General features: G+C 37.0%; 2 pseudogenes; both read left to right on the top strand.

Moving 5' to 3' along the window:
- Positions 1-23,086: 23,086 nt before the first annotated feature.
- LOC103006024 (putative selection and upkeep of intraepithelial T-cells protein 1 homolog) lies at positions 23,087-66,294 on the top strand (annotated as a pseudogene).
- Positions 66,295-70,286: 3,992 nt separating this feature from the next.
- Positions 70,287-71,675, top strand: LOC103006304 (cullin-4B-like; annotated as a pseudogene).
- The last annotated feature ends 414 nt before the right edge of the window (positions 71,676-72,089 follow it).

Raw genomic sequence — 72,089 nt, 5'->3', positions numbered from 1 at the left:
AGAAACACATAAAGCTCAATAACTAAAAAGAAAGGAAAAAGGAGAAGCCTGGTTAAAAAATTGGGCAAAGGACCTGAATAGACATTTTTTAAAAAAAGACCTTAAGTTGGCCAACATGTATATGAAAAGGTGTTCAGCATCAGTAATCACCAAGGAAATGCAAATCAAAACCACAGTGAGATATCACTTCAAACCTATTAGTATGACCACTATATAAAACAAAAACCGAAAGCAAACAAGTGTTAGCTAGAATGTGGAGAAATTGGAACCCTTATGCACTGTTAGAATGTAAAATGGTGCAGCCACTGTGGAAACAGTATCAAGTTCCAAAGAATTGAAATCAGTATCTCAAAGAGATATTTGCACACCCTTATTCATTGCAGCATTAGTCACAACAGCCAAGAGGTGGAAGCAACCTAAATGTCTATTGGTGGATGAATGAATAATGAAAGTATGGTATATACATACAATGGAATATTATTCAGGCTTAAAAAATGAAATCCTGTCTTATTTGACGATATGGATAAATCTTGAGGATATTATGCTAAGTGAAGTAAGCCAGTCACAGAACGACAAATAGTGCATGATTCCACTTATGTAAGACTTATCTAAGTAGTACTCATGTGAAGTATTCAAACTCACAGAAGCAGAAAGTGGAATGCTGGTTGCTAGGAGCCAGGAGAAGGTAGATGGGAAGTTACTGTTCAATGGGTATGAAGTTTCAGTTGTACAAGATGGAAAAGTTCTAGAGATCTGCTCTACATCATTGTGCTTATTATTAACAATACTGTACCAGACACGTAAAAATTTAAGATGGTAGAATTCATGGGTTTTGGGGATATTTTTACCACAATTATAAGTAAAGATAAGGAAAGCAACACATGAGAGACCCCATACAAGAAGTGCCAGCTGAGTCCAGCCAACACACCGAATCATGAAAAACAATAATAAATTATTCTTTTAAGTCACTAAGTTTTGGGGAAGTTTGTTAATGTATCAATGGAAAACTGAAACTACAAATAGTGAGAGAGACATGTGAGACACACTCAAAAGGCGTAACATTGATGTAATTGAAATCCCACTAGGAGAAGAGAAATATAATGAGGAATAAGGAATATACATAAAGCTAATGATCTATAATTTTCCAAAATTACTGGGAGATATAAACTAATAATTTTTCAGAATCCGTTAATCTCAAGCAAACAGTGCTTATTTCAAAGCAATAATGTTTTATTATTAAGAGAAAACAGCATTTAGACAAATGGCAGTCAAGCTTCCCAAAAACAATGATAAAAGGAAAATCTTAAAATTATCCAAATTAAAAGATGCACTACTTTTAAAGGAGCACTAAAAAGAATAAAAGCTAAATTTTTACATAAAGGGAGTTAGCTGGCAGTGGAATGATATATTTATGGTATTGAAAAGAAAACTGCCAAACTTCTATTCTAAACCTATTCTAATCCAGCAAAATATATTTCAATAATGAATATTAAATAATAATGTTTTATACAAAACAGAGAGGAGCCTCTGTCAATAGCAGGAATGTGTTGAAAATCTACATAAAGGACATTCTCCAACTAGAACAAAAAGTATCCCACATGGAGACATGAATGTGTAGGAAGGAATAAAGACCACCAGAAAAGACAAATAGATGAGCAAATATATATTAATATTGAATCAAAAGATGAAAATGTAATGATTTTGAATTTAAAATTATATGTGGAATTAAAATTCTTGTCAACAATGATACAAAAAGCAGTAGGGCTAAGATAATTGAAAGGCAAACCATAAAACTGAGAGAAAATCTTTGCAAAACACAAATCTGTTAAAGGACTGGTATCCAAAATATAGAAAGAACTCTTTTTTATTACTCTTTTTAAAAAAATTGAAGTATAGTTGATTTACAATATATGTTAATTTCCACTGTACAGCAAAATGATTCAGCTATACAATATATATATTCTTTTTTAAAATATTCTTTTCCACTATGGTTTATCATAAGATATTAAGTATAGTTCTCTGTGCTACACAGTAGGACCTTGTTGTTTATCCATTCTATATATAATAGCTTATATCTGCTAACCCCAACCTCCCCCTCCATCCCTCCCCTAAAAAATATACAAAGAACTCTTAAAGTTCAACAATAAGAAAACAAACAACACAACTTTAATATTAGGCAAAAGACATGAACAGACACCTCTCCAAAAAAAGCTATACAGATGACAAATAAGCATATGAAAAGATACTGAGCATCATAAATTATGAGGGAATTGTAAATTAAAACGACAACAAGGTAACACTATACACTATTAAGAGGTTCTAATATCCAAAACACTAACAACACCAATTGTGCTGAGCATGGGGAACAAAAGGAATTCTCATGTACTGCCGGTGGAATTGCAAAAAGGTACAGCCACTTTGGACAGTTTGGTGGTTTCTTACAAAAATAAACATACTCTTACCATATGATACAGCAGTCACACTCCTTGGCATTTGCCCAAATGAGCTGAAAACCTATGTCCACACAAAAACCTGACATGAATTTTTATAGAAGCTTCATTCAAAATTGCTAAAACTTGAAAGCAACTAAGACGTCCTTCAGTAGGTAAATGGATAGGGACTTCCCTGTGGTTAAAATGTCACACTTCCAATGCAGGGGGCACGGGTTCGAACCCTGGTTGGGGGACTAAGATCCCACATGCCGCGTGGTGCAGCCAAAAAAAAATAGGTGAATGGATAAACAAACTGTGGACGTCCATACAATGGAATAGTACTCAGTGATAAAAAGGAATGAGCTACCAAGTCACTAAAAGACATGGAGGAATATTAAATGCATATTGCTAAGTGAAAGAAGCCAAACAAAAAGACTATATACTCCATGTTTCCAACTATATGATATTCTGGAAACAGCACATCTATGGAGACAGTAGGAATATCGGTTGCTGTGAGGGGATCAGGGGGAGAGGATGAAGGATAAATGGACGGAGGAAAGGGAATTTTTAGTGCAGTAAAACTATCCTGTATGATATTGTAATGTAGGATACATGTCATTGCACATTTGTCAGGAATGTGTAACACAAAGAGGGAACTCTAATGTAAACTATGGGTTTTAGTTAATAATAAAATATCAATTTTAGTTTATCAATTGTAATAAATGTACCACACTAATGCAAGATATTAATAATTGGGGAAATTAGGGTAGTGATTAAGGTGACATATGGTTATCTGCACTTTCCTAAGTAGGTTTCTATTTAACGGTGAGATAAAGGTAAGAGAAGAAAGCATCAGTGAAATTAAAGATAGATAAACAGAAACTATCCAATCAGAAAAACACAGAGAAAAATGATTGAATAAAAATGAACACAGTATCAGGAATCTGTATGACAATATGGTCTAACAGGCATGCAATTGGAATACTAGAAGTAGAAGAGAGAAAATAGGGCAGATTTTTTAAAATTCTAAAATAAACTAAAAGTAAGAGAAATATTTACATTTACAGGTTTCAGAATCTCATAAAGCCCAAGCAGTATAAATTTGAAGGACTGTGTCTTTATTCCCGTCTTGCCCCTACGTTCTTCATGACCTTTTTTTTTTCTTAGATTCCATATATATGTGTTAGCATACGGTATTGGTTTTTCTCTTTCTGACTTACTTCACTCTGTATGACAGACTCTAGGTCCATCCACCTCACTACAAATAACTCAATTTCATTTCTTTTTATGGCTGAGTAATATTCCATTGTATATATGTGCCACATCTTCTTTATCCATTCATCTGTTGATGGACACTTAGGTTGTTTCCATGTCCTGGCTATTGTAAATAGAGTACATTCCTTTTTAATGCTGAGTAGTATTGCATTGTATGGATGTACCACAATTTATCCATTCTCCCATTGAAGGCCATTTAGATTGAAAGGATATTCCATTTCCATAATCTCGATTGATTGAGTCCAGCTTTACTGAAGTATACTTAACAAGTTGTGTATATTTAATGTGTACAACATGATGTTTTGATATATGTCTACTTGAGAAATGATTACCACAATTAAGCTAATTAACATATCCATTACCTCATATAGTTACAATTGTGTGTGTGTGCGTGTGTGTGTGTGTGTGTGTGTGTGTTGAGAGCACTTAAGATCAACTCTCTTAGCAAAGGTCAAATGTACAATACAGTATCATTAACTATACTCAGCATGCTGTACATTAGAGTTCCAGAACTAATTTATCCTGCATTTCTGAACCTTTGTACCCTTTAACCAACATGGCTCCACTTCTCCCACACTGGTGGCCCCTGGCAATGACCATTCTACCCTCTACTTTTATGAGTTTGATTTTTTTAGTTTCCACATAGAAGTGAGATAATACTGTTTTTGTCTTTCTGTATCTGATTTATTTCACTTAGTATAGTGCCCTCAGGTTCATCCATGTTGTTGTAAATTATAGGATTTTGCTAGTAGGATTGTTTGTGTAAATTGCTACAATTTGAAAAAACTATTTGGTAATATCTATTCAAAGTGAACATATGTATACCATATGAGTCAGTAATCCATTTCTAGGTATCTGAGAGATATTAGTGATCTCGTCCTCCAAAAGGCATGTACAAGAATATATATATATATATATATATATATCAGATACATATATATTGTAGATGATATATGATGATGTGCACATATATCTATATATGTATGTTATATGTGATATATACATATGTATATAGATGTTTATATATATGTATATATATATTAGATTATATCATCTTAGCTTTTCTTTGTCATTCTTGATCTTCATGTATTTGTGTTTGGGAGTGGGGAACTGGTTTGTTAGAGGCTTTTTCTCAATGTTCTTGTCCTACCCCAAGCTGTAGTCTTTGTGAGTCTGTGTATCAGAGAAGGTCTGTGCTCCGATCTCTCCCTTAGTAGGAATCTACTAATACTTCTCACTCAGTACTTGCTACCCTTGTGTAGGGCATTGGGAGTGTGTTCTCTGTTATCCTAGTTTAGCTCAAACTTAGGCAGGTCCCGTGTGCCTGGGTCTCAGGTGAGGGGCTTTCTCAGTCATCCTGGTTTCCTCCATTGGGAGCTATCTCCACAGTCTAATAACAGTAAAGTTTCTTGCTCCTCCTTCAGGGGCAGAGAAACTTTTATGTTCCCTTTTGATCTAACAACAGGTCTGCACCTGTGCCCTGAGGATGATAGAGTTTGCTGCCCTTCTGCCAGCATCTTAACACTATTGTTCCATATGGAAGGAGGATCTGGGTGTAGCCTCTGCCTTTCCCACAGAGTAGGCGGCTGCCCTCTCCCAGCTTGTATCACACACAGGAAGGCTTTCTCTAGTCTCTTGACCTGCCCCCAGTCGTTCTCATGAATACACACTGGGGTCCACAGTGAAGATCCTGCAGGTGGGTGCAAACTCCTTTTGCGTCTGCATCTCCTAGAGATCTGTACTCTCATGAAAGCCCTCACTTGGCCTTTATCTATTCATTACCATTGTAGTCAAGTTTTCACACCAGTTTCTACTGTGGTTCCTCTTTTTTCTGTGCTCTGCCTCAGGTGAGTCACTGCTTGTGTCTCTTCCATTCATGGAAATTTCAGGTTCATTCCGAATTTCATTGCGTTTTTCTCTGCAAACTCAGCAGGGATCAAGAAAATTTTATGATTCTGTTGAGTTTCAGATTTTCCTTGTTGTTGGGATTCCAACTTTATGAATCCCAAGTAGAAGCCAGAAATCCTCCACATTGTATTTGGATGTGAGAAAATTTTAAATTTTGATGAGGTTTTATTCCTCATTTTTTTCTTTTATGGTGATTACCTATGTGACCAATCAAAGAAAATGTTTAAGATCATATAAACCATCCTCCTTTGTTACAGCAGAATTAGTTTTCCCATCAACCACATTGAAACTCTGACTCTATAAACAGAGTCAAAACAAGTGGTCTCATTATGTTATACAGTAGATGGAGATAACATATGAAATTACTTCTCAGTTACAAGATGAAGCTTGTTTTTCCCTAACACAGTAGTCCCACACTCAGTACTAGAGAATAAAAATTGTCACTGAACATCAGAGCTAATAGAATTTGGAATTCATTTCTAATACCTCCAACTGAGAAAACTCCATTACCCTGCCTCTCAGAATTCTTTTTGTCACAGCCTCGAAAAATTTTAAGGGCAAGTCAAAAATCTCCATTAGCTCTAGAGGCATAGTTTTCAACCTGGATTGCATAATGCAATCCTCTGGGGGAACTTTAAAAACACCAGTGACATCTAAAAAGCCAAACCTGTAGAAACGGAGAGTAGAATGGTGGTTACTAGGGTCTGGGTGTTGGGGGAACTGGGGCGATGTTGTTTAAGGGTACAAACTTGCAACAAGTAGATAAGTAAGTTCTGAAGATCAAATGCGCTGCATAGTGATTATGGTCAACAATACTGTGTTATAAACTTCAAAGTTTCTAAGAGAATATCAGAATTGTTCTCACCACAAAAAAAGAAATGATAATTATTTGACATGTTAAAGGTATTAGCTAATGCTCTGGTGGTAATCATATTGCAATAAGTATCAAATCAATACAGCGTATACCTTAAACTTATATAATATTAAATGTCAATTATATCTCAGTTTTTAGAAAAGTAGTTTACTATAATGAGGGATGCAGAGTTAAAGAAAATGAAAAAATGATGAAAACTGAATAAAGTCTATAAATTGGTGTTTTTTGGTTAAGAAAAAAGTGGTATATCCATAAATAAAATACTATTCACCCATAAAAAGGAATACCTGCTACAACATGGATGAACCTTGAAAGTGTTTTGCTGAGTGAAAGAAGCCAGTCACAAAAGGCCCCATATCATATGATTCCATTCATAGGAACTGCCCAGAATAGGAAAATACACAGAGACAGAGAGTAGATCAGTGATTGCCAAGGGATTGAGGGAGGAGACAATTGTGAGGCATGGGGTTTCTTTTTGTTGTGATGAAAATATTCTGGAATTAGACAGTGATGATGGTTATACAATACAACATTGTGAATATACTGAAAACCATTGGATTGCATACTTTTACATAGTAAATTTTATGTTATATGAATTTATTCTCAACTACAAATAAAGAAAATCGTAATTAATTAATAAAACCAATGGCGTTCCCCACTCCGAAGTACTTCTAAAATACTCCCCAGATGACTCAAATGTGTAGGCAGGGTGGATGGGTGGAACCTGATATAGAGGCCTATTGAAAGTGTGGGGTTGATATTTTGGTGAGGCAGGGAAAGAGTTACAGGGCAGAAGCATTTCAGAACAAAAATAATCCTATTAATGCTAAAAAATGTTTTAATCAAGGTTAATTTCACTCCAGGAATTACGTCACCTGAACAACAGAGAAACTTTTGGGTTCTGCCTCCAGATTTTTTTCTGCATATGTGTTTTAATCACAGAAAATGGGGCCTTGGCGTAGTTTATGCTTCATGATTTCTCTCCAGATTCTCTGCATGTGTCTTGACACCCATTCTGCTTGGCTCTGTGTGGTAAGCTAGCTCAGATATACTCCCAGGTCCTGGGCCCAATCAGGGCTTCACCAGAAGGACCAGGAGAAGAGAAGGACACCAGATTCGGGCACAGGATTGAGTGGTCAGATTTAAGGGTTGGAGCCCCAGGAGTTGGAGTCACCAGGAGAGTAGCGCTGAGCAGGTGGTCCTGGAGGAGTGGGTGTGGCTCTCCTTGGGGCTTTTCTCAGGCCTCTCTTTCGTATGCAAGTATCTAGTTCTATGAGGCTCTCAGACTGATTTCTGAGAGGTCCCAACATGGGTTCTAATCACCCAGGTAGACATTTCTGCTTTGCATATAGAGGAAGGAACTAGGAAAAGGAAGTATAATGATCTTCTGCCCAGTCCATGAGCAATAGATGAAATGGCAGAGTTCCACCATGGACCCCAGAGCCTCTTCTAGGAGTGCATTGGGCTATAAAGGCCAGGGATCTGTTCTCTAAGCATCTATTAATATTGTAGAATTATTTGTATCGCCACCTAAGTTACTTCATTAACCTTCTTGTTTCTCTAAAAGAAAGGACAGCAAAATGCTTAAAAGAAAGAGGTCAGTTGTCTTGTTTGGAGTGTGTTGAAGAGGAAGGGAGCTGAGTGTTGTGACGGCAATGCAGAATGTGGATGGGGGCAACTGCAGGGCAGGGGGGACAACCTTAGACCTGGGGGCCTGCAGAAGAGGAAGAAGGCCCTGAGAAGCCTTCCTGGGGGAGGTCACAATGAAAAGACCAGTAACTCCCTTTACTGAAGCTCTCAAAGAGGAGAACAAACACAAACCATGAGCTCTAGAGCCAAACAACCAAGTGCTTCTTGAACATAACCTTAGGATTCCAAAAGTACGCTAAAATCCAGCTGTTCCAAACCAAACTCATTCATCCCAACCACCACATTTTGCCCTTATGTGTTAAAATTGTTCTTCTTCCCCTCATCCATACCTCAAATAATATTCTCTCCATTCATCTGGTCAGTGGAATGTTGAAATCTGGGAGACATCCTGAAAGTCTTCAATTTCCTGAATTTCTTTATTCTATCAATTCTATTGAATACATGCTAAATAGATCTCAAATCTTTCCAATTATGCATCATCTGCTCTGCTACTGCTTTAGTTTAAATTCTCATTCCACTCTTCCATGATGATATGTATGTATCATTTACGTTTTTATGTTAACATATATCCATATAGTCTATGTATTTGTGCATATATAGACATAGTCTATAGATATAATCATATATGCATATATCATCACTTACACGTATACATGTATTGTACAGATATACATCATTAGGATATGTATGCATGTGTATATTAATACATATGCATATGTACCTATATTTATATGTATATAAGCATATACACCCAAATATGTAATAATTTATAAATATATCCATATATTTGTACATACATATATATATTTATATATGTAGGTATATATCATACTTATGTATGTGTTCCTATATTATATGACATTTAAGTATATATATGTGTGTATATATATATACACATTTAAGTATATATTATAGATATTCCTTAAAATTACAAACTTCATAATTTTACCTTTGTTTCTCTCTACAGTTCATTTTCTATCATTTTCACATCATGTCTCCTGTTACAGCCACAGTAAACTACTTCAGCTTTTCTGAATTTACCATCTTCTCTCATATGTCTTTCCAGCTATTGCTCCCTCAGCCTGGAAAACTTACTCTGCTCCTTTTATTCATAGGGCTAACTGTTCTTTTTGTTTCAAGAACCTTCTCAGAACCATTATCATCTTGCTGAAGCTTCCTCGAATGCCTAATCTGAATTTAGTGCCGCTTATTTGTGCTTCCACAGCTCCCTTCCTTTCCTCTCTGGGTGAAGGTACAGCATTCAGAATATATGTCTTTATCATGGCCATTTTATTCAGCACGAATTACAGGGAATGTATAAATCAGATCATGTGTTGCCTCCTTTCCGAGTGAGGCAAGTCATGTTAGTACTTGCGATGATAACACAGTGATGCCAGATACAATCACTGAAGGTGAACAAAGACTCCTACCCACAGAGTGAAAGAGCCAGGCTCCTTGGAATTTCCCTTGGAAAGGAACATAAGGATCAGGCTGGCAGAATCAGGTGTCTGGAGTGGAATGGCCACAGTGAGAAGGGACTTCGGTAGGTAGTTTGCCTGGTCCCCATCAGACTCCACACTGGGGGAACTCCAGGTGACCAAGGCTGGAGCTCGTTCTCTAAGGGCTGACTTGGGATCACCAGGCTCAAGTAAGTGGAAGATTCAGGGACATGGTCCTCTCTCCACAGATGGTCATCACTTCTTCTATCCCTTCCTCTTCCTTGTGCCTTCTGGGACATCTCCTGTCCCTGCATTTCTAGAGTCTTGACTGACATATATTTGAAGACTATGAGATTTGGGGGTTCCAAAGGATGGTGTCTCAGTCACCTCTAGGGAAGATCTTTTCTCAGTTTTTCATGGTGGGTCATTTGCAATTCACTCTGTAGTACGTTTCACAGCAAATCTGGGCTCAGTTTCTAGAGTCTGGTCTGATCCGCAGCAAAGAAAATATTCCTATGCATGTTATTCCTCAGTCACATAGTAACAATGTGACCAGTCCCCATCACATTGTATTCATTGCAACCAGATTCCTCTTCTCTAATGTTGCTAGCTGAGATGAACGAAAATAGAGATACATAAAAATACCTCACTGTGGGATATTTAGGGTGAATTTTTAAAAATCATATCTTCAAAATTATTGACCTTCAAAATGTAATATGAATGACCTTCATAAAAATATTTTAACTCAGTCACACTCAACAGGCAAGGAGCATATATCAGAAACACTTGATTTAGCTTAAAATAAAAGCATAAATAACAGGAGTGGATTAGACACTACTCTTTCTATAATACAGAAAAATTGCTGTGATCACACTGGATTAAAGACATGCATCTCTTCTTTTGTGATCTGATTCACTTTCCTGGCAGATTGAGTGTGATTTGTGTTAAATTTCATAGTCCCTTGTTTGCATATTTGCTTTTTGTTTGAACATTTAAAAGTGTTTTTATATCAGTAAACGATACATAACATAAAATTTACCATTTTAACCATTTTTAAGTGTACATTCAGTGGCATTAGGTACATTCACAATGTGCAACCATCACCACCATCCACCTCCAGAACTTTTTCATTTTCCAAACTCTGTACCCATGAAACATAAGACTGCATTGTTCAAACTTGTTTTAAAACTCATGCAGTGTGAAATGTGTACCTGATCAGGGTTTTCATTTGAGTGAGATTAAAATTTGTTTGTTCCCTACACCAATGTTTCAAAGGACATTTCCTATAACAAAGTCACACTTGTTATCCCCTATATCAAATATTCATACTGGCTTTTATTCCAATTTTGTTACAAATTCACTTTGCAGACATGTGGAGGTCCAGCTCGAGGTCAATCAACTGTCATGTCCTCTTAATGACCTCCTCCAACTCTTCTCCCCTTGTGACCTGCTCTTACAATCTAAAATGCCCCCCTCTTCTGGAATGGACCCTGAGTGGCCAGCAAGAGGTGTCACTAACATAGGGTGGCTCATTTTTGTCAGCTATGTGGGTGCCTTTGAGGCAGATACCACAGCAACAGTATAGGCACATGCAAGAGAAAACACAGATTAAAATAATAATTCCCCAAACAATTTTCTCCACCAAGAGCCCCATGATCCAAACCATTGACTTACTAAGTCCCCTAGGCTAGAGGTCGGATCACTCAGGGTGTTCATTTGTGTTTTATGTGATTTAACAAAGATGATGCATTAGCAGAGTCATCAGGTATGAACACACAATACCTGTTTAGATAATGGCACAGGTACCTCCTTACAAGGCAGTAATAGTGTCCACGGCCATCCTATTTTGGAGGACAGCTTTTAGAGAGCTTTTTGTGTAGTTTAGAGACATTTCTGTGGGTGATAAAGACAGGTTTTGCTGCCTATCATTTAAAGCTTGTTGGGTGAATTTAGCAAGGGCTTCTATGTGTGCTACAACATCCTCCAGGCTAGTGGAGGGGACAAATGGTGGCCACATGATTGTACCAGTGGAAAACAGAGTGTGCCTCCTAGCCTTGAGGAGCGGGGGATTGGCAGCCTTAGGAAATTAACCCGGTTGTGTATACCATCCATGCTGGCCAGGGGAGGCAGCACTGTCAGGTGTGAGAAGATGGACTGGGGGCCAGACCAGCACCCCCACCTTCTTCCCTCTCAGTGGTGCGTGTTCCAGTCTAGGTAGAGTATGTTTCAACAGGTCTAGCTTGCAGCAGGACAACAGGATCCCAGTGGAGATGGAGTAGTTTCACCTCACCCAGGGGTGCAAAGTAACTTTCCCATCCCAGTGGGACATCTCTGCAAATTCCAGTAGACAATGTTTCTCAGGGGCGTGATGGAGCTTGGTGTTCTCAGTAGCATAACATATTGATCCATGGTGAGAGTCAGGACAATGACCATTTCCTGCGACTTCCCTAAGTTTACAGCACTGAGTGTCTTGGCAGGCATCCCCAGTCTGGCAACAGGTCCTCCTGGTTGACCATTCAAATGTATTAAAGCCTGAGGCAGTACTTTAGTGCACCTGGCTGAGGTGGTTTTACCTGTCAGTAATTTAATCTGCTGCTTTAATATTCCATTTTTTCCTTTCCACTAACCCTACTGTTTGTAGATTTTAGGGGAGGTGGAACCTACATTCAATGTCATGTACTTTTGCCTCGTCTTGTATAACATGACCTTTGAAATGTGACCCCTGATCACTGTCTATTCAATGAGAGTATCTGTACATGGTACTCAGCTTTTCTAATCCCCTAACTGTGGCAACCTAGCTTGCAGGGGGACAGAGAAAAGCTTGGGTTAGGCCAGATGCAGAGTCCACACAAACCAGGGCATATTTAGAACCCTCATTTGGAGGGCAGGGGCCAATATAATCAATTTGCCAATCCCTCACCAGCTGGGAACTCTGGTGGAAGACCCCAGACTCCTTTGGCAGTTGCCTTGGGTATTATCTAAAACATACAGGATGTAAAATTACTACATTAACCAAGTCACTGTATGTCAAGGGCAATCCAGCATCCTTGGCAATATGCCATCCCACCTGGGCACTGTGGTGGCTGGTCTTTCTCTGCACACAATCTGCTGTACCTACTGGAAGGTCAGTTGCTAGGTCATGTACCCAAGCTAGGGCATCAGCTTCCTGACTGCCAAGGGGAGTCAGCACATTCTAAGTCAGAATATAGAAGACAGTGAGGACTGCCTCAGGCTCTTAAAGGTAAATCCAAATAAATTTCTACCTATCCTGACTCCACGAGGGCTTATCCATGATCATCCACCCCTTGGCTTCCCATTGTCCAAGCCAAAGGGTTAATCCCTTCAGAACAGCCCTACTGTCAGTGCAAAGGGTGAACAGCTGGGGTCATCATGAGTGATCACCAGCCAAACTGCTCTGAATTCAGCCCCCTAGCTGTTGTGGTTCATTCCTGTTTCCAGGCATCTGTATACCAGGCGCACAGCATGGCATTTTCACATTATTATCACCATTCACCTGGCTGTTCACTTCACCATAACCCTAGCACCTAGCAAACCTTTTTTTTTTTTTTTTTGAGGGAGAAAATGGTGACTATCATATTTGTGTACTGAGTCAAAAGTCAAGCCATTTATAGACCTGACAAAAATCTTTCATGATTGGCTGAGAAAGACCATTTCATTCTTCCCTTGCTTTTACTGGCCATATGGGTCTACAAATCTGTCTCTAATTGTGAGTTCTCCAGGAGCAGAAAATTCAGAGGGATTGCGCCAGCTAAGGGGAAGAAAGTCAGATTTCCTTCTAAAATGGCCACTTGGTTCATCTCTCCAGAAAAAAAAAAAGCTACATCTCTGTCTTTAAACTTTTGTTTGTAGCTAAATTTAACTAACTGTGGCATATGCTTAGACTACTGGGACCTTGGAGATTAGGACCTGTTCCCAAAACCTGCAGCCACTTTCCCTGGGGAAGCAGCTCACCTGATGGAATTTACAAACCAGAAGACAAATGACATCTAGCCTGAGAAAAAGCAATCCTTTAATGGAGAAGAAGCCAGTGGCTGGACTTGGTGATTATAACGGCCATTCTTAAGAGTAGGGTTGCCAGATTTAGTAAATAAAAATTACAGGATGCCAAATGTTGCATGGAAAATATGTATACTAAAAAACTATCACTGTTTATTTGATATTAAAATGTAACTGGGAGTCTTACATTTTATCTGGCAACACTATTTGACAATTCATTGCTGCAGAAAAAAGATGTGGAGATAGACGATTTCTGCAACATCTTGCTCCTGTTATCACTGTTTCTAAACCAGCCTCATTTCTTTTTTTTTCCCACATCTTTATTGGAGTATAAATGCTTTACAATGTTGTGTTAGTTTCTGCTGTACAACAAAGTGAATCAGCTATATGTATACATATATCCCCATATCCCCTCCCTCTTGAGCCTCCCTCCCACCCTCCCTATCCCATCCCTCTGGGTCGTCACAAAGCAGCGAGCTGATCTCCCTGTGCTATGCAGCAGCTTCCCACTAGCCATCCATTTTATATTTGGTAGTGTATGTATGTCAGTGCTACTCTCTCACTCCATCCCAGCTTCCCCTTCCTCCCCATGCCCTTAAGTCCGTTCTCTACGTCTGCGTCTTTATTCCTGCCCTGCCACTAGGTTCATCAGTACCGCTTTTTAAAATTCCATATATATGCATTAACATACGGTATTTGTTTTTCTCTTTCTGACTTACTTCACTCTGTATGAGAGACTCTAGGTCCATCCACCTCACTACAAAAAACTCAATTTCGTTTCTTTTTATGGCTGAGTAATATTCCATTGTATATATGTGCCACATCTTCTTTATCCATTCATCTGTCGATGGACATTTAGGTTGCTTCCATGTCCTGACTATTGTAAATAGAGCTGCAATGAACATTGTGGTACATGACTCTTCTTGAATTATGGTTTTCTCAGGGTATATGCCCAGTAGTGGGGTTGTTGGGTTATATGGTAGTTCTATTTTTAGTTTTTTAAGGAACCTCCATACTGTTCTCCATTGTGGCTGTATCAATTTACATTCCCACCAACAGTGCAAGAGAGTTCCCTTTTCTCCACACCCTCTCCAGCATTTATTGTTTGTAGATTTTTTTATGATGGTCATTCTGACCAGTGTGAGGTTATACCTCATTGTGGTATCAGATCCAGTTAATGGTTAGGAAAAATTAATTATCTCTAATCAGCAAGTCTTCTTTATCATGTACTCAGATTTGTGTTAGGTTCCAGGGAGATGAAACAAATAAAGAAGACCTAATACTTGCCCTTGAGAACCAATATTCATATTTAGGAGACATGATTTACATACCACTTATACTGTGAGGAAGTGGTGTAAGCTGCAGATCCATACTGGAATCCATGTGAGTTATCAGTAAAGTCAGGTGTCAGATGAGGAAGGATGGGATGGGCTAGTGGAAGCTTGACAGGTGATGAAAATTCGCATTTGTAAAGGGACTATGCAGAGCAGAAATAAAGATAACGTATTTAGAGATAGGTAAAAGAAAGCCTGAGACAACAAATGGAATATAAGATTTTAATGTTTCTAACAAAAGCTGCTTATTAAATGACAGAAATCTTAGTGATGCACATTTAGGTGGTATCCAGTCTTTGGCTAATAAAATAATGCTGCCACCAATCCTTGCACACATGTTTTGAGCATGCCTGTGAGTACATAGGTAAGAAATATTCCAGTGAGTAGAACTGCTGCTCAAAGATTATGTACCATTTTATTATATATTGAAAATATCATTCTGAAATAGTTACTAATCTACATTTCCACCAACAGGTGGTATCACTATCTCAGATATTACAGGTATCAGAGTTTTTTATCTTTTCCAAACTTACAGATGAAAAATAAATTCTCATAATGATTGTATTTTACTCTTTTTATTAACGAGACTGAGTATCTTTCAGAGGAATTTTGTATTTCTTTTCTCTGAACTGCCTGTGTAGGTCTTTACTCCATGTCTCCTTTGCACTGTTGGTTTTTCCCTCATTGCTTTTTTTTTTTTTTAATTATGAAAGAATCACCTTTTACTTTTTAATTTTTTTGGCCACGCCATGCGGCATGTTTTATCTTAGTTCCCTGACCAGAGATTGAACCCACGGCTCCTGCATTTGAAGTGCAGAGTCTTAACCACTGGACTGCCAGACAAGTCCCTCCCTCATTGCTTTTTAAGAACTCTTAAATTTTTAGGAATTTTGATCTCTTATACCTATTCCACATGTTTCTGACCAGTTTATAATTCAGTCTATTGATGTATTAATTCTATTTTGAACATCCAGAGGGGTTTTTTTGACTTTTTATTTTATTTTGTAAATTATGAAATTTCCCAAGTCCCCCTTTATTTTGTCCTCCTTTTTATCCTCATTGACTTTTTAAATTTTACTACTTTATTTTCTAAAGCAGTTTTAGATTTACAGAAAAAATGTGCAGAAAGTACATAGAGTTTCCATATAACCAACCCCATTCTCCCTTCCTCACCCAGCCCCTCCAAAGTTTCCCCTACTACTAACATCTTCCATAGTGTGGTATATTTATTACAACTGATGAACCAATATTGATAGATTATTATTAAATAAAGTTTACATTAGGGTTCACGCTTTGTGCTGTAAAGTTCTCTGGGTTTTAACAAATTGTTATATAAATGAGCACAAGTAGCCTCTGTATATTGGCCCTGTGTTACTTACTTCTTTAAAGCAGGCTGAGACCCATTAGCTCAAAAGCCTGCCAGTGCCAAACTCAAATTTTTACGCATCCAATTGTTTTCAATATACCCCTGATAAGCATCTTTTAGCTATGTAATGCCTGTCTGCTTTGTGTGTCCTGTGAAACTGCACCCAACATCTGCTAGCCATAGGTAAGATAAACTCTGTAGCTACAGAGACCCCAAGCCACTGCTGCCCTGCAGAGCCCTCAACTCTTCACTGCTCTGTGAAGTGACATTACTAGACACATAAGCCCTCTCTCCAACCCATCTCTCCCTAGGGAGTTCCCTTGCCCTCCTCCCCTTCTGCATGGTGTTCCCTGTGCCTCCAAATGGTCTCATAGTGTGGGGACTGCCACCTGCGAAACCCTGTCAAAGTGCTGCTCAAATAGAGGCTTCTTGTGTGCTACCACCACCTCGTGGTCATATCTTTTTCCTGGATCAGCCCTGAAATCCTCAAATTTACTACATTAATACATGCATAATGCCATGTTTCTACCATTTCTGAATCATACAGAACCACTTTACCACTTTAAAAATACCCTATGCTCCACGTATTCATCCCTCCCTCTTCCTAAACCCCTAGCAACCACTGCTCTTTTCACTGCTTCCATAATTTTGCCTTTTCCAGAATGTCATATAATTGGGATCATATAGTACATAACCTCTTCAGACTGGCCTCTTTACTTAGCAATATGCATTTGACGTTCCTGCATGTCTCTTCGTGGCTTGATGGCTCATTTCTTTTTATCACTGAATAATATTCTATTGTCTAAATGTACCACAGGACATATTGGTTGCTTCCAATTTGGGGGCAATTATGAATACAGATGCTGGGAACATTTATGTTCAGGTTTTCGTGTGGATGTAGTTTTCAACTCATTTGTGTTATACTTAGAAGCATGATTGCTAGAACATATAGTAAACACATATTTAGCTTTGTAAGAAACTGTCAAACTGTTTTCCTATGTGGCTGTATCATTTCGCATTCTCACCAGCAATGAATGAGAGTTTCTTTTGCTCCACATCTTTGTCAGCATTTGATGTTGTCAGTGTCTTGAATTTCAGCCATTCTAATAGGTTTTTGGTAATATCTCATTGCTTTAATTTGCAATTCCTAATGACACATGATGTTGAGCTCCTTTTCCTGTGTTTGTTTGCCATCCATATATCTTCTGTGGTGAAGTGTCTGTTCAGATGTTCTATCCATTTTTATATTGGGGTTTTTTTTTATTGTTAAGTTCTGAGAGACTTTGTATTTAGTAGTCCCCACCCCCATCCGTGGTTTTGCTTTCTGCAGTGTCAGTTACCCAAGATCAACCATTGTCTGAAAAAATTAAATGGAAAATTCCAGAAATAATTCATAAGTTTTAAATTGGGAGCCATTCTGAGTAGGTTGATGAACTCTCATGCTGTCCTGCTCTGTCCCGCCCAGGATGTGAATCATTCCTTCATCCAGGGTATCCCACTCCTTAGTTACTTAGTAGACATCTTGGTTATCAGAATGACTGTCACAGTATCTCAGTGCTTGTGTTCAAGTAACCCTTATTTTACTTAATAATGACCCCAAAGCACAAAAGTAGAAATGTTGGCAATTTGGACGTTCCCTTACTGTGGCTAATTTATAAATTAAATTCTATCATAGGTATGTATGTATAGGAGAAAACATAGTCTATACAGGGTTCAGTACTATCTGTGGATTCAGGAATCCACTGGGTTCCTGGAATGTATCCCTTGCAGATAAGGGGGGACTACTGTATTTTGGATACAAATCCTTTATCTGATATATCCTTGGCAAATATTTTTTCTCAGCCTGTAACTTATCTTTCCTTTCTCATAACAAAAGCTTTTGCAGATTAAAAAAAAAAAAAAAGCTTTTCCAGAGCAGACTTTTTTATTTTAATGAATTAAAGTTTTAATTTAATGAATTAATGCTTGATCTGTTATACCTTTTATTGACCTTTATAATTCAATTTATTTACTTATTTTTCTGTTGCATAATTCAATATTTCTTCTATTCATGGTTTCCAGCTGGTGTGTTTGCTTAGAAAGAGTTTTCTAGGCCATGTTCCAAGTTATACAGCCACTTTTTCTATTTATTTTATATTTGCAAATTAATCTATGCAAAATGATTTCTATTATAAGGATTTAGACAGAAATCTAACTTTTTTTTTCCAAAAAATACCCAGTTGTCCTTCCATTTATTAAATAATCTATCTTTCTGTACTGATACCAAATTTCATCTTTGTCATAAACTAAATTCCTCTATGTATTTGAAATTATAAACTGTTTCATTGAGCTCTCTTCTCATGAGCCAAACTCAGATTTTTCAAAAATGATAATATTTATACATTTTTCTATCTCATAGAACTATTCCATGCTCAGTACCTTTTTTAAAAAAAATATTTTTTCTATAAAAGTCTATAGAAAACAAAACAAACAAAACATGTTTTGTTTTATGAAATAGTTCAAAGATATTTTTATTTGATGACCTCAAATTTCCACACTGAGTTACCCTTGCTTTACAGTTGTCCTTAATAGAAAATGCTCTAATATTTTCCATTATATCTTTGAGAATAATTTTTCACTTTTTTCTTTGTTTCCTGTAAGATTGATATAAACCTGAAAATTTATGAAAATATGTATTATGTAACCTTAAAATGTATCAAATTATATATCCAGCTAGATATAAAAATGAGTAGAAAATAATGATGAAATTATCGTTATTATTTTATAATAGATATAAAGGTAACTGTGGTAATTAGCTTGTAATCACTCTATTTTATTTGTTACATAAGGCACTTAAAACACATTCAAAATAATCAGTGTTTTGGATCCATAATTAAAGTTTAATTGTTTAAGGGAATAAAATTAACTTCATTGGCAGTGTTCAAATAGCTCAAATTATTTTCAAATATTATTATACAAACATATCATAAAATGAGGATTAAACAGTTTACACCTAAAATAGTATTCCTTTCCACATACAAAATAATTTTTAATATTTTATATGTTAATTGATTAATCAATCAATTAATTAGTTGACACATTGGTACTGAGACTCTTCTGGCCTCAAGGATGAGCAAACCTAAATTTATTTGGTGGTCTTTTTCAAGTGGTGATATAACAGGAGGGATTGGGAGAGATAAGAGGGCCTTAATGTGGGGGAAACAGAGAGTCCTAGAGTTTCAACTATGTCTGCATCCTCCCCTCAATGTGGGGCGGGGACAAAAATGTGAGGGTCTGACATGTGTCCTATTCCCACACCTTATTCTAGTCAGGAACTAAATGTCAACTTTGAGAATTTCTGACTCTCTAAACTGAAAGAACATCTGTGGTAGCCCAGTTGTATCAGAAAGGCAAAACAAAAAATGAAATATTTTAACATGGGGATACCCATAGGAGCAGGCGGTGGTGGTTTAAGACATCTGCAGGTAATACCCAAGAGAGTTGAGAGGTTTTGTGTGGAACATAAAACTTTTATAAGAGCATATAATGAATAAGAGAAGTGATAAAATTAAACATGTATTTGGTTAGAAATTTCTATACTTGAAGAAAGTTGAGTATTATCCAATTCAAAAAGCACTATCAAGCTTAAGCTAGAAAAAGAAACATAAATTCATGCATAGATTCATTACAACTAAAGTGCAATAAACCTTAAAAGCTGTCTGAGAGAAAGAATGTTTATCAATGAAGGAACAGCTATCAGAGTAGTAGCAGTTTTCTTAACAGCAGCAATGGAAACCGTATATCATATTTCTTAAGGGAAACAGTCTGATGAACTACAATTCTAGTAAAGTACAAAATTAAGTCGTCTTCAGGAAAAATAAGAGAATTCACCCTCAACAAAGGAAGCTTAAAATTGATATATTCTGAAAAAATTAATCATGACTGATCAGTAAAAAAGTGTTTTATTAAATGAGGTAATGTTAGTAAATTGGACAGTTTTATATAAAAACAAAAAAGAATATTTACCAAATTTTGTTCAATAAAATATAGAAAACCATTTAATGTCAATGTCCATTTGAATTTGTAAAAGGGAAAAATACTTGTTGAATAACTATCCCAGAACAACTCAGAACCTAGATTTATTGTTGAACTTTTCAAAATTTTACAGTTCTCATGCTTTATGAGGAACTCAAGAATATAAATAAAAGTAGGAAGGATTTTAGATGATATCACATTGACTATATAATTCTGATATCACAATGTGACAAATGATTTATTTAAAAAAGATAAATTTCACTATGGGTGTAAAATTAAAGCTATTAAATAAAATATTATTAAACCAAATTCAAAAACTTGTTTAAAGTAATATTTAACAATTACTACATTACACTAATCTTCAAATTGCTAAACTTCACTGCTAAAAAAAATGTGATTTAATACCTTAATTAACAATCCTAATTAGAAAAAAAGGTTCAATTTATATTAAAGATTTTTTATATATTCAGCCTCCATTATATTTTCTCTTCTTCTTCCCCTTGTTCATTCTGCTTCTATATTTCTTATTCTTATGCATCCTCCTTCTCTCCCTCTCCCTCAGTTGTGTCTTGGCAATTCTTCAGCCTTTGCACATTGACATTGATTTGTGTCCATTTGTCAATTTATGGAAAAAAAAACTATTGGGATATTAGAACTATCCTGAAATTATAATTTATCGGGGGAGAAAGATTTGAAACTTTTAAAGAAATGATTCTTCCCATTTACGAACATGGTATATCATTTTTCATTTACTTAAAATTTGCATGCTTAGAATATTGCCATGCACATTGTAAGTGCTCAATGTGTTTTAGCAATTATTGCAATCTTAGCGGTATCTGAACTTGTCTTTACTTTCCTCCCTACTCTGTTATTGGATGACGTGTGTCCAAATGTGAGCACTATTCCTCTATCATGCAAATTTTGGACACTTTTACTTTCCTCATTTAAATAATTCTGTATTTTAAGGTATTTCAATATGAATCTGTAATACTGCATAATTACAAAGAAGTAAATTTAAAATGTTTACATGAATAAAGAAATATGTTTTGTTCCTTATCACATAAAGGTTTACCATACATCCAAGTCATATTTTCTTCTTCAATGAGTTGTATGGTATGTGGCTTTCTACTCTGGGGAAAAAAATCTAAGAAACTCATTTGGAAGAAATAAATTAATAACTTAGTAAACTTTTATTTTTCTCTGAGTCCATAGATTACAATCCCCCACCAAAAGTGTGAGACAGCATAGTCTAGATGGAGCAGAATTCCCCACAATGAGATCCTACATAGTCTGTTAAAATGAAATATAATCCTTTAAGGGATACAGAGAAAACACCTTTTTTTTTTAAAAGCCCTACCCATACAGATGGCCAAAAAACACATGAAAAGATGCTTAACATCATTAATCATTAGAGAAATGTAAATCAAAATTATAATGGAGTATCACCTCACACAAGTCAGAATGGGCGTCATCAAAAAATCTACAAACAATTAATGCTGGAGAGGGTGTGGAGAAAACGGGACCCTCCTACACTGTTGGTGGGAAGGTAAATTGGTAAAACCATTATGGAGAACAGTATGGAGATTCCTTAAAAAACTAAATATAGAACTACCATATGATCCAGCGGTCCCACTCCTGGGCATATATCCAGAGAAAACCATAATTTGAAAAAAATACATGCACCCCAAAGGTCATGGCACCACTATTTACAGTAGCCAAGACATGGAAGCAACCTAAATGTCTATCGACAGAAGAGTGGATAAAGAAGATGTGGTACATATATACAATGGAATATTACTCAGCCATAAAAAAATAATGAAATAATGCCTTTATCAGCAACTTGGATGGACCTGGAGATTGTCATACTGAGTGAAGTAAATCAGACAGAAATACAAATATCCTATGATGTCGCTTATATATGGAATCTAAAAAAATGGTACAAATGAACTTATTTACAAAACAGAAATAGAGTCACAGATGTAGAAAACAAACTTATGGTTACCGGGGGGAAGGAGGGGTTAGGGATAAATTGGGAGATTGGGATTGACATATACACACTGCTATATATAAAATAGATAACTAATAAGGACCTACTGTATAGCACAGGGAACTCTACTCAATACTCTATAATGACCTATATGAGAAAAGAACCTAAAAAAGAGTGGATACAAGTATATGTATAACTGATACACTTTGCTGTACACCTGAAACTAATACAAAATCCTAAATCAACTATACTCCAATAAAATTTAAAAAAATAAAAATAAAAAAGCCCTACCCAGAAATAAATTTTTGAGTTTTAAAGGGAGGAAAAGAGAAATCTATCAGATGTCAGGGTCAGTGTGGAGTTTTTCAGTCGAAATAAAAATGGTTGGTGGTTGGCCTGAGGTTAAGAGAAAAGGCAAGAGTAATGATCACACATATTTTTTAGAGAAGACTTTATTTGCCTGTGCAAATCAGTCAGTCTACATTATTTGATTAGGCACTTAGTGAGTGCAGAGATCTTTATTAAGGACTGAGCCTGATGGAATATCCCTCTTTTAACTGGTCTCTTCTTTATTTTCTTGAAATTTCTGTCTTAATCCTATTTAAAGAGAATCAAATGAAAGGGAAATTTTGGGAGTCTCTGGAAAGATACTAAAAAGGTAAGGCAGTCCTATAGGTGGTATTTGGAAGGAATGCTAAGAACCCGTTGATACCTAGAAAGCTAGGAACTCATCATGTACATATATGAATCAAATACACAGTGACTCCTGGTTCATACTCTCACCTTTTGGTTACTGTCTTCCTTCACAGAGCAGTTCACAGTGAATGGCATACAGGGGCCAATCTTGGCTCCATTGGGTGGAAAAGTTGAGTTCAGCAGCCAGCTGTCCCCACCACAGAGTGCAGAACACATGGAAATACGCTGGTTCTGGAACCACTACACAAAAGCTGTTCACCTGTACTAGAATGGTAAAGACTTGTACGGAGAAACCATCTCCAAGTATGTGGAGTGGACAGAGCTCCTGAAAGAAGCCACTGGAGAGGGTAAAGTGACCCTCAGGATCCTTAATGTGAATGCTGCTGCTGATGGGTGGTACCACTGTTTCTTCAAAGATGGTGATTTCTGTGATGAGGCCATCAGAGAAGTGAAGGTCACAGGTAAGGATGGATCCCTCTGAGGCTTCTATGCATCCACGATTCTCAATCCATCTGAGGCTGAGTATTAGGAATATTCTTAGTGTTTCTGACCATTTCGTAGTACAGGGTTTGGTTAGCAAGTTCAAATTCATGCATTTAGTCTTTAAAAGGGGAAGAGTGTAGGATTAAGAATGCAAATTGTGTCTGTGCACATATTACCTTTATCAGCAAGAACTGTCTGTTTTCCCATGTCCATGTGCACTGTTAGATCTTTAAAGTATCAACAGAATCCTTTCAGGATTTGTTACTATTTTTTTCAGTTATTTTTGACAACACTTTAGTAAAACTTGACCCTATAAACCACCTAAATCCTTACAACTGTCTCCTTAATGATCATTCTTATTCCCATTTCTCCCTGACTCAATTTGCTGACTACTTAGTTCTTAAATCTAGTTCAAAAAGCCTTCATCTATAATCTTATGTGTCCTCCAATATCACCTCAATCTTAGTTTTCTGAATAACAAAGAAATGGTGGCAAGATGGAGGACTTGAAGTAAACTGAAAGGCTTCCAAATGTGAGGGCACAAGGGTAGGGTCCTAGGCCCATTCACATTTAACATTTTCATTGGCTATTGTGATGCTCATCTGTATTGCCTAAAGCTAAACTATCCAATATGATAGCCACTAGTCACATGTGGCTACTTACATTTATATTTAAATTAAATAAAATTAAAATTAGGCAAAATTTAAAGTAAAAAATTAAATAAAATTGAAAATTTAGTTCTTTAGTCTCACTGACCACATCTTGATCTTAGCCAAAAGGCCAAGAAGGGGTCACTGACCACATCTTAGGTGCTAAAGTCTCACGTTGCAAAAAGCTACTGATTGGACAGCACAGATATGGAATATTTCCATCATTGCAGAAATTTTTATCAGACAGAGCTGCTCTAGTGCAACTCTTTAAATCTCTACTCATTCTTTCTTTGCCCATGCATTAGGCAATTCTTAACATCCCCAGCAATGTCCTGAAAATTTTCAAAAACTTGTTTATTTTCTCTAAACTGATATCTACTGCTTTATTTTGATAATAGTAGCGAATTACCTGTTTTATTCAAAGAGCACATAAATTAAAGTTTCAATTAAAGTTGCAAACTTGCCTTTATGCTATTTACTGCTTATTAATAAATTATGGTAGCTCATATGTGACTAATGATGAAGATACAAGAAAAAATGTTACACTATAATTTCTATGAGGACTGAGATCTTGATTGTTTTTGTTCATCATTATGTCCATGGACCTAGCCCTGTCTCCTAGATTTAGTAAATAATCAATAAATATTTTTGACTGACTAAGTGAATAAATGAAACAAACAGGCATTTCCTCTCCTGACTTTTTAGGACCAGGTTGTTAATTTGGATATCATAACCCTTCAGTCTGGCTTAGCCTTTTTCCCTTTTGATTAGCTTGTAGAAGCAATCAGAGTCCCACAGTGTTTGACTATCAGTATACCTAAGGGCATAAGGTTTAAAGTAGAAGAAGGGGGCTTTTCTTTCTCTCTTATGTTTCCCCATCCTTTCACCTAAATATTGTTTTCCCCTTTCTTCCCAACCAGCTACAAGCCCGGAAACGCAGGTTCCTGTGCATCCTCCTAATACCAATGGTCTTTTAGTGGAGTGTAATTCAAGAGGTTGGTTCCCGCAACCTCAAATGGAATGGAGAGACAGCAGAGGAGAGATCATTCTACCTTCATCAAAATTCCACTCACAGGATACTGACAAATCGTTCAACCTGAAGATGACCCCTCTTCTAAGATGGAGCTCCTATGGGAATGTCACTTGCTACCTTCAAAACCTGTAACTGGCCAAGAAGATGGAACAAACATTGTCCTATCAAGTGAGATTTGTGTGTTTGTTCTTCAAATGATGGCCATTGTCATCAAATTTATAAACTAAAGGGAAAAATTAATATACTTTCTTCACTTGGTTTTTAGGATATTATATTCTCTTGGCTTTGTTCACCATCTTTCTTGTCTTCTTTCTTATTCTCTTCTGCTACTTCATCTTTTTCACTCCGCCTTCTTGATATATGAGTTTCCCAGTGCATAGTCTTTGAGTCTTTTTTCTCTGTTGTGACTTAATTCTATCTCATGGCTTTACATAAAATCAATATGATAAGAATTCCTCGAATGATATCTTCTACCCAGACCTCTCTCCCAAACTCTAGTCTCATCTCTAAACTCAACATCTCAGTGTGGAAGTCTAGTAAATATCCTGAATCAAACAGATCAAAAACTAAACTCTTAATCACCTGTCAACTTGTGTGATTTACTGCCTTCCCAGTCACACTTATTTTTATTTTCTCAGAAAAAAATCCTTGAAGTCATCCTTGACTCCCATCTTTCTCTTATCTTCTACATCACACATGTCGAGAGATAATACTAGCTTTACCTTTAAAATATACCCAGAGTCTCACCACTTCTTACCACCTTTGCTGCCCTCCAAGTCTGAGACACCATCACCCATGGTCTGAACATTGGCAATAGCAACTGAAAAGTTCTCCCTACTTCTCTTGTCCACTAAGGTATATTCTCAACACGTGGATAGGAGGATCCATTTAAAACATGAGAAATATGTCACCCTCTGTTCAAGACCCTGCAATGGTTCCCCATTTTATTCAAAGTAAAATGCCCCACAATGTCCTGCACTATCTCTGCCCCCGTTTCCTATCTGACCTCATCCCCTAATGTTCTCTGTGTCTCCTCTAGTCTAGTCACAAAGAACTCCTTGCTGTTCCCCAACCATGACAGAACTGCTCCTGCCTGGGGTCTTTGCTCCAGTTGTTCCCTCTTCCCAGAATGCTATAATTCCAATAAATTACCTATCTCCTTCAAATCTATACTCAAGTCTCACCTTGTAAGTAAGGACCACTTTGACAAACTAGCTTGAAAAAATGCAACCTTTACCACCCTCTCCACCTGGCATTTCCTATCACCTTACCATCTTTTAATTTTTCTTTTTTATATAGTAGTATCACCTTTTAAACTGCGATGTAACTTATTTATTATGTTTATTGTCACTTATCTATCTCCCTTTCTAAAACATGAAGATAGAGATCTTTGTCGTAATATACCCCAGTTTCTTCAAATATTGCACAGCACATAGTAGGTAAGCAATAAATAATCAATACTTGAATGATTGAAATAAAATAAAATGAGTGCCTTGGAAACTGCTAAGTAAATGTACATGTATTAGTATTTGTATATGTCTGTGAAATTAATGTTGGACAGATGCTGAGAGGGGTATACCAATTCAAGATTATTATAATAGGAATAAGTCCCCAACAGGTTTAGCAGTTTACTACTTTTAGAACATTTTTGTGTTTATTTCTCTGGGCAGAAAGACATCAGATTCCCAAACAAAATGATAGGTGTCTATGCCCAGTATGTGCAAACCAGCAAACCAAAGCAGATGCTTGTTCACATGAATAGGAAAGCTTATGCAAACGTATGTCTCAATGTATTCAAGAAGAATAATGCCAGACCCAGTGAATACACTGGAGAATTCAGAACTGTGCATATATTGGTTGCTTAGACAAAAGGACTGAAGGACTGAGTTGGTCTGAGGCTTAGTAGGAAGAACCCAGCTCTGCCTTAGGGAGAACATGAGACAGAATGGATGGGAAGAATTGGGGTGAGCAGCCTTCATTCACCTTTGCTCCAGTCTCAAACTAATCACACTTGGCTCAGTCCCACTCCGGACTCTTTGTCACTTTTCACTCACCCATTTATAACTACCTCCCCAAACTGGCTTAGGTCTAATATCCCACTGTCATGGTGTCTTGAATGCTTTGGATGAATCTATTTCCGATAAACTGTTTCCATGGAATACAATTTGGATACTGATCTGGTCATAATTCTGGTTCTGCTGCTGACATTTATCATGGTGCCCAGTGTCGATTTATATTACAGATTACAAGGTAAGTGGGTTTGAAGGGCAGGAGATATAAAGTGGGGGTGGGAGAGCTAAAGCTGCCTGACCCTTGATTCCCAAGCCCATCTACCTCAGGAAGTTCTAAACTCTCTGGACAAATGTTAGACATACGCCCTTCATCATTCCTTGGTCCTAGATATTCTTTAGCCGTGGAGCTTCTGACAATGCTGTTTATCTGAAAGCCTGGGCTTTCTTGTACCTCAGTCAAATTGAAATCCTTTTTTTTTCCCGTATGGTGATAGCTTTCCCAACAAACTGAGAGATCTTTTTAACATTTAGCATTTAACATGTAACACAGTTTACACATATTTCTTACTTGACTCCTTAAATGGTCCAATGACCCCGTCAGGGGCAGGAAATAAAGTGCTAATTACACAGGGCAGAAACAGCAGAGCAGAGGTCACTTAATGGTCCACGGCATCAGGAAAATAGAACATGCAGGGAGAGTTACACCAGGTGGCCTATGCTTCCTAGGGAGGAAGTTTTCATCCATCTTAACTATGTTGTATTGGGGGAAATGGACTTGGAGGATTTGGGGAAAAATTTTAAGACACAATAAAATAGCTGTTTGATTTGAGGGTGTGCTCAATTTTAAAAGCTTCAAATGCACAGATCCTTTCTTGTATAGCTCTATCTTTCAAGACTACATTCTTCTGAGGTCTCTTTCTGCCTGAAAACCTGGACTTCCACAAAGACTCTCTCTTGGTAGGTCAATGTTCTGCATGTTCTCCAGGAGCACAGCTGAGAGGAGCCACAGTTCACAGTCTCTTGTATGTTCCAGAGCAGGTACCAAATACTGTCTGCTTATTACCTGACACACAGGTGAGCAAGACTCCTCCCGGGTCCCTTGGTGTATGGTGCTGTGTCCCACAAATCCTTTAGAGGTACTTCTGTTTATGCATGGATGCCACATTTTTGTTGTTGATGGGGAGATAAAAATGAGGGCTATCTTATGCCACCATGATGCTCATGAGACTTTGTATCCCATATTTTAAACACTAAGTTAGACTGTGCATAATACTCTCCAGCAGAGGACTGGGCATGACCTGTGGTAGTAAGCACTCCCGTCATAGACTGTTTTCATGGAAAGGCTATATAGCCAAGTGACACCACGACATGTGCTAAATAAGATTTTAAACAAAATGCTGTCTAACCACCCTTCCACTGATGAAATTCTTACTTCCAGAGCTCTTATGATCTCTTAGGCAGTTCAGAGGTCTCCAGACCTAACCTACTCTGGCCTATTTTGAATCTAGACAGTACAAGGACTAGTGCATAACTTTGTCTCATCCTCCAAATGAGGCACGTTGATTGATGGACTAGATAGAGAAAAAGAAAGATAAGTTGCTTTTCTCTGGGTCTGTTTAGGCTCAGCCCAAAACTGGTCCCATCCTAGAAACAGCTCTGCTTATTGTCTCAGTGACAAACAGCTTTAGACCTAAGCCTTTAGATCCTTGGGATCCTCTAGTCCTAAGCCTTAGCTATATTTTTTTCCCTTGGTCCTATTCTAAATAAATACAAAGGGATGGCATTAAAATATAACTCTTGCTTTCTTGGTGCATTTCCCCCAGTGCAAAGTGTCTCCACACCAATAACTGATGATTATCTCTTTTTTCCTTCAGATTGCTCCTGCAATGTGATACCTCCTTGGTCAGTGGGCACACCGGTAGTCTTGACTTCAATATGTGTGACTGTCTTCCTCATTATCTATTTGCATCACAAAAAAAGAGGGATGTGGGACCAGAAAGATGAGAACTTCATGAAAGTATCTTCTTTCCCAAGTGTTTAGTAGCTGGCAAAACATTTAGCTGAAGAAGAGTAACAGGCTATTTATCAGAAAGCCTGAGCTTCTTGTACCTCAAATATTTGTTTGAATTCCATGAACAATAAACTTTTGGATCTCATGTCATTGAGTTTGGATTCCAGCCTCCAGAATTTATGGGCTTAATGATACAAACTGCTGATGCTTCTCCTCCATAGCAAAAGAATATATTTCTTTCACTGTGATAACTATATTTTTGCCAAAAATCCAGCCATCATTTCACGTAATAAAATATGCCAATTCTTCCTGTACTTGAATCTTAGAGGAGATAATAATTCAGTATATCTTAAACTTTTGGGGTCATAGATTATTTTAGAGACTGGTGTAAAGTAAAAAAGTCCTCTTCTCAAAATAATTCATATGTCCACAGATATTTTGCTTAAGTTTATGGTCTGTATGGACAACTGAAACTGATCCTTCTCCTCTTTGACTCTCTTTGAGGGTGAAATTGAAAAGGCAATTGTGAAAGTTTGAGGATAGCTGAACCCAACGTATTTTAAAATGTGTCATCAGCTCTATCTTTGAGGTCTCCATGGAAATTATGTATACATGTCAATGATCAGCAAGGTAAGGTAATTTTTTTATTATAGCTGGAGCTGTAGCTATAGCCAAAAATCACAATGCGGAAGTCACAAAGTAGTGCTGAACAATTCAGAGGATTTTATTTATTAATTTTCTCCTATGAAATAAAGACAAAATACCCTAAACCAGACCAGACTGAAAGTGCTTTTATATTTTACTCTAAGAAAGTCCATATCTGAGTCTTGCTTATTAACCATGTTAGCAGACTAAATGCCGTATCCATCAGTGCTGGAGGAAAGGATCAAGATGCTATAATAATAGCTAGTATATATTAAATATTTATTATGTGCAGTATGCATTTTATAAGATTAATATATTTAATTTTCAGTGAATTAGATTTTATCTGTGATAAAATCTGGTACACAAAGAAGTTGAATAGCTATTCACACAGTTAAGTGATGGTGGCGCCAGGACCCCAGCCAGGCACTTAGACTCCTTAGCCCTCTGTTTCAACAACTGTAGTGTACTGTTCCTCTATGAAAAGACTAAAAATAAAGTAAAAAAAAAAAAAGAGAGATTTAGTCATAGCAGCCTTGTGAAAAGGAATTTATCATTACAGGGAAATATAGCCTGGGCATTTAGCGATTTATGAGGCTTCCATTGGATATAACTGAAAGTCCCAAGAATAGGCTGCAGGTCACTGTCACTGTTGAAGCAGACCTGGAATCCTTAAGAATGAATCTGGGAATTAAAATTTTATTTTTGCTTGCTCTACCTTGAGGACCTAAAATTGAGTCATTGATCACAGAGGCCTCCATCCACACTGTTCACAACTCCTGGTAATTATGCAGGTAACACCCATCCACTAACCTCTTTTATAATTGCTACTGAACTTTCTTCTCTTTACCTAAAATGGACTTTCCCCTGAAGGTACTGCTTCCTCTACAACTATCTCATTTAGCAGCCTTCTTCCCTATTTAGGCAACTTTCTGTTTGCTGTGCCTTTCTGGACTGATTTTCCTTCTTGAGGTTTATCAATTCAGAAATCTCTTTATCAATTCATTTAACAAATATGAATTGCCAGGAAATTCCACAAGCATTGTACGTTTTAATTCTGCAAGAGATGCAGAAGACTCTCAATCTGCAAGAGATGTATACCATTTGTTTCCAAGAATCAGTGCCAGACTAGAGTCAGACTTCTTGGCAATACTATTACCTGTGTGAACTTGGGTAAGTTATTTAAAGTCTCTGAACTGCAGTTTCCTCATCCTTAAAATATTGATGATAATGCCTACTTCATAAGGTTATTTTAGGTTAAATTAGTCAATATATCAAAGTCATTTAGCCTGGCTTCGCACATAGTACAAACAACACTAATGTATGATATTATTGTTACTATCATTACTATTAGCATAATCTAGGGATTCTGTCTCAATTCCCTCTCTGGTGTCTCATCTGCTACATGTGTTTGCCATCATCCTTCTCCCCTTTTCTCCTAAGCTTATGTCATGTCTTTCTTCACTCGCACCCCACCATCATCTTAACTTTCCTTCTAAGCATGGACAGCTCTAGCCATGCTTAGAAGACATGCTTCCTAGCCATGTAGGAAGGAAAGAAAATTAAAAACTCAGCTTAGATTTAAACACACACACACACAATCCTCTGAATAAATACTCTTAGCATCTTTGTACTATCTTACTTCCAAGCTTTTCTTTCAATTTTGTTTTAAAGTATTTTCTATCCCTTATGGGAAGAGGCTTGAAGTTCTCCTAAATGTTAGTGTGAGAAAAATAGAGGTATGTGACCAAGAGAGAGACTTACAGACTCTCCACTCTCTGATCCTTATGCACACACTCCCAGGGCAATTTTGCTATTTTTAAAAATGTATGCTATTACCCTTATAAAAGGGATCTCTGATCTAGTTAAGGGCAGAGAATTTATATCAAATTATAGGGGAAAGTAGATATTAATTAGGTGAACGCTTTAGCCTTCATTTGTACAGTCTAAGACCACATGGAATATATCATGTGGGCAACAACCTTGGTGACTTCCGAGTTTTCGCTTCTCCAATGAGAATATTATCAATTATTTCAACTGTTATTTCAAGGACATGGATTTAAGACTCCTAACTTCGGCTTCCTCATCCTCACCACCTTGGTTGTCTTTCTCTACAAGGTAGTATGAATCAGTGAACAATCATGTCAGTGAAACAAACTAGGGTTGATATAAGAAAGTAATTTTTAATAGACATAGCTGTCCAGTAATGAAACAGATACCCTAACTGTTGGCAATGGTGCTCCCATCACAAGACATATTAATCAGTATTATGAGTTAGGGGTGTTTTCCACTTTTATAATCATCCAGAAAACATACTTTACAGAAGACTTCTGCTCCAGATAAGAGGATGACTTTTGAGAATTTTAAGATCTCTTTCATCTCAGAGATTCTGTTCATCTTAGACTATTCTACTTCACCATACTCCTCAAGAGATCTAGAATTCTTGAGGGGCTACAGCACCACATAAAGAAGATAAAGGTATAATGTGTCTATCTGTCCTTCAGACTCTGGCCAACCAGAGCAAGTGTCATGATGCTTGGGTGGAAGAATGGGTATCTGCCTCTTTGCAGCCTTCTTCCAGACTTAGGCCAAATGTACTCATCTCCAGGATCATCCACATAACCCAGCCTACTTCTCCTTCACCCTCACATAAGCCCAGAAGTATGGAGCAATAGGAATGTGAAAAGTAAATTTATTGGTCTGTAATTCAGTTCTCCTTTCCCTCTGTGACCCTTTTAATTCTTGCATCTCTTTCCAGTCCCCATTTCAGATCCACATTTCCAGTTGGATGTCATGTAGTTGGAAGATATGACTCTGATCCTGTGTGTTCTGATGGTCTTTATCACCATGGTCATTTCCTTTATTTCCTTTAGATTCAGAGGTAAATGGAATGGGAAGGGTGGTAACTCAGAAGGCATCTTTCTTCCAACTGATCTCCAGGTACAATCTCAGACTGTAGCCTTCTTGAGGCTCCTGGGGTTTCTACAAAAGTGACCTTTCCAGTCTTTGTGCCTTAATAACTGGGGAAAGAAACAAAGACCTGTAGATTTTCTCTTGATCTGTTAATGTGCAAAGCTCTTGGTGGATTTGATGTGAGAATAATACATTAGAGATTTTCTTGCCAGAATGTGTACTTTTCTAACATGATGTCTTTGGCACATGTAATGAAACTACACATGTAATGAAGCTGGCCAAACCAGGATGATAATATTCTCAGGATAACTCTAAATTCAACTAAATATGATTATGGAGGAAAGAAAAGAGAAGTGAGGGGAGTACCCTGTTTATTAAAAAAAATAATAATAAGGTGATTTTGAGACCAGGTTTTACTCAGGCTAGAGAAGAAAGGTTGCTTAATGAAAAGAACATAGTTTTTGAATCCAGAGAGTTGGGTTTTTATCCTGACTTAACCATGCTGAGTGACCTTAGGTTAATAGCTTATCCTTTCTGATCTAGTTTTATTTCCTCCACGAAATGCAGAAGATAATTATGAGATTGTGAAGATTAGGAATTTTGATGTAAAAGGTCTAACATTGTGCCTGGTAAACACTCAATAAATATCACATGCACACACATGCATGCATATACCTGCACATACACACACACCAGGGAGACAATCAGAGGGGGAGAAGACCAGAAGTGGTCAGATTCTACCCCAGTGAAATCTGTCTATCTCTTCCTCTCTGCTTCTGTATCTCTTGAAACATCTACCTCTACTGCCTCTCACTGTCTCTACCTGTTCTCTCAAAATCTCATAGAGGTATCAGCTGATATCACTGAAAGAAATGTACACAATATAGTTCCTTCCTAAAAAAGGAAAGGAAGAGAGAAAGAAAGAAGGAAAGAAAGGAAGGAGGGAAGGAAGGAAAGAAGGAAGGAAGGAGGGAAGGAAGGGAGGAAGGGAGGGAGGGAGGAGGGAGGGAAAGGAGGAAGACTTATGCCTTATAAGGGCTTTCTGATTGTAGCTGCCTTGAGGCTCCAAGGTTTCTACAAGTGCAGTATTAGTGCCTCAAACTCCAGTGACAGTCTCATTTCTGACTTCACACCTGTGATAGTTCTCTCAAGTAAAATTGGAAGGCCCAAGTGTTTCATCCAGAAACATTCAATACTGAGCTCTTTGTGAGGTTTAGATGTTTTCTTCTATTTTGATCTCAAAGGCAGAATTAAAAAGTTAATATCATAGTTAATAATAATAATTTAATATTATAGAAACTTGTAGATGTCCACAAAGGCTGGACAGGAAGATTTATGAGCCTATGTTCACGGTAAAGCATGTGAACTAATGAAATCCCCTAACTAATTTGAAATCCCCTAACTAATGCCCAACGATGAAAGTCCTGGCTTTATTGTGCAGACATAATCTTCTTATAAAAAATGGAAGGAAATGTAGAATTAGTCACAAGGGAAGAAAAATTTTAATTCTTGTGTTCCACCAGTAATCTACAATCCTAAAACGTTCCATTATAAAATGTATGCAAGGTTATGAAAACATGTACTCTTAATTACTAGCAGACTTTTTCCCCCAAATACAATGCAAATCCATGATAAGTTATTATGGACAATACAGAGAAATTATTTTTACTTAAACCAAAAAAAAGGCCTATAACCTAGAACCACAAAAATGGGTATTTGTTTTTTCATCTTTGCATCCATTGACTCTTGGCTTTCTCTGTACTACCTGTTGAGAGCTGCTAGATGTTGACGTGGCCAATTAGGACAACGAGCAAAACTAAAAGTAACAGTCAAGCTTTTATCCCCTTATTGTGGGCGTATAAGAGGCCAAAAAAGGAGAGTTGTGGTGGGTCCTCACAGTTCCATTTCCCCCATAGAACAGCACTGGGTAAGGGTCAGGTGACATGCAGCACAGGTGGGGGAAATTGTGTCTCACTATAAAGAACACTGAACAAAAGGCTCCTACAATTTTATGGACCCAGGGGAGAGCGGATGGGGTGGAGAGACAGAGAAGGGCTAGAATGGAAAAATACTGAGTCAGAGTGGAGGAGAAGCTTTTAGTCAAGACACCGTCTCCCAATAAAAGAAGGTCTCAGAAGAGGCGACTAAAAAGCATCTCAGCTGAGGACCCCAAAAACGAGGCCTCCAAAAGGAGGTACCTGGACTGGGAATGCAGGTATGCATATGAGCATGGCTGCTGGGGGCCAGAGACCTAGTCCTTGACTGCAGCTTCCTCCAGAAAGTGCAAGGCGTTGACTCTGCACCAAGTCTGGTGTGGGGAGGACAGCTTTCCCGCATGGGGTCTGCTACGCAAAGCCTTTGTAATTTCCTATGGTCAGACATAAGGAATCACACGTGGGAATCTGGCCTGGAGTCAGATCCTCATTACCTCTCCAATGTGGAGAAACATTCCACCCTTTGAGATAAACAAAGGCAAGGACAAGTCCACGATTCCTACAGTACAGATTTATGTTTCTCATGCCTAGTTTCTGCCACTAAGGAAAACAACCCAATCAATATCTTTGCATCCAAAGGCACAGGTTAATGATACAGGGAAGCAGAAAGGAGCCTGTACCCAGTATTCATCCACTCAAAAGTAAGGTTTTAATTTCATTCTTTTACATGTAGCTGTCCAGTTTTCCCAGCACCACTTATTGAAGAGGCTGTCTTTTCTCCATTGTATATTCTTGCCTCCTTTATCAAAGATAAGGTGACCATATGTGTGTAGGTTTATCTCTGGGCTTTCTATCCTGTTCCATTGATCTATATTTCTGGTTTTGTGTCAGTACCATACTGCCTTGATTACTATAGCTTTTTAGTATAGTCTGAAGTCCAAGAGCCTGATTCTGCCAGCTCTGTTTTTCTTTCTTAAGATTGCTTTGGCTATTCGGGGTCTTTTGTGTTTCCATACAAATTGTGTAATTTTTTCTTCTAATTCTGTGAAAAATGCCATTGGTAGTTTGATAGGGATTGCATTGAATCTGTAGATTGCTTTGGGTAGTAGAGTCATTTTCACAATATTGATTCTTCCAATCCAAGAACATGGTATATCTCTCTATCTATTTGTATAATCTTTAATTTCTTTCATCAATGTCTTATAGTTTTCTGCATACAGGTCTTTTGTCTCCTTAGGTAGGTTTATTCCTAGGTATTTTATTCTTTTGGTTGCAATGGTATATGGGAGTTTTTCCTTAATTTCTCTTTTAGATTTTTCATCATTAGTGTATAGGAATGCAAGAGATTTCTGTGCATTAACACCATACACAAAGATAAACTCAAAATGGATTAAAGACCTAAATGTAAGGCCAGACACTATAAAACTCTTAGAGAAAAACATAGGCAGAACACTCTATGACATAAATCACAGCAAGATCCTTTTTGACCCACCTCTTAGAGGAAGGGAAATAAAAACAAACAAATGGGACTTAATGAAACTTAAAGGCTTTTGCACAGCAAAGGAAACCATAAACAAGATGAAAAGACAACCCTCAGAATGGGAGAAAATATTTGCAAATGAAGCAACTGACAAGGGATTAATCTCCAGAATATACAAACAGCTCATGCAGCTCAATATCAAAAAGACAAACAACCCAACCAAAAAATGGGCAGAAGACCTAAATAGACATGTCTCCAAAGAAGACATACAGATGGCCAAGAGGCACTTGAAAAGATGCTCGACATCACTAATTATTGGAGAAATGCAGATCAAAACTACAATGAGGTATCACCTCACACCAGTCAGAATGGCCATCATAAAAAAATCTACAAACAATAAATGCTGGAGAGGGTGTGGAGAAAAGGGAACCCTCTTGCACTGTTGGTGGGAATGTTAATTGATACAGCCACTATGGAGAACAGTATGGAGGTTCCTTAAAAAACTAAAAATAGAACTACCATACGACCCAGCAATCCCACTACTGGGCATATACCCTGAGAAAACCATAATTCAAAAAGAGTCATGTACCACAATGTTCATTGCAGCTCTATTTACAATAGCCAAGTTATAGAAGCAACCTAAGTGTCCATCAACAGATGAATGGATAAAGAAGATGTGGCACATATATACAATGGAATATTACTCGGCCATAAAAAGAAACAAAATTGAGTTATTTGTAGTGAGGTGGGTGGACCTAGAGACTGTCATACAGAGTGAAGTAAGTCAGAAAGAGAAAAACAAATACTGTATGCTAACACATATATATGGAACAAAAAAAAGAAAAAAAGGTTCTGAAGAACCTATGGGCAGGACAGGAATAAAGATGCAGACGTAGAGAATGGCCTTGAGGACACAGGGAGGGGGAAAGGTAAGCTGGGATGAAGTGAGAGAGTGGCATGGACATATATACACTACCAAATGTAAAATAGATAGCTAGTGGGAAGCAGCCGCATGGCACAGGGAGATCAGCTCGGTGTTTTGTGTCCACCTAGAGGGGTGGGAGGGAGACGCAAGAGGGAGGAGATATGGGGATATATGTATATGTATAGCTGATTCACTTTATTGTAAAGCAGAAACTAGCACACCATTGTAAAGCAATTATACTCCAATAAAGATGTTAAAAAAAAAGTCAGGTTTACCTGCTGACCCAGTGGGATTAAAAGAAGAGTTAGAATCAAGGAGAAATTTTACTGTCATTCACAGTGGAGGGGACCAGAATTGTTAAAAACGAATCCTGTTTTCATCCACTTGGCACCCTAAGGCCACTTCTCAGCACTGCTCCTCTGTATCCCATGGAGACCAACGATAGAGTTGCATTAGCCGCTCAAAGATTTTGCCAATTATCTTTTTGGTTTTCCCAGATTTCTACTTAAAAAAATTAAGACAATACATTAATTGATTTGAAAGAGAGACTATACAATGTAATCAACTGAAAAGACCCAGTTCACTCTACTTGTCACCATTTACACTCTATTAATATGTCTCACATTGCTAATATTATAGAGTTTATAGCAGCAACCTCCTGACACGCCAAAATTGAAAATGGTCAAACTTGACCATAAATTGAAATGCTCTAAATTAGCTATGAGATTTTTAAATTTAAAAAAATCAACCACTTCCCATAATCAAGTCAATTTTGTTTTACAAAGAAAAAATAATTTCCCTAAAGTAATTTTCTACAATTTGTCTTAATGTTTTCTCCGGTTCTACCAAGTTTGTGTTAGGGTTTTAGTATGAATCTCATTGTTTTTTCAATAACTGCTTTCTCTGCACCCTTTCATTGAATGAGTTTAGCTCTTCTCCTGTGTTGAAAAGTTGATTACTCCATTTTGATGTCTCTTATGTTTCACAATTTTTCAAGTTCCAGAAGGGTAAGGGGATGCATAAGAATATTTAGAAAAATTTTAAAAGCAAATCCACAAATCTACTGCAGTTTCTGATGTGTCTTATGATGTAAGCATCACTATTATTGTGCAATAGCCTTTTCCAAGCAAACAAACACAACATATAGTGATTTACTGTTATCTGAGTTATGAGGGTACAGGAAGAGAGTGGGGGAAGGAGAAGACAGAAAGAAAGAGAGAGTGAATATATATTATTGATTATATTTTCACCGGGGTATTCATTTACTTCAGTTGCAAAGAGATACTGTGCAAATTAAATCAGACTCCTTTCTAGAATGCCTTTATTCCTTGTACACTTTCTCCCAGCAGAGGTTCCCCTCTCATTGATTTAAGCCAGGGAATTCAAGTTAATGACTTCTACATAAAAGTTGTTTCTCATGGCTTTTCCAAAGATGTTTTTGGCATCTCAGAGGAAATCAATTTGTTCTCAAACATGTTTTTATTTCAGCTACTTGCCTTTAGTAAAATTTGAATTGACAATACCTCAAGTACATTTTATTTCCTTGACAGGTTTCCTGCAAAATTAAGGGATTAAACAAGCATCAAATGTTTCATCTGGGACAGTGGATAAAGAGACTACAGAGGAACAATATGCTAAGATTTCCAAAGAAAGTAACTGTGGCTTTATAATTTTATATAAAGCCAAATAATTGCCAGGTGGAGGGCAAGTAAAATATATTTGTACGCTCAAGTTTGCATTTCGCTTGTAGCTCTTCTGCAAACTATGTTAACTTAAAAAAAAAAAAAAAAGGATAGAAAGTAATCAGAAGACAGATACAAAGTAATCAGAAGACAGAAGACAACAAATTAGGGGAATGACTGGAATAAAAACAAATAATCTACAGGGCAAAATGGAAGTAACTCTGAAAATAGAAATAAATCTATACCCATCAGTAATTAAATGTCATATCTATCCATAATTAAACATGTCCATTGAAAGAAAACTATTTTCAAATCTATGATGTTTACAAGAGACTTAACTAATGCTCAATGACAGAAAAGTTGAAAATACAGGGATGCAAAGACCAAAACTATGCAACTTTTACCAAAATATATGTTGAAAGATATATTAATATTCTGTAAAAAATAATTAAAAAGAAATAAGTAGGAATAAAAAGGTCATCCACAAAATAAAGATAAGAACCATGAACCAAAACTTTCTAAAAATTAGTGCATAGTACATAAACACTAATACTTAACCTTCCTACACTGTTGGTGGGAATGCAAATTGGTGCAACCACTATGGAGAACAGTATGGATGCTCCTTTAAAAACTAAAAATAGAGTTGCCATATGATCCAGCAATCCCACTCCTGGGCAAATATCCAGAAAAGACAAAAACTCTAGTTTGGAAAGATACATGCACCCCAATGTTCATAGCACCACTATCTACAATAGCCAAGACATGGAAGCTACCTAACTGACCATCAACAGATGAACGGATGAAGAAGTTATGGTATATATATATCTGCATAAGACTCATCATGTACAAGGGAACCACACCATTCATGGTTGACTTATCAAAATCAGTGGAGGATGTAAGGTAACGAGAGGGCGTATTCAAAGTACTGTTAAAATTTCAAAGAATTTGCATATGCTCCTTTAATTCTCCCTGTTTTTATATAGAGAGAGTTAGCCCTTTTATTCTCTTTTTTAAAACTTTATCCAGGTATAATGTTGTACATTATATCACACACATTTAAAGTGTACAATATGATGAATTTTGACATATCCATACACCCTTTAAACTATATAATTAATATCCATTAATTCCAAAATTTTCTTCGTACTTCTTGATAATCCATTCTTTACTCTCTCCCCACCACCATCCTCAGGCAAACATTGATATGTTTTCTGTCAACAGAGATTAGTATGTATTTTTTTTTTAATAAATTTATTTGTTTATTTTTGGCTGCATTGGGTCTTCGTTGCTGTGCACAGGCTTTCTCTAGTTGCACTGAGCAGGGGCAACTCTTTGTTGCAGTGTGCGGGCTTCTCATTGTGGTGGCTTCTCTTGTTGCAGAGCATGGGCTCTAGGTGTGTGGGCTTCAGTAGTTGTGGCACGTGGGCTCGGTAGTTGTGGCTCACAGGCTCTAGAGCGCAGGCTCAGTAGCTGTGGTGCACGGGTTTGGTTGCTCTGCGGCATGTGGGATCTTCCCGGACCAGGGCTCGAACCCGTATTCCCTGCCTTGTCAGGCGGATTCTTAACCATTGCGCCACCAGGGAAGTCCCTAGTATGTATCTTTTAGAATTTCATTTAAGTGGAGTCATAAAGGGCATATTCATTTTTATCACACTTCTTTTATCCAGATTAATTATTTTCAGATTTGTCCTTGTTGTTTTATGTACAGCTGAATAGTATTCTATTGTATGGACATGCAACTCTTTGTTTAACCATTCAACTGTTGATGGACTTTTGTATTGTTTCCAGGTTTTTGCTCTAACAAATAGAGCTGCTATGAACATTTGCGTGTAAGTTTTTGCATGATTGTATATGTCTTCATTTTCTTTGGTTAAATATTTAGTAGTGGAATGGCTAGGTCATATTATATGTGTAAGCTTCACTGTTTACAAAACTGCCAATTATTTTAAAAGTGGTTATACCATTTGAAAGTCGTACCAGAAGTGAATGAGATTTTCAATTGCTCCACATTCTAGTCAACACTTGTAAGGCCAGTCTTTGCATTTTTAGCCATTCTAATGTGTGCATAACAGTAACTCACTGTGGTTTTAATTTGCCTTTCCTTAAAAACTATGATATTAAACATTTTTCATGTTCTTAACCTTCATTTCATTTTAGTTCTAAAAGTAACTACTACATTTAATAGCAGTAACTTTTAGCAGTAACTTTTATTTTCCAAAGTCATTTCTTCTGTTTATAAATCTTTGAGTTTTATTTACTTTCCTGAATATCTTAAATCTGTCACACTACTGTCTTCTAGTTTGAAGTATTACTATTGAAATATCTGATCATAATCTGATTTTATTTTCCTTTCATGTTGCTTGTTGTTTGGCTAGGTGACCAGAGGGATATTTTTCTTTTACTTTAAATGTCCAGGAATTTTAATAGAACATGTCTTGCTAATGATTGTTTGAGTCTGAATTCTTCTGCATGTGATGTGCTTAGTTAATATGTAGCATCAAATCTGGGTGGTTTTTTTTTTTTTAATGGAAGGTTTTCTTGAATTATAGTTTTTAGTATTTGTTTTGTTCTTTTGATCTGGCTTTGCATTCCAATGTCTGCTATTATACATATTTTGAATCTTCTTTGCCTGTATTCACTTATTTCTCACATTTTCTCCAATCTTTTGTATATCTTTATTCATGAATATACATTGGCACTTAGTTTTTGTTGGTAATGTTTCCCAGTGGATTTTGTTTTAGCTATCCATTGGGTTGGCCCAAAAGTTTCTCTGTTTATTACTATGCGGAGAAAGAGGAAGATTTAGGTTCTAGGTCACATTTTCTATCTTTCCAGAATTTCCTTTGTGTGTAAATTTTTATATATAATTTTCTTTATACCGATAATTATTTAAAATATTTTTGAATTTCTAGAAGACTTTAAATTGTTTTAAATATTTTTTTAAAAATTGATATCCAACTAAATTTCAGTGTCATCAGAGAATGTGGCCTGTATGGTACTTATTATTAAAGTTTTTGGACTTCTGTAATTATAATATGTGATTACTGTTTGTTAATGTTTTATTTATGGTTGGAAAGAATGAAATTTTTATCATTAGATATTGAAACTCTGTACTTCTTTCATCTTATTTTGTATATTATCCAACTATATCAGATTTCTTTTGATTATTACTTAGGGATTATTTTTTCCCTAGCCTTTTATAATTAAACCTTCTGTAGTCTTAAGTTTTAATTAGATTTCATTTAAATAGTATACTGCTGGATTTTTTAAATTCATTTTTTAAGTTTTACTAGAGCTCCTAGTCCATTTAAACTTATTGTGATTATGAACATTGTTAAATTTACTATCTTATTTTGTGTTTACTATTTGTCTCATCTTTTTTATGCTTTGTTATTTATTTTCCTTAATGTTCTCTTTGGGATAGATTGGATTTTTCTCAGTATATATTTTTCTTCTCTTGTTCAAATATTTTAATTCTACTTGTGCAATATTAGAGACCCCATTAGAGATTTGGGAATTTAAAATTAAGTTTAAAAGGTATAAAATTTATCAGTCTATTAACTATTTTTCTCAACAACAAAAAGTTTCCTGAACATTTTAACTTTGTCCATATTCTAGCAATTTTTATGCTTTTTTCCTCTACTACCTTAGTTTCCATCTGTCAGTTTTAACCAATGAGAAGAGATATTAGTGGCTTATAAAATATTTGTTAAATTGGATCTCACAGATATATTTTTATCTTTACATAAATATCATCAATCTAAATAGTCATTTGAAAATATTTCAGGATTATAATGCTTAATACAAATGAATTTTCAATTTCCCCTTTAACTCTGAGTTTGCATGTATTGTGCCTCCTGTCATTTTCCTTCATTATTTGATCCATTCATCAAGATACTTGGCAGGTATATTTTATAAATGGCAGCTATATCAAGTAAAGCTGAAAATTCAAATAGCCTTTAATTCTGAAATTCCACATACATCTCATTGAAGCTCCTATACAAGGAGACACATTGAATAATTTTCTTAGCAGCATTGCATTTAGTACCAAAAATTGGAAATAGGAGAATGACACATAAAGTGTTACACGCCAATGCAAAAGAATGCTGAGAAAAATGCCTTAAAATGAAATTTTAAATAGACATATGCACACAATGTTATAAAATATACACACACACTTATAAATTCACAGTAAAGATGAACCTTAATTCCTGCTTAATGCTGATAAGGGTGTTGAAGCAATAAAATTTTTACTGAAAGCAACCCTAAATAGCATGAGAACCTGGATACCTAGAACTCAACCAAGACTACTGAGGTAGAAGATCTTGGAAATGTAATCCAGATCAATGTTTTTCCTATCTGAACTTATCTGAGACAAGGAATCATACAACAATGACAAACAAATCTCAGAGGACTTTAAAATGAGGCAGAGAAAGAATACCTCAGAGCACCCACACTATCTGCCATGCACATTTATCAGTCCAAAATAATACAGTAATAAAATTAGCATGGCTATACTAATCATGAGTATAAATATGCTTTACAGCACACTTTTCATCCAATAAGCATTTGGTGGGAATTGGAAATATGGAAGAAAGAGAAAGGAAATGTAAAAATTAGGAAACCAGGATTTTCTAACAGGAACATGTTGAAAAAGCAGTATTAACCCTTGTCTCTAAGTTCTTGTTTACTTTTACTTCTATATGGAGTTATTTAGAAATTAGGATCAGTAAGGAAGAAGAGCAAGACCCAGAGATGTGGCAGAGCTTGGAGTTTCAAGTGATTTTGAGTAGAGCCAGCATATGGCTGTAATTAGACATCACTCCCTGTATACAGATATACTGAAAGATATGGGAAAATCACAGCTGTGGCTTAAGGATTTCTGAGGATGCTAAGAAAACAAAGTAATTGGAGTCCCATAATAACACATAGACAAAGGACTTCAAACATCAAGTTACCTAGCATAGGGAAGAAATTCCGTTAATTTCTTTTATCTTTTAATTAGGCTGTCAATTATTTGCTTGAATACTCCCAAGTATGGTGAACTCACGATTATCTTGAGACAGACTTCTTCCTGGCTGGAGAATTCTGAATGTTAGAATTTTCTATCTAGGATGTGTTAAAATCTACATCCATGTAAAGGGGTAAGGAGAGTAAACTTTAAGACAAATTACAGTAAATAATCATTTTGGAGAAGAAAATCAGACAAAAATTCCTAAGCAGAGAACTCTAAAAGACAATTCTCTACATCCTTCAATTATGGTTTATTGGTAGTTTTGGAGCTCATAAATTACATATCTATCAGAGGAAATCTGACGTCAATCAGGGAAATGCATCAGAGGGCTATTAGCATGAAAGTCTACAGTTAAAAATTAAATAAACAGATAACAGGTCTTTTGTGCATTGAACTAAAAGAATGATTTTGTAAAATAAGTGTAGGAGGCATAAAGTTTCCAAATGAAGCCAGAATACTTACTCTGATAAGTGACACAAGGGAAAATTTTAGTATATAAATTTATTTCAGGGTTGGCTTTCATAATGACTGAAGTTATAACAAAGGCCAAGGGCAGAAACAAGTTCCAACTATAATCTAGAAGAAACTTGGAAGAAGTTTACATTCAGAGGGAAATCAACGTGGTAGATATCAGGGAGATAGTCTTCCTAAAAAGCTAGAAGTCCTGAAGCAAAAATACTGACTTACGGAAATACAGTCATTGACTGAGCTTTTTATGCCAGGATAAAGGCATATAACATTGTTTAATTTGATTCAAGAACCAGGAGATTTCGTTGTCTGTAAATTTCTCCTTAAACTAAAGTAGAATTACTTCTCTAAGGCCACTATGGAATCATCTTTATTTAACCTACATTTTTAAAGGATAGCATCATCTGGAACAAAATCCTGGTTGGAACTTATTTCCTTCCGATGTGTCAAACAGATAATTCCATTATTTTCTGCCATTTGTATTATCTGTTGAAAAGTCAGCTATCTGTCCTATTGTTGTTTCTTTGAAGACAATATGTCTTTTATTCTCAGACTGCTTTAAACAGATTTGTTTCAATTTGATTTCCATAGTCTGACTACGATGTGTTTGATATGGTTTATCCTGCTTGAGGTTCACATAACTCCATGAATACATGGGTTTAAAAATAGCATTCCAGTCATTATTTCTTCAAATACATCTTCTGCTTTTGGGTGTCTAGTTACATATCTGTTATATCCTTTCACTGTTTCACTTATATCCCTATGAATTTTTCTTTATTTTATATTCTTTTTCCTCTCTGTTCTTCAGTTTGGATATTTACAATTAAATAGTCTCCCAATTCCCTAATCCCATGTTCTTTCTGCTGAATATGCTGCTAAACTCTTTTTAATGAGTTTTTTATTTCAGAAGTTATATTTTCTCCTCCTGGGAATCCCCAATATTTTCCTACCATAGATTCCACTTCTATGGTAATGTTATCTATCTCTTCCTCTGCATGCTTGAACAAATCAATTAAAGTTATTTTAAACTTATCAGCTAATTTCACTATCTCAGTCAACTTTAGTCTGTTAGGTCTGTTTCTATTGTCCATTTTTTCCCTTAGTTTAAGTTCAGAGGGTTCTGTCCTTTCTCATATGTAAAAATAAAAAATTGATCTAAGGACATTGTGATCGTGTCCTTAAATGTGTGTCAACTTGAATACACTTTCCAGAATGCCCTTTCATTTATGTTTCCAGTTAGGGTAGGCCATAAGGAAAATTCCTGGGAGAAGGAGGGTGGAAAGGAAGCAGCAGCCATTTTTGTAGCTTGTATATGTTGCTGCTGATCTGCTGATTCCTTTCATTGGCATGATGTAGAAGCTAGACCTGCAATTGCTCTACTTTCCCATGAATCCGCCTTCAACTTCTCTGAGTCCTAAGCCAAATGTGTGTGTGTCAATTGTGATGAAGGGCTCTGGCTTCTGCAACATACTCTCTTCAACAAGGTCAAAAGCAATAAGAATGCATATGGGTTTCAGTTCATCCTAGTGAGGGTCTACTTCATGCATGTGGGTTCCATCCTGCTTGTACCCTTGCTACTGAAGTCCATTTTACTCCCTCTTCCAGTACTAATAGGGGAATTCAGGCTGTTATATTCAATGTTACCACTGAGCTGGAAAGCAGGGGATAAGAACAGGTTAAGTTAGAATGCCAGTTAGAATGCCACAAAGCTCACTGTTCTTACTGAAATTCAACTATTTTTTTCTGATTAAGTGTTCCCCTGGTTGCAAGCTTGTGGTTAGTTTCCAGAGGTCTGAAAAAAGTTGATTTCTGGTGCATTTTTTCCTAGTTTACTTACAGTTTTATAAAGGGAAAGTATCAATCAGCTCAGGTTGCCATAATAAAATACCATAAACTGGGTGGCTTAAACAACAGGCATTTATTTTCTCACAGTCCTGGAGGCTGGAAGTCCCACATCAGGGTGCCTGCATGGTTAGTTTCTGGTGAGGCTTCTCTTTCTGGCTTGTAGGTGGCCACCATCTTGTTGTGTGCTCACATGACCCCTTCTTTTTGTGCAAGCAAGGGGAGAGAGAGAGAGTGTACGAGTTCTCATGTCTCTTCTTATACAGACACTAATCCTACTGGATCATGGCCCTATCTTTATCACTTCATTTAACCTTAATTATTTCTGTAAAGACCCTATCTCCAAATAAGTTACATTAGGGGTTAGGGTGTCAACATATGAATTTTGGGCAAGGGCGTGGACCACAAACATTCAGTCTGTACCAGGGAAGGATTTTTGAAGTTTCTTACTTTACCATTTTCACTGATGTACTCAAGCATTTTATAAATACGTGTTTTATTCATCTCTTTCAGTAGTTCTCAAAGAAGAGTTCAGGAACCACTTGTTCTGTCATGGCTTGAGGCAGAACTATCTACTCCTTCCTGTTATATTTTTATATATGACCTGTCCCTTTTTTTCATAACAAATCTTAACAATGGTGTGTGTCTGTTTTACTAGGAGAAAAATCAGTTCTTTTTGTTGGGAATCTGAACACTTTTTATTTGATTTCTGTTTTTATATTAATTGATTCTACATTTTACTTTCTGAAATTCATTTTCTAGTTTCTTGGTTTGTATCTAGCTTCTTGACTCGGTAAGGGTATACTCTCAAATGAAACATGACCCCTTTCTGGTGTATATAGACTCAGAGATCTTCACCTCAGACTCCACTAGAAGTGTAGTATCAGTCAAACCACAGGATACTCAGATCTTCTTCCAAAGTTTTTACCAATGGTATCCAATATAAACAACATCTCAAAAATACAGGGGTTTTTTACTCTTTGATCTAGGGCTCATTTTAAAATTCTGTATCTTAGGCCATCTCCTACAGGCATACCTACCTACCTTCTTAAATGAGTTAATGCCAGGAATAAGGAACATTCTCTCTAGCTACTTAATAATAATAATACTTGATATTTCCAATACTCTCTATTTGAAAGTTAATATATGTAATGTTAAATAGACATTTTACTTCTGATTAATTCTTGAATTAGGAACTCATTTGAAATGTAATAACTCTAATGGCATCAACTGTATTAACATTATCATATTTCTCATTGGAATAATTGATGCATTATATTATGCTAATAAGTTTCCTAATAGTAAAGATCCTCTGATCCTCTACTTGGATGAGCTAGAAGTTAATTTTCATGTAATGTTTAATTTCACTTACAAGTACTATATGTATAATTCTTGGCTAAATTCAAAAGTTGTATTTATTTTTTTGGTGCTCTTTGACAGTGTGCATATCAATATATGCTAGCTTTGTCAAATAATTAGGAAAATTTGCTCCTTTTTTTTCCCCTTCCCTTCAAGAAAAAAAAAAGTGCACCATTGAAAAGTCTGTTATGAAAGATTTAAAAAAGAGTTATTTAAAAATAGCTCATCTATAACCTACTTAAGAGACAATTCTGTATGTTTTTAAATAAACTTGAGGTATCGAGAAATATATTTGTTGTAATCTATGACTCACAATATACTGTCACTAATATTCAATGTCTGCCCTACCTCAAACTCCAGGAATAGAATTTTGGCAACAATTTGTACCCCTTACTTTTCTAAGAATCATCCCTGATATACTGTGGTTGATATAGTATGATTTTCAGTATTTTAAGTCAATTCTGTTCATTTATCTTTGTCCATAAAACAGTCTCTATCATCAGAATAATAGTTTTGAATAATGTATTATTAATCATTTTCTTATATTTTATTGTCTTCATGTAATTTACCCCATATTTTAAACATTTTTGTGGTATATTTTACATTTTATTTTAATTTGACAGCTAGGTTGTCATCTGGAGATTTTTCAAATGCATGGTGTTAATTCCTATCCCATCCCTGTTCCAAAATTTCTAATATACTTGCCCTCCTCGGAGTTCCCAATGTGATTCGTCAATTCCTCATTAGTGAGAAGTACTTCTAAAAGACATATTTTGAGGGAAAAATGAACAGTACTGATTAAACAAGTGGATGTGTTGGGGGCAGGAAAAGAGAAGATGAAAAAAGTTAAGAGCGATGCCCAGGTTTATTTTTTGAGAGATCATAAAAATAGAGATACTAATAATCAAGATAGAAAAATAGGAGTGCGGAAAACAGAATTACAGAGCATTGAAGGGGAAGGCGTACCAATTCTGGGTATTGATTTTGATGTGTCTATGGTAAAGATAGGTAGCAGGCAATTGGATCGGGATCTGGTCTTAGGTCATGACAAGTGAGATAACGAAATCATCAACTTAACAGAAATATGTGAAAGCGGAAAATTAGATGATGTTGCACAAGAAAACAAAACTATAGAGTAGTAAATGTAAAAGAGTTCTCTGTAATACTAATATTTTAGAGAACCATCAGAATAGGGGATGGTGGGTACAAATATCTGAGACATATAGGGTTATTGAAGCCATTACTGCTTTTATCAGAAGTTTTGCTAAACTAAATCTCATGTTGCTCCTTTGGTACAAATTGCTGACTGCTAAAGAGTTGCTCAGTCAAAAAATCTCCCTCTTGTGACTAGTTGTGTTGGCCATGATTCTTCAAAATCCAGTTCACTGAACTTTATACGACTGCTTTAACCAACCTCAGACCACTACTAAAATGTAATGGGACAATGTGGTAGAATGTCATGTTTCAGGGATGACAAAATATTGACACTTCAGTAAAAATTAGTTTATCAAAACTCAGTAATGACCAACGAGGAAATGAGTCCCAAGACAAGGTGACTTTAATGAGCTCATTTACTATCTTGTCACACACCTTGGCCATGAAAAACAGTACCGCATCTCAATTAAGTGAAGTTCTTTTCTCCAAGAAGCAACATTGATGTTTTAAATAAGTTTAAGCATTTCTAGATGTGCCCAAGGAGAGGGCAATAAACAAATATTTTCCTAAATCATTTTAAATATTTTCCGTAACTTAATATAGTGCCTGTGATTCTAAAATTTATGTGTAACAATTTATAATAGTGTATTAATATATATATTTTAAAATCAATATGTGAATTACCTTATGGACCATGATTGTTTTAGGCTTAAAGAAAAGGAAATGAATAATCTGTGTACCTGTACAACCCTAGAAAAAAATGTCCTTTTCAATTCACTCTTCAGACCTAATAATATTGAACAAAATATTCTTATATGATAAAAATTCAGTCCTGCTGGAAAGCCAAGGATTTCCAGATACAACACATTCTCAGAAATATGCTGAACTCAGACTCTACAATTCATTTAACTGTGTCATCAGAGAAGTACATTAGCATGTTCCTAGTTCTCATCCACCACTCAGATCTTACAAAGGAACTTTTCAAATCACCGGGGAACTAAGAGAGAATCAAGACTGCTTAAAAACAAGCCTTTCTTACAAAAACTCTATCCCTTAGCATCACTGAGTGTTGCCCCCTATTGCTTTATTTTCTCCTAATTTCTGAGCCCAAAACATTAATTATCTTAAAGTCCAATTCAAACCCCACCTTCTTCAGAAATCTTTCTTTGAGTTGTTAGGTCCACGTCAAACTTTTCCTTCTCTGGTATTTTGGATTAAGGTATAAAAGTTCACTCTCTTAAAGTCTCATGTAGACACTCATACATTGCCTTGGATTCATTTTGCACTGAGAAGACAAGTATATCATGATTAAATGTATTCCTTTTCCCAATGCATTTCACTGAGTTATATTTGTAGTCATCACATAAATACAAATTAAGACCCAGTGAGATAGCACCACATGCCAACCAGAATGGCTAAAATTTAAAACACTGGCACCTATTACTAATGTGTAGCAATTATATTTTCTGTGTAATTACTAGTATTAATATCAGTATGCAGCATTATTTTTCAGGTATTTATTTTTTCATCCCTTTGCACTGAAACTGACTTCATCATTAAGTTTTAAGCATACACTCTAGTCAGGATTCTCCAGATGTAACAGGACATATGTTAATAGGAATTAGCTCATGTGGTTACAGAGACCACAAAGTACCACAGTCTGCCATCTGCAAGCTGGAGAACCTGGAAAGCTGGTGGTATAATTCAGTCCAAATCCAAATGTCTGAGAACCAGGGAAGCTGAAAGTGTAACTCCCAATCTAAAGCTAATAGCCTAAGAACTGAGGGTTATTGGTGTTAAGTCCTGGAGTATGAAGGCCTGAGAACCAGGATCTCTGATGTCTGAGGGCAGGAGAATATGGACATCTCAGTTCAAGAAAGACAGAATTTGCCCTTCCTCCACCTTTTTGTTTTATTGGATTGGATGGTTCAACAGATTGGATGATTCCTGCCCATATTGGAGAGAGCCATCTGCTTAACTCGGTCTACTAGTTCAAATTCTAAACCCTTTGGCAACATGCTCACAGACACACCCAGAAATAATGTTTTATCAGTTATCTGGGCATCCCATAGCCCAGTCAAGTTGACACATAAAATTAACCATCATAGCATATGTCCTGAAAACCAACCATCTTCTATTCTGTAATTTCATCCAATTTGAGTCTCAGTTTGAAAATCAGAGATTTTAGTCCATTTATATTTCTGATTATGGTACATTTGGATCATTTCAGGGAAATATTTATATTTTATGATACAGTTATTTGTTTCTTAACTTACCATTTTTCCTACATATGAGATATTCTCCCGGCTTGAGATCTTAACTATGGTACAATTACATTTGGCTCAGGTAATTTCTCATGTAAATTTGCAAAGAAGATACATAGGTAATATATTTTAGAACTCTCTGAACATCTAAGAAAATTTTAATTTGCTCTCGTACATTGGAAATTATTTGGGCTTGCACAAAAGTGCAGGCTCTTAGTCCAAAATGCTTTTTCCTCAAAGTTTTATTTTACTGGTTCTACTGTCTTCAAGTGTCCTATGTTTCAGATGAGGAGTTGAATGTCCATCCCTGTAGAAAACCTGTTAGGGAAGCAGTGAGCATTACTAAAGGTGTATAGATTCAAGCCTAATTAAAGTTAGATATGGGGGAGAAGTGTACATCAGAGGCCATGCTGGTACTCACTGACCTCCATAGGACAATGAAGATCAAGGTGAAAATCTACATTTTCTAGATAGAACAAAATTGGAGAAAGAAAAGAACCCCTTTGACTGTAATGTTTTGTACAGTTAAGTACTAGAGTGTAAACAAGTACAAACAATCATTTTCATGTAAATTACAAGTGTCATTCAAGAAGCCTTGAATGATGGAGAGATACATAAAGACAAGCAAAGATAACGGTTTAAGTATCATGCAAGCTACAAAATTTGAGAGCTGTCTACTATAAACTTGGAGAGTACAGTTTTGAAAAGAGAGTAGAGTCTCTCCCAAGACACGTACAGTTCTAATTCCGTATTGGGATATTTGGAATATATTTGTCAGGGAAGAAGTTAAGTGATATGGTTTGGAAGTAGAACATTAACTCAAATATCATAGCTATGACCCATTCCTTTGGCAATTGCAGTCCAGGTAAAGGAAGCCTGATACCTCTGCAATTGCTTGACTTAGATAGAAACAAGTCAGGACAAGACACACACTTTGGCCCCTCTCAGAAAAGGGGCATTCCTGATTCACAAGCTTAGGGCACTGGTAGATATTTTGGACACCACCAAATTAGGACCAATTTGGAATCTACCTGATCCTCTTTTGACAGAAGGGAAAAACCTAGAACAGTGGCAAGAAAGGGACAAAATGAACTTATGTTAGAGTGAGCACAGCCCGTTTCTGGCTCTTATGCTGTTTCTTTTGCTCTTTCTTTTTGTTGGCATGCTATTCTTACATGGACATTGTTTACTATTTGGATGATATGCTACCTCTCCCTGTATGTGGGCCTTCATTTTCATCTCTGGCAGGAAGCAGAGCCTTAACAAAAGACTCCACTGGGGCAAACACACTTTTGTCCTGTCTTTCTTACCCTTGTCCTAATTTTCTTCCTGACTGCTGTGCCCTGTTGTACTAGCCTTCCTTCACAACTGTAGTAGTAAAGTCAACAGGGCAGTTCTTTGTTGAACTTATGGGTCTAAACCATTTGGTGCCATTTTAGTTCATGGTATGAGGCTTAACTCAAATTTAAATAGCAGGAGGCCCAATCTCCACTTGCTGGAGTGCTAATTTTCCTAGCCATTCCTCTGTTTATTACTTCCCTTGGGAATATTGTTGGTATAATCAGTGGATAGTAAATAACAAGAAGTGAAGATTCAGATTCTGTAACCCTGCCCAAATATCTCTACCTCTTTTCTATTTCCAGTATCTAGAACTGGAAGAAATGATTATAAAAAAGACTAAAGTTTAGGTATCTATGGCCCACATGGAGGAAAAAGCCTCTAGAATTAAATGTCGAACTTCAAGCAAAATGACAAAAGTTTCAGTAAGTGGGATTTTTTTTTTTGAAGTTTTATTCATGGGCTTGAAAGGGCAGAGTATGAAGCTTAATGTGGTCTCCATTCTTCCTCACTATGTAACCCCCAATTTCTTAAAGGAACTACACTTATTTATTAGTCCCAGAGAAGTACAGTGGTTGAGTGATTAATTAGGGTTTGGAGCTATGGCATTCAGAAGGGTATGAAATGAATCTGCTTTTGTTGCTCTGGCTCTTATGTTATTGCATCTGCTCTTTCTTTTTGCTTACATGTGACTCACATGGGAATTGTTCATGATTTGGATCATATGCTACCCCACCCTCGACATGTGTCTTCATTACTGTGTCATAAGTTTTAGGTGAAGGAAGAGTTACATGGAGATATCAAAGAGGACCTTCCCTGTGGAAAGAAAACTTTCAACAATTAATTGGTCAGCAGCTAGGTGTGGCTGGGCTGAGGTCTTTCTCTGCTGATGCTGAGTCTTTAATGTAAATGTTAAAACTCCTATTGTCACAATTATGTGTTCTTTTATCGGTTAAGGGGGATTTTGGAATTTAGTGGAATGAGCACTTAGCAAGACATGAGGTAAACCCTAAAATGCCCTTGTTCTTCCTGCTGATGTAGAAGAAAACATGCGAATAACCCATGCTACCATTTTCTTCTAGAGCTTATTTAATCCTGTAACAGAAGTTTTAAGCGTGTAGGCTTAACACTCAGGGGATTCAGGTGAGGTTATAGGAAACAACATCCTCAGAGCTCCTACCCTTGCTGCCTCCCTTACCCTTCAGGGTTTGCAGTAGATGAGAAATGAGTATGGCAAAAAATATCATCAGTACAGTCAGGATTACACGTATATCACACATCCAAGTATGATACAATGGGACCAGGTCATTGGAAACAGAGACTGGAAAAAAGAGAAGATTAAAAAAACAATATTTTTTTAAACAAAATTAAACGGAGACTGAAAAAGATGCACAAATAAGGGAAACAGATGTGTAGAGCCCCCTAAACAAGGAGAAGAGGGAGCATTGACAAAGGAAAATCTGTCTTCTAGCCCTCATTTACTTGTCTTTTCTGAGCCTATTTTGTGACGGCAACTCCAGGCTTTATGACAAGATAAGACTTGGTAGTTTGGATGAGCCAGAGGGTGCATGCAATTTGGGCTGAGCCATGAATGCAAACTGTGAGGCACCATCTCTACTCACTTATCCACAGGTAACCGAAGACAGACTCTTATTTGCTTTTATACTCTTGGCTAGGAGCTGTAGAAGCAAAGAGTTCCAGAAATGTCATAGAGATAATACAATGGGCCACTGAGCAGTTTGATAAAACAAAATTATTTGTAATTGCAGCTCAGTGGTAGAAGGCAAAATTTGAATATGCAATATGCACTAGATATCATCACAATGTTGAAAGAGCTCGAAGTCAATCTATTTAAGTAACAAATGGACAAATAGTGATAAAGAATGAGCCATGATCATTCAATTCAAATCTTTAAAAGTCTGTCATATTCATAAGACCCTGAAAGGGCCAATAGAGAAGTTAGAGATGGTAGTTTTCATTTCATTAATGCCAAATGTTGTCACTAAAATGTAATCTCTAGAAGGTCAGGGTCTTTTAACTTTTTGTTTTTTGTTGAATCCCCAGTATTTAGAAATATGCCTGGCACATAGTAGGCCCTTATTAAATATCTGTTAAATAAATTAGAGCTACAAAGACAACGTTCAGCAGAAATCAGAAACAGATCCAAAACAATTTTAGATATTTCAATTATAAGACATAATATTATAAAACACTTATACATATTATATTTCAAAAATTGAAAGAGACAAGCTAAGAAATATATGCAGGACAGAAAATGATAAAAAGTAACCTGAGCAATGGTACATGTGAAAAGTAGTAAATAGAACAGATAGTACTGAAACATAATACCTAAAATAGAGAATTCGAAGGATGGGTTTCACAACAAAGTAGTCATATTTCAGGAGGTAATTAATAAGCTGGGTATAAATGGGAAGACATGAACATGAAGAGAAAACGTGGCAAATAAAGAAGAGAAGGAAAGAGCCATATACCATGGAGTAGAAATTTCTGACTGATAGTTATCTAAAGTTGTAAAAGAAGAAGAGTTAAAGAATGGAGAAAGGGAAGTATTTGAAACAATGGTAGTTGATAATTTTTGAGACCCGGTAAAAAACACTAACTTAGAAAATCAGGGAGCCCTACAAATCCCTATTATGAAAAATTAAAAGAATTCCACACTGAGGAATGCACACACACACAAACACACACACACACACACACACACACACACACACACACACAAAGGCAAATAAAATCTCTTTAATCAGCCGGAGAATAGAACAGTTCACATTCAAGAGTCGCAATCAAACTGACAGCAGATTTCTCAATAGAACAGCAGCAGTGGAAGCCAAAAGAGTGAAATAGTATATTCAGTGCACTGAAAGTAAATAACTTCCAACCTAAAATTCTGTAGCCATTGAAATAAAGTTGAGGTAAAGGTTGCCAGACGGAAAGAAAAGTCTGAACTGCAAGAAAGAATAAAGATTTAAAAAAAAAAAAGCTGTAAATATATGGATAAATATAAATGAACAATGTTATATAAAGCATGATTATAATAACCTCTTATGAGGCTTAACTATACCTAGAATTAAAATCCCCAATAACCACAGTATGTAACTGAATGGGGCTAAACGTTATTAAATTATTCCAAGGTTGTTTTATAATCTGGGAGTGTTTAAGGTATTAATTCACTTTAAGCTTGGTAAGTTAAGTGTACCTGTTATAATTTCTAAGGGAATAACTTAAATAATAGAAATACTGTATAAATTATATGCCAATTATAAGTGATAACAGATAGAATGATTGAAATTATAAAAATAAAAATGGAATTACTAAAAATACACAATAAAATAAAAGTGAATGTAAGAATGGAAACATGTATGTAAAAGAGGAAGGTCAAATAAGCACAAAAATTGTTAGAGATTTGAAACATCATTAAGCAAAAGAGATAAATGATCCATTTAAATGACAATTATTGTCAAAATAGATTTACAAATTAAAATTTAATTATATGACTTTTACAAAAGGAACATAAAAGCATAAGCACACAGACAAGTTTAAATATAAAAGATTTTATAAGATTGAAGGTTAGAAAAAGAGATACAATGCAAATACAAAGCAAAAGACTACTGGTGTAGCCATACTACATTTGACAAAATAGCTACTAAGGTAAGAAAGCATTATTAGCTACACTGTAATGATGATTGTTATCTTTCATCGGTAACATTTATCAATTTTAAATGTGCATATACCTAATATGGCTTCAAGCATGTAAAGAAAAAATTGACAAATTAGATAATTTACATTCAATGTAATTATTGATATGTTTGGATTTAAGTTTACAGTTTTATTATTTATTTTCTATATTTTCCCTACTTCTTATTTCTGTTTCCATTTTCCTGAATTTTTGGAGTACTTTGAACTTTTTATTATTACACTTTAATTTATCTTTTGTGCTTTGAAATTTATCATTTTGTATAGTTTTTGTCCATTTGTTTGGTTTCAGTGGTTGCTCTAGGTATTAAAATATACATATTCGACTTTCTACAACCTACTTAGAATCCCAATTTTACCACTACAGTTAGGTCCCTCTACTGTCCCTATTTATGTTGTAGTTGTCTTATATATTACATCTATATCTAGATACATTAAAATCCAATCAGACAATATTGATTTTTGCTTTCCACCATCACACATGTTTTAAAGGTTTTTTTTTTTTTACTTACCTCCACTGCTATGGTCTAAATTTTTGTGTCCCTCCCAAAATTTACATATCAAAATCCTAACACCAGATATGATGGTATTAGCAGACTTTCGGAGGTCATGAGGTTGGAACCCTCATGAATGGGATTAGTGCTATTATAAAGGAGATCATGCAAAGCTCCCTGAATCCGTTCTTCCATGTTAGGACACAGTGGGGAGGTGCCAGCTATGAACCAGGAAGAGGGCCCTCACCAGAATGTGACCATCCTGGCACCTTGATCTTGAACATTTCAGCCTCCAGAATTGTGAGAAATAAATTTCTGTTGTTTAGAAGCTACCAGATTTGTGGCATTTTGTTATAGCAGCCTGAATGGACTAAGACATACAATTTGCTATACACTTCCTGTGACTGTACCTCAACTGTATCCAGAGCCAATTAGTAGGACAACGTGGAGAAAAATAGTCAATGGCTTTTCAAGAACTCAAGAGGAGAAGAACATTCTAACAGATTTACCCAGATATTTACCATTTCTCTTATTCTTCCTTAATTCCCAATGTCCACATCTCTTTCTGGTATTATTTACCTTGTTTGAAAAATTTCCTTTAGCAATGCTTCTCAATAGCTCAAAAATAACTTAAAAACAATGGTGTGTAGATACATGACAGATAGATGATAGACAAATAGATGATAGATAGATGATAGATAGATAGATAAGATAGATAGATAGATAGATAGATAGATAGATAGGTATTGTATCATATTTATTGTAGTCTGAGGGTTGTTTAGGGTATTCAGACCTCCCATATGGCTGGAAACAGAATTCCATTTTGTACACTCTTACATATTCTTACTACTTTCTAATTGACCTCATAGAGCTGTCCTTTGTGTTCATCTTTGTTAAGATTTGAAACTTGAGTTTATAATTGGAGCTACAAAGAGATGTAATGTGCTTTGTGGGTATTCAGAAATGTGTAATAAATTTGAAAAAGCCTTTTAAATAATAAAGTGATTCTTTTGCTTACTTTGATAGTCATTGTCTTATGTAAATACTTCCCGGTGACTGCAAAATAATGAAAGGTATTGCTAAATTCTCAGATACTATCATAATAAGGCATATGATATAGTATAATCTCACTTCTAAATGACATCTAAATACATAGTCAAGAGGGTTAAATGGTAGGTTTCAATAGTCTTGAAACTGAGTAGGAAATAAAATAAGTAAAATTTTGTATTTTAATTTTTTCATTAATTTCTCAAAGAAGATCTCTAATCCAAAAATGCTTATGAATCATGGCTTGGAGCCAACCTATAGGTAACATCAATAATTGGGTTTTATAATGGAAAAGAATATGAAAAGAATATATATATGTATAATTCAACCACTTTGCTGTACAGCAGAAACTAACACAACATTGTAAATCCATTATAGTTCAATGAAATAAATTTTAAAAAATAATTGGGTTTGGTCCCAAGTGCCCATCAACAGAGACTAGTTTAGGAAGGTATGAGATGCTGCCGAGGGCCAAGGCTGCAGCAGCCCAGAGCCACTCCATTGCACATCCTTGGGGCCAGTTGTTCCTACAAGCAGCTGCGAGGGGAGGGAGACAGCCTAATGTCTCAAGACAATATTGGGAGGATTAACACACGTCAGAGCATCGTGACTATATCAAGGATTAGCACAGATGTCTTTTATCAAAGACTCATGCATAGGAGGACCTTCAAGATGACAGAGGGGTAAGACGTGGAGATCACCTTCCTCCCCACAAATACATCAGAAATACATCTACATGTGGAACAACTCTTACAGAACTCCTACTGAATGCTGGCAGAAGACCTCAGATTTCCCAAAAGGCAAGAAACTCCCCATGTACCTGGGTAGGGCAAAAGAAAAAAGAAAAAACAGAGACAAAAGAATAGGGATGGGACCTGCACTTCTGGGAGGGAGCTGTGAAGGAGGGATAGTTTCCACACACTAGGAAACCCCTTCAATATCGGAGACAGGGCGGGGTGGGGGCTGGCGGGGGGGAAGCTTCGGAGCCACGGAGGAGAGCACAGCAACAGGGCTGCAGAGGGCAAAGCAGAGAGATTCCCGCACGGAGGATCAGTGCCGACCAGCACTCACCAGCCCGAGAGGCTTCTCTGCTCACCTGTGGGGCGGGTGGGGGCTGGGAGCTGAGGCTCGGGTTTCGGGGGTCAGATCCCAGGGAGAGGACTGGGGTTGGCTGCGTGAACACAGCCTGAAGGGGGCTAGTGCACCACAGCTAGCCAGGAGGGGGTCCAGGAAAAAGTCTGGAGCTGGCAAAGAGGCAAGAGACCATTGTTTAGGGGTGTGGGAGGAGAGGGGATTCAGAGCACCGCCTAAATGAGCTCCAGAGACGGGCATGACCCGCGGCTGTCAGCGTGGACACCAGAGACGGGCATGAGATGCTAAGGCTGCTGTTGCAGCCACCAAGAAGCCTGTGTGCAAGCACAGGTCACTCTCCACACCTCCCCTCCTGGGATCCTGTGCAGCCCACCACTGCCAGGGTCCCGTGATCCAGGGACAACTTCCCCGGGGGAACACACTGCGTGCCTCAGGCTGGTGCAACATCACACCGGCCTCTGCTGCCGCAGGCTCACTCCTCATTCCCTACGCCTCCCTCTCCCAGTTCTGAGTGAGCCAGAGACCCATAATCAGCTGCTATGTAACCCCATCCTGTCCGGGTGGGGAGCAAACGTCCTCAGGTGACTTACGCACAGAGGCGGGACCAAACCCAAAGCTGAACCCCAGGAGCTGGGCAAACAAAGAAGAGAAAGAGAAATCTCTCCCAGCAGCCTCAGGAGCAGCGGATTAAATCTCCACAATCAAGTTGATGTACCCTGCATCTGTGGAATACCTGAATAGACAATGAATCATCCCAAATTGAGGAGGTGGACTTTGGGAGCAACGATATACAATTTTTTTCCTTTTTCTCTTTTTCTGAGTGTGTATTTTTATGCTTCTTTGTGTGATTTTGTCTGTATAGCTTTGCTTTTACCATTTGTCATAAGGTTCTGCCTGCCCATTTTTTGCTTTTTGTTTTTTAAGTATATTTTTAGTGCTTGTTATCATTGGTGGATTTGTTTTTTGGTTTGGTTGCTCTCTTCTTTTTTCTTTATTTTTTTTTTCTTTTTATTATTACTTTTTAATTTTTTTATTTTTAATAATTATTTTTTATTTTAATTATTTTATTTTATTTTATTATTTTTTTCTTTCCTTCTTTCTTTTTCTCTCCATTTTCTTCTGAGCCATGTGGCTGACAGGGTCTTGGTGCTCCGGCTGGGTGTCAGGCCTTCACCACTGAGGTGGGAGAGCCGAATTCAGGACATTGGTCCACCAGAGACCTCCCGGCTCCACGTAATATCAAATGATGAAAGTTCTCCCAGAGATCTCCATCTCAACGCTAAGACCCAGAACCAACCAATGACCAGCAAGCTACAGTGCTGGACACCCTAAGCCAAACAACTAGCAAGACAGGAACAAAACCCCACCCATTAGCAGAGAGGCTGCCTAAAATCATATCAAGGTCACAGACACGCCGAAACACACCACCAGATGCGGTCCTGTCCACCAGAAAGACAAGATCCATCCTTATCCACCAGAACACAGGCAGTAGTCCCCTCCACCAGGAAGTCTACACAGCCCACTAAACCAACCTTAGCCACATGGGGCAGACACCAAAAACAATGGGAACTACGAATCTGCAGCCAGTGAACAGGAGACTCCAAACACAGTAAGTGAAGCAAAATGAGAAGACAGAGAAACACACAGCAGATGAAGGAGCAAGGTAAAAACCCACCAGACCAAACAAATGAAGAGGAAATAAGCAGTCTACCTGAAAAATAATTCAGAATAATGATAGTAAAGAGAATCCAAAATCTTGGAAACAGAATGGAGAAAATACAAGAAACGTTTAACAAGGACCTAGAAGAACTAAAGAGCAAACAAACAATGATGAAAAACACAACAAATGAAATTAAAAATACTCTAGAAGGGATCAATAGCAGAATGACTGAGGTAGAAGAACGGGTAAGTGACCTGGAAGATAAAATAGTGGAAAAAACGACTGCAGAGCAGAATAAAGAAAAAAGAATGAAAAGAATTGAGGACACTCTCAGAGACCTCTGGGACAACATTAAATGCACCAACATTCAACTTGTAGGGGTCCCAGAAGAAGAAGAGAAAAAGACAGGGACTGAGAAAATATTTGAAGAGATTATAGTTGAAAACTTCCCTAATATGGGAAAGGAAATAGTTAATCAAGTCCAGGAAGCGCAGAGAGTCCCATACAGGATAACTCCAAGGAGAAACACGCCAAGACACATATTAATCAAACTATCAAAAATTAAATAGAAAGAAAGAATATTAAAAGCAACAAGGGAAAAACAACAAATAACACACAAGGGAATCCCCATGAGGTTAACAGCTGATCTTTCAGCAGAAACTCTGCAAGCCAGAAGGAAGTGACAGGACATATTTAAAGTGATGAAAGGGAAAAAACTTACAATGAAGATTACTCTATCCAGCAAGGCTCTCATTCAGATTTGATGGAGAAATTAAAACCTTTACAGACTAGCAAAAGCTAAGAAAATTCAGCACCACCAAACCAGCTTTACAACAAATGCTAAAGGAACTTCTCTAGGATGGAAACACAAGAGAAGGAAAAGACCTACAATAACAAACCCAAAACAATTAAGAAAATGAAAATAGGAACATGCATATCAATAATTACCTTAAATGTAAATGGATTAAATGCTCCAACCAAAAGACATAGACTGGCTTAATGGATACAAAAACAAAACCCATATATATGCTGTCTACAAGAGACCCACTTCAGACCTAGGGACACATACAGACTGAAAGTGAGGGGATGGAAAAAGACAATCCATGCAAATGGAAATCAAAAGAAAGCTGGAGTAGCAATTCTCATATCAGACAAAACAGACTTTAAAATAAAGACTATTACAAGAGACAAAGAAGGACACTACATAATGATCAAGGGATCAATACAAGAAGAAGATATGACAATTGTAAATATTTATGCACCCAACATAGGAGAACCTCAATACATAAGGCAAATGCTAACACCCGTAAAAGGGGAAATCAACATTAACACAATCATAGTAGGCGAGTTTAACACCCCACTTTCACCAATGGACAGATCATCCAAAATGAAAATAAATAAGGAAACACAAGCTTTAAATGATACAATAAACAAGAATGGACTTAATTGATATTTATAGGACATTCCAAACAAAAACAACAGAATACACTTTCTTCTCAAGTGCTCACGGAACATTCTCCAAGATAGATCATATCTTGGATCAAAAATCAAGCCTTGGTAGATTTAAGAAAATTGAAATCATATCAAGTATCTTTTCCAACCACAACGCTATGAGACTAGATATCAATTACAGGAAAAAGTCTGTAAAAAATACAAACACATGGAGGCTAAACACTACACTACTAAATGACCGAGAGATCACTGAAGAAATCAAAGAGGAAACCAAAAAATACCTAGAAACAAATGACAATGAAAACACGACCACCCAACACCTATCGGATGCAGCAAAAGCAGTTATAAGTGGGAAGTTTATAGCAATACAATCCTACCTCAAGAAACAAGAAACATCTCAAATAAACAACTTAACCTTATGCCTAAAGCAATTAGAGAAAGAAGAACAAAAAAACGCAGAAGTTAACAGAATGAAAGAAATCATAAAGATCAGAGCAGAAAGAAATGAAAAAGAAATGAAGGAAACAATAGCAAAGACCAATAAAACTAAAAGCTGGTTCTTTGAGAAGATAAACAAAATTAATAAACCATTAGCCAGACTCACGAAGAAAAAAAGGGAGAAGACTCAAAGCTATAGAATTAGAAATGAAAATGGAGAAGCAACAAATGATACTGCAGAAATACACAGGATCAAGACAGATTACTACTAGCAACTCTATGCCAATAAAATGGACAACCTGGAGAAATGGACAAGTTCTTAGAAAAGCACAACCTTCCAAGACTGAACCAGGAAGAAATAGAAAATATAAACAGACCAATCACAAGCACTGAAATTGAAACTGTGATTAAAAGTCTTCCAACAAACAAAAGCCAAGGACCAGATGGCTTCACAGGTGAATTCTATCAAACATTTAGAGAAGAGCTAACACCTATCCTTCTTAAACTCTTCCAAAATATAGCAGAGGGCAGAACACACCCAAACTCATTCTACGAGGCCACCATTACCCTGATACCAAAACCAGACAAAGATGTCACAAAGAACGAAAACTACAGGCCAATATCACTGATGAACATAGATGCAAAAATCCTCAACAAAATACTAGCAAACAGAATCCAATAGCACATTAAAAGGATCATACACCATGATCAAGTGGGGTTTATCCCAGGAATGCAAGGATTCTTCAATATATGCATATCAATCATTGTGATACACCATATTAACAAATTGAAGGAGAAAAACCATATGATCATCTCAATAGATGCACAGAAAGCTTTTGACAAAATTCAACACCCATTTATGATAAGAATCCTCCAGAAAGTAGGCATAGAGGGAACTTATGTCAACATAATAAAGGCCATATATGACAAACCCATAGCCAACATCATTCTCAATGGTGAAAAAGTGAAACCATTTCCTCTAAGATCAGGAACAAGACAAGGTTGTCCACTCTCACCACTATTATTCAACATAGTTTTGGAAGTTTTAGTCACAGCAATCAGAGAAGAAAAAGAAATAAAAGGAATCCAAATCGGAAAAGAAGAAGTAAAGCTGTCACTGTTTGCAGATGACATGATATTATACATAGAGAATCCTAAAGATGCTACCAGAAAACTACTAGAGCTAATCAATGAATTTGGTAAAGTAGCAGGATACAAAACTAATGCACAGAAATGTCTTGCATTCCTATACAGTAATGATGAAAAATCTAAAAGAGAAATTAAGGAAACACTCCCATTTACCATTACAACAAAAAGAATAAAATACCTAGGAATAAACCTACTTAAGGAGACAAAAGACCTTGATGAAGAAAACTATAAGACACTGATGAAAGAAATTAAAGATGTACAAACAGATGGAGAGATATACCATGTTCTTGGATTGGAAGTATCAACATTGTGAAAGTGACTATACTTGCCAAAGCAATCTACAGATTCAGTGCAATCCCTATCAAACTACCAATGCCATTTTTCACAGAACTAGAACAAAAAATTTCACAATTTGTATGGAAACACAAAAGTCCCCGAATAGCCAAAGCAATCTTGAGAAAGAAAAACGGAGATGGCGGAATCAGGCTCCCTGACTTCAGACTATACTACAAGGCTACAGTAATCAAGACAGTATGATACTGGCACAAAAACAGAAATGTAGATCAATGGAACAGGATAGAAAGCCCAGAGATAAACCCACGCACATATGGTCACCTTATCTTTGATAAAGGAGGCAAGAATATACAATGGAGAAAAGACAGCCTCTTCAATAAGTGGTGCTTGGAAAACTGGACAGCTACATATAAAAGAAAGAAATTAGAACACTCCCTAACACCATACACAAAAATAAACTCAAAATGGATTAAAGACCTAAATGTTACGCCAGACACTATAAAACTCTTAGAGGAAAACATAGGCAGAACACTCTATGACATAAATCACAGCAAGATCCTTTTTGACCCACCTCCTAGAGAAATGGAAATAAAAACAAAAATAAACAAATGGAACCTAATGAAACTTAAAAGCTTTTGCATAGCAAAGGAAACCATAAACAAGATGAAAAGACAACCTCAGAATGGGAGAAAATATTTGTAAATGAAGCAACTGACAAATGATTAATTTCCAAAATTTACAAGCAGCTCATGCAGCTCAATATCAAAAAAACAAACAACCCAATCCAAAAAAAAATTGACATTTCTCCAAAGAAGGTATACAGATTGCCAACAAACACATGAAAGAATGCTCAACATCACTAATCATTAGAGTAATGCAAATCAAAACTACAATGAGATATCATCTCACACTAGTCAGAATGGCCATCATCAAAAAATCTAGAAACAATAAATGCTGGAGAGGGTGTGGAGAAAAGGGAACCCTCTTGCACTGTTGGTGGGAATGTAAATTGATACAGCACTATGGAGAACAGTATGGAGGTTCCTTAAAAAACTAAGAATAGAACTACCATACGACCCAGCAATCCCACTACTGGGCATATACCCTGAGAAACCATAATTCAAAAAGAGTCATGTACCACAATGTTCATTCCAGCTATATTTCTAATAGCCAGGTCATGAAAGCAACCTAAGTGTCCATCGACAGATAAATGGATAAAGAAGATGTGGCACATATATACAATGGAATATTACTCAGCCATAAAAAGAAATGAAATTGAGTTATTTGTAGTGAGGTGGATGGACCTAGAGTCTGTCATACAGAGTGAAGTAAGTCAGAAAGAGAAAAACAAATACCGTATGCTGACAGATATATATGGAATCTAAAAAAAAAAAAAAAAGTTCTGAAGAACCTAGAGGCAGGATGGGAATAAAGATGCAGACCTACTAGAGAATGGCCTTGAGGACACGGGAAGGGGGAAGGGTAAGCTGGGACAAAGTGAGAGAGTGACATGGACATATATACACACTATATACACTATACACACTATATACACTATATACACTATATATTTTTATACTAATATAAAATTAATAGCCAGTGGGAAGCAACCGCATAGCACAAGGAGATCAGCTCTTTGCTTTATGACCACCTAGAGGGGTGGGATACGGAGGGTGGGAGGGAGACGCAAGAGGGAGGGGATATGGGGACATATGTATATGTATAGCTGATTCACTTTGTTATAAAGCAGAAACTAACACACCATTGTAAAGCAATTATACTCCAATAAAGATGTTAAAAAATAAATAATAAAATAAAATGGTGATGACCTGAAAAAAAAAAAAAGTAGAATATGTGTAAAATAATTCTGAATCATCCTAACAATGGAAAACTTTGCAACCATAGAAGGAATAGGAATAAAATCATACACTGATATGAAGTTTCTTTCTGTTTATACAATTATGTTAAAAAAAAAAAGCAAGTTGCAAGGCAAAGTATATACCATATTAGCATTTAAAAATGATATGGATATATAAATATTTATATATTGACGTACATAATACTTTTATATCTGTATGTATGTACATGTGTATCTTTTTAAATATTTATTTATTTATTTATTTGGCTCCACCAAGTCTTAGTTGTGGTATGCAAGCTCTCTTAGTTGCGGCATGTGAACTCTTAGTTGCAGCGTGTAGGATCTATTTCCCTGACCAGGGATCGAACCCGGGCCCTGTGCATTGGGAGCATGGAGTCTTAGCCACTGGACCACAAGGGAAGTCCCTACATGTGTATGTATATGTATATTATGCACATATATAAATATGCAAACTATATCAGGAAGTGGTCCAGGGTAGCATTACCAAGGAAATGTGGAGATGAGTCTTTTCTGTCCTTACCTGCTACCCTCAGAAACATGATGGCCTCCTCATAGGTGTCACCGTCTTTAAAGAAAGAGTGGTACTGCCCCCCACCAAGAACACTGCTTGTGGATCCTGAGGGTCACTTTGCCCTCTCCCAGGGTGTCCTTCAGGAGCACTGTGCGATTCATATAGCTGTGAGTGATTTTTCCAGAGAGTTCTTCCCCATCCTTGTACAGGTAAACCAGATGGGAATAGTGCTCGTGAAAGCACACTGTGGCCGGGACAGCTGGCAGCTGAGCTCAGCACTTCCGCCCGCCAGGACCACCTGGTGGCTCCTGGAGCCGCTCACAGTGAACTGCTCTGCGGAAGAAGTCGGAGACCGGATTTATTCTGAAGGCCACAGGAGAATGCTTCACCTAGGTCCCTCTGCTCTGGACACATTGGTCTTCTTCCTCATTCTTGATGCCAAGTCCTTTCTGACTTCAGAACTTTGTTCTCAGAGATATCTTCGCTCTGACAGCAGCGCTCTTCTCTCAGACCCTCCCATCGCTGCCTCCTTCTTACCTCTCAGGTCCCAGCTTAAATGTCAACTCCTTAGAGAAAAATTTTATCACCGTCCACTTAACATTTCCCCTAATCATACCTTCAGTAGCACATATCATTAACTGATATTTTTAATTCCTGTCTTTATTTTCTCTCATAACCAACTAATATGTAAGCCACACAACAACAGAGTCTCTATCTTTTTTAAAAAATCTCTTTATTATCCCCAGTGCATAAAGCATTGCCTGAACGTGGTAGGCACTCCGTAAATATTTCATAAAGGAATGTGGATAGTCCCCAATATTGAGAGGTGGGATGTGGACCGCTATTGCTGAACAACAGCCTTTACTTATCAAATACACCAGCTGCTTTTTACAGTTTCAGTTTTTGGTGAGTTAAAAATGGCCACAAATATTTTGATGCTCCATCCATGAAGAGAAAGTGCCTATATCCCCTCCTCTTAAAACTGTGTGTTCTGATATTGCTTTGCTCAATAGCATATGGCAGAAGACAACCTGCAATAGTTTCTGGGTCTGTCTTAAGAAATGAGCTGGTCTCATTTGTTTTTTTTTGTTTGTTTGTTTGTTTGTTTGTTTTTTGTACCATTCTTTCTGGAAGCTGTCAGCAGCCACATACAAAGTCTGACAACCCTGAGACCATCATGACAGAAAGGCCATGGGTTAACATGTCAGTTGACAATCCCAGGGGATCCCAGCCTTCCAGCCTACTCCACCAAAGTGCTAGACATGTGAATGAAGCCACCTTGAGCCCTTTGGAACGCTCCACCCACTAGCTGAATATACCAAGAGACCTCAGTCTATGTCATGTGGAACAAAAGAGTCACGCAGCCGAGCACTGGCCAGAATTCCTGCCCAACCAGATGTGAGATATAATAAAATGGTTGCTTTAGATCACTAATTTGGGGGATAATTTGCTATGAAGCTATAGGTAACTATCACAAGCTCCTCCCATAATCTTAGTTTTTCCTCCTTTTGATTATGCCAAATTCATTCCTGTCTCTGTCAAGAGTGTTTATCCTTTTCACTGTAAGGTATCCAAATTATCAGACTTAAGGCCTATTGCTCTAAGAAAAATCTGTGGACAGCTCCAGCTCACACCAACTTCTCATTTATCTGAGGTCCTACCAAACTTATAATTCATATCATCACATAAATGATCGTGGTTTGTTCTTAAATATAAGGGATCTAATCATTATGACTTGCCAGTGAGAATTTGAGTCTCCTGAGAGTAGATGTTAGCCAGGTATCTGTCTCTTCTCCTTGGCACAACATTGCAGCACGGAGTTGGGGCTCAGAAAGACACAGAAACTGAAATCACATTTTATAATCATAGGTTGTTTTAACACTAATTTCTATCCTCAGAACTAGAACAGAAAGGGTAGACTCTGAGGAACAGCAGTGAAGAAGCCTCCTCAGTTTCTTCACTGTCATTTACCTTCACTATTTTTCTTTATAGATGTGACACACTATGAAAAATAAGTAGATATCCCTACCTGAGGTGATTACTATCACCTGTAAGAGGAGAATGACCACTGAGTATCGAGATACGTAAGAAAATGCTGGCTCCATCACACCTGGAAAATGAAATAGCAATTGTGGGATCAGGCAGCAAGAATCATGGTAACTCAGAAAAAAAAACAGAGAATTTTGAAATCCTGTCTTTTGAGAGGATTCCCTTTGATGTGCAACTAAATGATTTAGTCAAACCACAGGTGTCGGACCCACTGAGATTATATCTTTTCCTCTTTCCTTCCTGTGCCTTTACTGTGGCTCATTGTCTTCATTAGATTACTACTGTGAAGGGCATCTGTGGTAGACAAGGGCATAAAAGGTGTACAGAACCCAGATATGCATATCCCACACTCACTTGGCCTCATCTGCATCTTGGTTTAAGCCACTTGCTCAGTTCAGAGACCTGGCTACTGCCACTGAGGTTACCTCATTTCTTAATGGGAACACTTGTGTGCCCTCTCCTCTGGGCGACAAGCCAGCTTTAGCAAAACATTCATAATCCCACTGTTATTGGCAGGGTCTGACCTGCCTGGATCCATGGACCTTCTGGCTCCACCCACTACTTCCACATTCAAAGGAAATGCCACATCAGGGAGGTGGGATCTAGATCCCCCAGCAGCTGCCCAGAGGGCCTGCGTAAAAAAAAAATCAGGTAGAACGGTGTGTAAAAAATATCAGACAGGGGAGGGTGGGAGGGAGGGAGATGCGGGAGGGAGGAGATATGGGAACGTGTGTATATGTGTAGCTGATTCACTTTGTTATAAAGCAGAAACTAACACACCATTGTGAAGCAATTATACTTCAATAAAGATGTTTAAAAAAAAAAAAATCAGACAGAATGGTGTGTTAACTGCCTGCCAGATAAAGTTGGATCAGTCAGATACAAGAAATTAGAAGAAGTAAGAAGATAAATGCCTGTCCTTTCTTGCTTTATTTCCTAATTTCCCCCCTCACTCTTGCTGCCTAAATTGCCACCCTCCTCCAATAAACATTTAGTAATAATTTGGACACGGGCTCTTTTTTCTAGGGATCCTAAACAGAGAAAAAAAAAATACAACAACACTGTTTAAGTATGGAGATACATATTAGCATGCTGGAATTAGGAACATGTATTTGGTTTCATATACTCAATAATTAAGCAACATCTGGTTCATGAAGAATCTCAAATATGTCAATAAATAAAATGCTAGATTTTACCTGCTGGAAAACGGAGTGTGTAAATGCAAAATATAAGCTGTGTAAATCTGTTCTGAGATGTGTGTTTTACAATACAAGAATATAAAAGAATGTATTAAAGGATAGAAAAGTTACAGGTAAGGTGTCTCTTGCAGTGATTTAATATATCCATTTAAAAAATTAGTGGAATTGGAAAGAGTGTGATAGATGAAAGCAGTGTCAAAGAGTAGGGGTAGATATTTGCAAAACGTCAACTGATTAAGGGCTCATATCAAAATTTTAATTATAAAAATTATTTTTAAGGTAGATATGCTGAAAGAAAAATAGTTAAAGGACCTGAACAATCTCAGCATAGAAAATACCCAAATAGCAGTAAAGATAAGAAAAGGTAGAGACCCTCATTATGAATCAGGAAAATGCATATTAAAACCACAATGCAATATCACACTCACTAGAATGGGTACCATAAAAAAGGCTGGCAATACCAAGTTTGGATGAGGATGTGGTGTAATGTGGTGTAATGCAGTGTATAGGGCATTTCTCATGTTCATGGCTGGTGAGAGTACAGTGGTAGGATGATATTTGAAAGTATTTAGCATCTTCTACTAGAGTTGAAAATAAACATAGCCTATGATCCAGCAATTCTACTTTAGGAACATAATCAATAGAAATGTATGCACAAATGCACAAAAGACATATACAATAAATTTCCTGATAACATTATTGGTAATAACTAAACTGGAACAATACAAGAAGCCTAAACATACAAGCCAAGAGGGAGAAAAGGAGGAGGAGCTGTAGCCTCACAGACTTACTGACTTGCTCCTGCAGAAAGGGGGGAGAGAGACGGAAAAGCAGGGGAGGGGGACAGCACGGCCGTTTATCTGTCTGTCTCCTCATTCGCTCTCCCCCCTTGTTCTGCTCACTCCTGGTGTCAGCCTATCCTCCTTCCCAAACCCTCCCATTCCCCCCGTTGTGAAGTGAGGGGGTGCCCCCTTCACTTTCCTTCTCGTCCTCTGTTTCTCCTCTCTTTCTTCCCTTCCCCCTCTAGCATTGCCACCTTCTCTCCTACATGCACGCAGGCATATAAACGTAGGTTTTTGATGCTCGTCTGCCTGTTGACCCCACTATTTTCATGTTTCCAACAGGTTTTTCTTCCCCCAATCCCTCAGCTGCTGCTGCTGCTGTTCAGGCGGTCAGATCTGCCACTGATGGTAATACCAGCACCGCTCCGCCCTGGTGTAATACCAGCACCACCACTCACCTCTGCCGAGAAGAGAAAGTTAAACAGCAGCAGCAGCAGTAGCGGCAGTAACAGTAGTAACGAGAGAGAAGACTTTGATTCCACCTCTCCCTCCTTTTCCACTCCTTTACAACCCAGGGATTCGGCATCCCCTTCAACCTCGTCCTTCTCCTGCCTGGGGGTTTCAGTGGCTGCTCCCAGCCACGTACCGATACAGAAGAAGCTGCGTTTTGAAGACACCCTGGAATTTGTAGGGTTTGATGCTAAGATGGCTGAGGAATCCTCCTCCTCCTCCTCCTCATCTTCACCAACTGCTGCAACATCTCAGCAGCAGCAACTTAAAAATAAGAGTATATGAATCTCTTCTGTGGCTTCGGTGCATCACGCAAACGGCCTAGCCAAAGCTTCTGCCACCGTCTCTAGCTTTGCTAACAGTAAGCCTGGCTCTGCTAAGAAGTTAGTGATCAAGAACTTTAAAGATAAGCCTAAATTACCAGAAAGCTACACAGATGAAACATGGCAGAAACTGAAAAAAGCAGTGGAAGCTAATCCAGAATAGTACTTCAATTAAGAGCAATTAAGAAGAACTCTATCAGGCTGTGGAAAATCTCTGTTCTTACAAGATTTCTGCAAACTTGTACAAACAGCTGAGACAGATTTGTGAAGATCACATCAAAGCACAAATTCATCAGTTCAGAGAGGATTCATTGGATAGTGTTCTTTATCTAAAGAAGATAGATGGATGTTGGCAAAACCATTGCAGACAAATGATCATGATCAGGAACATTTTTTTGTTTCTGGGCAGGACTTAACGTTCTTCAAAATTCAATGCTACCCTCCATTTGGGAAAGGAATAGTGAAGCAATTGATGGAAGTTTACCCCGAAGCCTTTTAAGCATGCTCTCTGATTTGCAAATTTATCAGGATTCTTTTGAACAACCATTTGTGGAAGAAACTAACCAACTCTATGCAGCTGAAGGCCAAAAATTAATGCAGGAAAGAGAGGTTCCTGAATATCTTCATCATGTTAACAAACGTCTAGAAGAAGAAGCAGACAGACTTATTACTTACTTAGATCAGACCACCCAAAAGTTATTAATTGCTACTGTGGAAAAACAACTTCTAGGTGAACACTTAACAGCGATTCTTCAGAAAGATTTAAATAAACTCCTTGATGAAGACCGAATTCAAGATTTATCTCACCTTTATCAGCTCTTCAGCAGAGCCTTAGAATCTCCACTTCACACCACACACAAATGTGTCCCGAATGGATCAGATTAACAAAGATTAATCCTTTGTGAAAGCCAAAGCTATGCAAATGTTAGACCATTTTATGACAGCAAACTTTTCATGAAATTGAAATATGAACAAATTCCTTTTATTCCTATGAATAAAATGTCAATGGCAAATGTTAAATTCAACTCCATTAAATTTAATAGTGTTTATATCTAAAGACGTTATAAAGAAAGTAAAATGATAAGCCCTGATAAAGAAGACATTTACAACAACTAGAGCTCAAAAGGCTCAATATCTAAAATATATTAATTACTCCTTGCCATACAAGTTGCTAGTTGTCTCTTAACAGAGACAATTCTGTCTTTCTTCCTTACTTAGAAAGAACATCCAGTGTTTATGGAATAACTTGGACAACTCAAAGATTACACTTTTCAGATTCCTTGCAGCCAGGTGAGACTA

Source organism: Balaenoptera acutorostrata, chromosome 1 (assembly GCF_949987535.1).
Source record: "Balaenoptera acutorostrata chromosome 1, mBalAcu1.1, whole genome shotgun sequence".
In the NCBI taxonomy this organism is placed as follows: domain Eukaryota; kingdom Metazoa; phylum Chordata; class Mammalia; order Artiodactyla; family Balaenopteridae; genus Balaenoptera; species Balaenoptera acutorostrata.
This window is presented reverse-complemented; position numbering and strand designations above follow the sequence as displayed.